This window comes from Alligator mississippiensis, chromosome 1 (genome assembly GCF_030867095.1).
Source record: "Alligator mississippiensis isolate rAllMis1 chromosome 1, rAllMis1, whole genome shotgun sequence".
Classification (NCBI taxonomy): Eukaryota; Metazoa; Chordata; order Crocodylia; family Alligatoridae; genus Alligator; species Alligator mississippiensis.
This window is the reverse complement of record NC_081824.1, coordinates 469525777-469597151: the sequence shown is the minus strand read 5'-3', so window position 1 is coordinate 469597151 and position 71375 is coordinate 469525777. Positions and strand designations below refer to the sequence as shown.

Below are 71375 nucleotides of genomic sequence, written 5' to 3'. Positions count from 1 at the left end.
AAGAGCCCAGCAGGGCAGGTTACGCTGAGGGGAAACCAGCACGGGTTTGTGGCAGGCAGATCGTGCCTGACCAATCTAGTCTCTTTTTATGACCAGGTTACGAAATGCCTGGACACGGGAGGAGGGGTGGATGTTGTATACTTAGACTTCAGGAAGGCCTTCGATACGGTATCCCACCCCATACTGGTGAACAAGCTAAGAGGCTGTGATGTGGATGACTACACAGTCCGGTGGGTGGCGAATTGGCTAGAGGGTCGCACCCAGAGAGTCGTGGTGGATGGGTCAATTTCGACCTGGAAGGGTGTGGGCAGTGGGGTCCCGCAGGGCTCGGTCCTTGGACCGATACTCTTTAATGTCTTCATCAGCGACTTGGACGAGGGAGTGAAGTGTACTCTGTCCAAGTTTGCAGATGACACAAAGCTATGGGGAGAACTGGACACGCCGGAGGGCAGGGAACAGCTGCAGGCAGACCTGGATAGGTTGGACAAGTGGGCAGAAAACAACAGGATGCAATTCAACAAGGAGAAATGCAAAGTGCTGCACCTAGGGAGGAAAAATGTCCAGCACACCTACAGCCTAGGGAATGACCTGCTGGGTGGCACAGAGGTGGAAAGGGATCTTGGAGTCCTAGTGGACTCCAAGATGAACATGAGTCGGCAGTGTGACGAAGCCATCAAAAAAGCCAATGGCACTTTATCGTGCATCAGCAGATGCATGACGAATAGGTCCAAGGAGGTGATACTTCCCCTCTATCGGGCGCTGGTCAGACCGCAGTTGGAGTACTGCGTGCAATTCTGGGTGCTGCAATTCAAGAGGGATGCGGATAACCTGGAGAGGGTCCAGAGAAGGGCCACTCGTATGGTCAAGGGCCTGCAGACCAAGCCCTACGAGGAGAGACTAGAGAACCTGGACCTCTTCAGCTTCCGCAAGAGAAGGTTGAGAGGCGACCTTGTGGCCACCTGTAAGTTCATCACAGGGGCACAGAAGGGAATTGGTGATTATTTATTCACCAAGGCGCCCCCGGGGGTTACAAGAAACAATGGCCACAAGCTAGCAGAGAGCAGATTTAGATTGGACATTAGGAAGAACTTCTTCACAGTTCGAGTGGCCAGGGTCTGGAACGGGCTCCCGAGGGAGGTGGTGCTCTCCCTTACCCTGGGGGTCTTCAAGAGGAGCTTAGATGAGTATCTAGCTGGGGTCATCTAGACCCAGCACTCTTTCCTGCTTATGCAGGGGGTCGGACTCGATGATCTATTGAGGTCCCTTCCGACCCTAACATCTATGAATCTATGAATCTATTTTGGCCAAGGCAGAAGAGTTCATCTGGATGGCTTTTGGGAACTGATGAGGCACCTTAACTCTACCTAGTCACTGCCTGGGTGCCAAGTTGACCAGTCTTGGTCTGGTCCTAAGTGACTGGCCAGTGAACACAGTGGTGATTAACCCCAGGTCTGCATTTTAAGTCAACCCTCTAATAAGGAGCCATTCTGGAAGCTCACAAGCCACGTCTAGATGCCAAACTTTCCCCAGCAGCCCTTTGCCAGTCAGGAGCATGAGCTGTAGCTGACATAACTGCCAACAAGCAACCCTTTTTGAAGAAGCCAGCAAAAATTAGTGATTTTACTGTTCAGGTACAAAGCACTCTGGTTGCATCCACTCTTGATAGGCATTGCTACAATGGCATATCAATATCCTTACCATAGGTCCTGAATCCCTAAATTAGGGCTCTGGAAGTTGACAAAACCTTGGTTAGATGTTTTTACAGTACTTAGCACAAGAAATCCATGTCCTCTTGGATCACAAATACTATTAATGACTGACTAGCAAGTGCCTCTGGTTTGCTACAGGAGCTGACGGGGTCACTTGAGATGGTGATAAGATCTGAAAGACTGAAGACACAAGTTTCCCCTCTTGAAGCTGGCAGTCCTGTTGCTTTAGAGAGATAGAGCTGGTATGAAGAAGCAGCCTCTTCAGGTAAATTGGACTAGTCCTTTGGAAGACTTTGAAAACCAAGATTTGACTCCAGTTCGGTATTCAACTGGTAGGTCATACAGAGAATCCAGGTGGAGTCAGTGTTGGATGATCATGTGTCTGAACTGACAGGACGCTTGTACACGTCACGAAGTTTAGTGAACTATCTACAGTATAAACTGTAGTGAACTATCTACCACTTTGGATTCCCTCCTTCCCCCTGCACAAATTCAGTGATTTCTTCTATGCATTCAAAGAAATTCTGCGGCAATGAACTCAGAGGCTCATTTATCAGGGAGGATGGGGAACGTTTCTAGCTGCTGTCAAGGCTTGTCATATGGATGCCATAGTCCAAAGGTTTCTGGCAGCTGGGAGGCAGGACAGCATTGCTGATTCATAGACAAAGGTTGCAGTACGCCCATCCCTGACCCCTTTCACTAGCATACCACAGTCAACTGGCAACCCAACCTGGTAATTGGTGCCCAAAAGGTCATCCTACTTGAAGACTGCTCGGTGCACCAAGGGTTAATTCAGCTGTGGTCCTCCACCCAGGGCTGGCAGCTGAGTTTCAGCCCAAAGTGAGATTTTATAGACCCCAAAAACCCAGGGTTTATAATGGAAATCATGACAGATCTTTAATAGTAGTAGCAGGAACAGCACCATTGTAATGAAGTCATAAACTGGCATTATCCTGTAGGGCATTATAAAAGAAAAAAGGCTGTGGCCGTGCTCTGCAGCACCAGATCTCAAGGCAGGTTGGTGCCTCTGCTAAACGTGGAAAAGGTGATCTGCCAAAATAATTGAAAAACCAACCCCCCTTCCTCCCCACCTCCTATTATACTCGATAGCTGGCTGTCAAACCCCATCTGTGCCTGGGACAGAACTAATGGTAAGCGCCTCCCTAGGCAGACAAGGCTCCTTGGGTGAATCTGATATCTTTTATTAGACCAACCCAAATAGTTGGAGAATAGTTATTAAGCCTTTTTGCAGCCCTGCAGACGGGGATGTGAATCTGTAGATTTCTAACACAAATGTTCCCAGGTAAGCACTGATTAATGTAAATTATTCTGGAATAAATCACTGGGATCCACTCCGATCATCCACCCAGGGTGGTGGGCAGGACGGGAGGTGGGTTTTCAGTCTTTCCCAGTGTTTCAGCAGAAGACAGCCTCAGGACTTCACTCTTCCATCTAGCCGGAAAGAAAAGGCATTGCAACCTGCTTTCAGTTGCCAGGTTGAGAACCTGTGATCTGGGGGACTGAGTACGTTTTTTGGGCTCCGGCAGGAAGTGAATGCAGCAGGCGATACAAGGAAGAAATGAAAGTCTGATGTTATAGTTTTATTCACCCAGGTTTCCTTGAAAATGATTTATGGAAGCTATAATTTAAACTGGTGCAAGCTTTATCTGCTGCTGCCTTAGCCAGCTTCTCCTTATTGCAGAGACCGATGGGCCTCAGCTGACTTCCCTGGTTAAATAAATTAAAACAAATATAAACATTAATAGGAGTCACTTTATTTACGACTGGATTTAAAAGCTTTCTGCTGCAGCGTGGGCCTAATCCAAAGCGCATTCATCCAAAGCCCATTGACTTCAATGGGTTTTGTATTAGGCCCTGTCTTTGCTCTTTTTACCCTTGAGACTGAGAAATGGTGCAGTAGCAGAACAAAAGCAGAATCTACCATAGGTTATATTGTTTTCTTAAAAGGCTTTCTGAGCAAGACTTTTAAAATTTGGCACCTCTGGGGAGGCATAACCTTCAAGATATTTTAGTGGCTGTTGTTTGAAGACTGAAGATACTCCTTTTGCAATGAACCTCCCTTTTTCTCTTTTCCATGCCAACCATTCCACCCCCTAAATATCTCCCTGTGAAGCCTTTTGCAATGCATCATGCTCTGTTTATGGCCAAACACATTTTTGGCTGCTACATGTGATGCAGAACCTAATTCCAACTCTTTAGACACTTTCTCAGATTGTTCCTTGCCAGACTAACTTTTTTTTTCTTGGCCTGGTGGGATGAACAGAGCTTTCTGCCTTTTTTTTTTTTCAATTTTATGTCAAAGATGCTTTCTCCCACATGTGCTTTGAGATTGTCTTGGCTTGTCATTCCAGTGTCTGTCTTAACGCATTATTTCTCAAGCAAGGATTCTGTCCACATGCTCCCATCCCACCTAGATCTCGCCAAAACAAAACAGGCAGAAGTTGGGGGGCGAGCAGGAACAATTGCACATTGTTTTTGCACCGGTGAGAATAAGACCACAAGAAAAGTGGGTAACTCAGACATTATTAACTGGAAAAACAAGGGAGTTGCCCTGTAAAATATTGGGATGACTCAGTCATCTAAAATCTTTTTTTTTTAGGCTGAAATAGTAATTTTAGGGGTATGCAGAAGCATGAAGTCTTAATACACTGTTGTTCTCACAATCATGGGGTAAAAAAGGCTAGGATTAGGGCCACCTTCCCAGCTGATGTGAACTGGTGTAGCACTCTGCAGGACTGGTTCTGAACCAGCTTCTTTCACCCGGTCTCATCAGGTGAGGTGATGAGGATTTGGAGCCTTTTAGAGCTACGGACGTCCATCACGATCGTCTTGTGTGACCTCCAGTGCAATCCAGGCCGAAGAGCTTTGTGCAAGTAGTCTGCACGACAAGCCCCACATTTCTGGTCCAACACTTGCATCTCTTTTGCAGACACATCCAGTCTTGTCCTTTTGAGATGCTGAGCCAAACAGGAGAAACTACTTGTTTCATACCATATGCATGGACTGTACATACAAGCAAGTTGTCCGTTGGTTCATTTTCCCCTGGGAGACAATAGCAACGAAGTTGGGAGTAATGCAGCTCAAGTGCTCTGTTTACCTGGAGATTTCTGTGAGGCCTGACACCATGGTACCAGTGTGATAGCAGGCATTTAAAAATAAAACTTGGTATTTGTGTGATGGGAGTGCTTGGATGCTGCATCCACAATGAGGGCAAAAGCGGGTTGGGGTGATAGGCCCTTGTCTGGCTGGTGTCTCCATGGCCCAGCCCAGGTTTACTCTAGCTGCACCTGGTTAGCTCTGGGTCCGCCATCGAGGACCATAAGCTCCTACTGCAGCAGGATGTGTCCAAGCTTAAGGCCGTCAGCCTCAGGTCGGGCTGTCCTCTCTGTCCTAGTCGGCTTCTTTCCACCAAATTTACAAATAGCCAGTCACCTCTGCTTTGCCACAGCTGGCTTTGCCAAGCAGAGCTCACAGTCCATCTCTCGGGCTCTAGTCATCTGCATCTTGTGTACATGTAGGGTTCAGAGCACCACTCAGGTGCCCCCTTTCCGTGGCCTCCTCCACTTTTTAGCCACTGTCTGGTCCATTGGGTCGAGGACCTCCCATTTGGGGCATCAAATCCACTAAAAAAACCCAGTCATGGGTTAGCCTTACCCAGGGCTGACCTCATTAAGTCCACAAAAAAAAAGAAAGTGCACCTTGCAATTTATCTGGCTCCTTGCTGCAGCGCTCTCAGCACCCTCCATCCGATTACCGTCTAAGCCCGCTTGCTCTGGTTCTGGCTCCTGTTCCCGCATTGGATCTATTGCAGAGGTGGGTGTGCTGACTGTGTGTCAGGTGTCCAGGTTGTAGCCATATTGGTGCAGAGGCAAAAGGAATCAAAATTCGTGGCAGAGGAGAAATCTTTTATTAGACCAACTAGATATTTGCATATATATATATATATATATATATATATATATATATATATATATATATATGTATGTTTCTTTATTTGCAAGCTTTTGGGCAAAGCCTGATGAAGGGCGCCTGTGCCCGAAAGCTTGCAAATAAAGAATTATTTTTTTTTGCAAATGTCTAGTTGACGTAATAAAAGATATCACTTCTGCCATGAGTTTTGATTCCTTTTCACTGTGTGTCTTTGCACAGGGAATTCAGACTGATGGCAACCCCTGTAGTTGCGTCGCTGCACAGTGAGGCTATGCTGAAGCCTGTTAGTCCACTTGGTTAGAGAAGGACAATCCGTGATGCAAGCCCAGTTTGCAGAGTGGGTAGTAGGGGCCTGTAGCTGCACTACCGTGCCTTTCCTAGGGGCAGGCAAAACACACACCGAAGTCCATCAGTGGGACCAATGCCTGAGTTGGGACCGTTAGGATCATATCCTACATATTATTCTTTGAGATCTCCATTCCTTTCCCATATGGACCAAGATTTCAGGCCTCTTTCTGGCTCTCTGGGCCTGTGATACCCTGCCTCCCCAACCCCTCCATGCTAAGCTGATGTTTTTGAAGACTTCCATCAGCACAGCATGGAGTTTGGCCTGTTTGCTTTCCTCCTTTCCCTCTTAGAAATCTTGGAAATCTTTCTCTCCCTCTCCCCTTACATAGGGCCCCAGTCACTGCTCCTTACCCGGCAACATGCCCATTAACTTCAACCGTGGGGGTGTGGGGAATGTTTCCTAGGTAAGGGGAGCTAAACAAGACCCATATCTCTCTTCCCAGAACGTTACCTTGATGAATTACCTATAATTTCCCTGTCAAGTTCCCTTCTCTTCCAACGGAGTGATGATGGATTTCAAACACCATTGCATTTCATCTAGAAGAGCATAAGCTTCATGAATATTTACCTCTGCAGATTTCCTCAATTAAAATAGCTTCATGAATATTTGTTCTGCGGATTCCACCCAATTAGGTGAATGCGTTGCTACACAATAGCCTGTGTTTCCTGAGAACAGGAAGGCGTCCAAGTGATAGCATAGCAGCGTTGCAAGGAGGAAATAAAAAACCCGAGGGCTTGATGCCTTGCTCTACCGTTACCCAATTGCCAACAATGCAGCTATTCTGGAGCAAGCATTGGGTGCCTCCAGGCTGAATCAGGCCCTGAAGCTTTCAACTGCGCTCAGAAATATTATACTGCCGTGGGTGCAATAAAACAATTCAAAACGCTGCAGTCCTTATTGCTCAAATAGCTGCACATCGTTTTGTGACACGGTGGATGCGCATACACTTCACTATTGTGTTTCGCTGAAGTCAGATGACAAACCCTGGTTACTCACATTGTTTAGAGAGGAAAGCATGCGTGTGCGAGAGCGCGCCGAATGCACCAGAAAGGGGTTCTGCAGAAACGTTCACATGGGTATGCCGAGTTGTATAATTCAGATGTTTACTGGAGGAACCAAACAATATAATCAGATTTTTGCAAGTAAACAGAAACCCAAACTCAACAGATTGAAATCAGATAATAACCATTCCCAGCTCCTTAAGAGAAAAATCCATGCTTCTCATAAAGCGACTATACGTCTCCAATAGTTTTCCAAATAGTTTTACGTAACAGTGGTGTTACTGGGAAAGGACCAGCTATTTCTTCAGTATTCCCTGTAAGACAATTTCTTCATCAGCAGCAAGGGAAATGAAAGAAGAATTAAGACAGATGTGTTATAGCTTTTGGTAGAAACTGGGGACAGGACAGATTTCCCAAGACGCGGACCCCATAACTAGAGTCAGATTTTTCAAAGGGGCTCATCACTCAGCAGCTCCTGCTGTGACAGTTTTGGGCATGTTTTCAAAACCGCTCAGTGCCCAACATCGAGAAGCTGGCCATTAATTTGCAAAAGCTCCTATTTTGGGGTAATTTGGGTCCTTGCGGAGGCAGCTCCAATTTTGTGGAAGTCCAAATGAGTTTTGCCATTGAGACAAACATGGGCAGGATCAGACATCTAATCGACACCTCAGAGAACCCGTCTAGGTCGAGGGGCAAGGGTGATGGGGTTGCAACCAAACTCCTAACAAATCCAAGGAAGTTTTAAAGCATCGTGACTCTCTCTTGTCCTGTATATGATGATATAGCCATTGTTGTTAAAGGGTTACCTAGTCCAAAATATCCCAAATGTAGCATCCAATGACTGTACCTTGCTTACATTTTTAATGGTTATTGTTGCATTAAGTTATATGATGACTGTGACCTCCATTAACCTTCCCCTCCAGCCGTCACCGCCATCAGAAAATGCTTTTCCCTTAAGACTAGGAAGAGGAATGTTGTGCGGAGGCAGGAATGCTTTGGATCACTTTGCAATTTCTGTGTTTTGGTGCTGTATGCTTTATACTTCACAAACTGGAAAATTTAGCCAGGCACGTGATGCCGGCCGCAAGTCCTGCAGGGCCTGGTCCTGCAAGCAGACAAGCCCTCAGTCCTGGCATAGCCTGCTGCAGGATCGGATGCACAATAAGTGGCACGCGCATATAACATGTGTGCGCGCGCACTCCAATGGATCTACTCCAGGGAGTCGAATTAAGTTTCTATCATGGTTTCTATTACCTACCCTGCTCTTGGGGATGGAGATATTCATTCTGCCTGAAAACCTTCACATTTCGCCTGAACGATGTTTCAAAAATACTAGTAAGGTTCCAAAGTAAAGCAATATTTTTTTTTTTCTAAAAGTTTGCCTTGGGGTTTTTTTGGAGGGTGCGGGTTATCAAAAGCACAGAGCCAGGTTTGCAGAAACTCCCATTCAAGCCACACAATACAAGGCCTGGTTTTCTAAGGAGCGTGACATGTTGGATACGGAGCAGTTTGTAAAAGCTGGCCATAAGGTGTGAGATTGGGAGGTACTGAGCACTGATGAAAATCTAGCCCTTTGGCTACTCCAAGCATAAACCCCACAACTAATGTGTGGGCAGAAGTTACTGGAGCTCTGTGAAGCCCTATGGATTTGCTCACAGGGGAAAAAAATTGGGAATCAGAGCCTAAAATAAAAAAACCTAGCAATGGCAAGGAAACTTCTGTATCTCATCCATTCCCTTTTTTTATGACACCTTTGCTGATCTCACAAACACCCTGTGGCAGGACCTGGGCACCTCTTGCCCCTCAACGAGGGAGGAAGGGCATTCTCTCCATGGAGGAAAAGAGCTGCTCCATCCTGAAGGGCCCGTTCAGGCTGTCAGCCTTAAAATAAGGGGTTGACAGCTGGTTTTTACTAAGAAGGAAGACTTTAAAAGGCAGCGTGTTGGGCATGTCTTTGGCTCATTGAAGAAGCAGGCTGTGTCGAGGCCCCAGACGGGACGGTCCTCGTGCTGTGGGCAAGTGGCACAGAGGTTTAAAGACCCTGATGCCTGATTCTCCTCTTGGTCATGTTGCATTTCTCTGGGGGTATACAGCAGTAAAACCTATGTGCTGTGCGTTTGCAGGGCTGGTGGCTCCCTAGGGAGCTAGACATGTTTGCGCTTCATCCCTCCCACTGTTTAAACCTTGCTTAATCCCCCATAGCTGCCTTGTTTCTCACTCCAAGGACCTTCCAGTGGACAGACGTGTAAAAGCTCAATCTGCGGCCTTCCCGTACTGTGAAGGCTCGAAGGATCCTGTCAACGGTAGACACAGCAGGGATGCGTCATCTTAAGGGAGGAGAGTTTCTCCAGCAGTGGGACGGGGCGGTCTTTTGGTTTTGGATCAGGAGCTCTTTGAGCCAAGGCTTGGTTTTTGGTTCTAGTCTCTGCTGATGACAATGGGGTCCTAGTTTATGGTGACTGGGGCTCCTCTGTGCTTCCCAATACAATTGCTGAGTATCAGGGATAGTGTGAAGGGGTATGCATCCAGAGGAAACGGAAGAAATTGCAGGGTTAGGACCTGGATTCTCCAGCCCCTTAATTCTGCTGTCAAACAGGAACATCAGCCTGTCACCAGGCTGAGAACAGAGTCACGTCCCCCGTCTCCAAAATGCAGGCAGCATGTGGCTTTTTCCACATGTTTTTATACCTCCCTGGTGGGTTGAGTTTGGGGAGGTTGAATCCCGAGCCATGAATTTCCTTATTTTCCTTCTGCATTCCCTGTGCCAGCGCATGCACAGAGGAGGGGAGAGAGAGCGAACCCCACACATCGCAGAGGATGCTGTTTATTTTCATGAGCTACAGCAGCCAAGTCATTCTCAAGAAGTGCAGCCAAGCAGATCCACAAGCAACTGAGTAAGTTGCTGGGAGGAGTGGCCCTCAGCCTTGCCTTTCGCCCTCAAAGGTGCTCTGTCTTCTAATAGGCCCCTGTTGAGTGTTAAATATTGGGTAGTGAAAAAAGATATGAAGGAAGTTCTTTCTTTGCTTGCAGTCCTCCATTCTCCGGGTAAAGCAAGTGGCAGGCAGAGTGGGAGATTTGTCCAGGCAAGCGTTGCTGCACTGGATCCGGTTCTGCAGAGGTGTCTTTGCATGCTGCTCCGTAGGCCAGGAGAAAGATGGGTGTAGCAGGTGTCTGTGCAGCTTCCTCAGCATTCAGGTCCCCTTACTCATCTACCTTGGGTCGGAGGCGGTGGTACTCACAAAATCCTCATCTTCAGCTTGGTCATTTCCAGGCTCCGTTGCTGTGACAGAGCTGATCCCTTGCTGCTGCTGCCTCGTTCTCCCAGAAGAGTTTACCTAGCCATTCAGCCCCCAAGCTCCTTCACAAACCCCTTTCTATTCTAGCTACAGCCAAACCCCTATAGATACAAGCCCATCTATTCTAGCTGCAACCAAAGCCCTATAGATACAAGCCCATCTATTCTAGTTACAACCAAAGCCCTATGGGTACAAGCCCATCTATTCTAGCTACATCCAAAGCCCTATAGATACAAGCCCATCTATTCTAGCTGCAACCAAATCCCTATGGATACAAGCCCATCTATTCTAGCTGCAACCAAAGCCCTATAGATACAAGCCCATCTATTCTAGTTACAACCAAAGCCCTATAGCTACAAGCCCATCTATTCTAGCTACAACCAAAGCCCTATAGATACAAGCCCATCTATTCTAGTTACAACCAAAGCCCTATAGATACAAGCCCATCTATTCTAGCTGCAACCAAAGCCCTATAGATACAAGCCCATCTATTCTAGCTGCAACCAAAGCCCTATAGATACAAGCCCATCTATTCTAGTTACAACCAAAGCCCTATAGATACAAGCCCATCTATTCTAGCTACAACCAAAGCCCTATAGATACAAGCCCATCTATTCTAGCTGCAACCAAAGCCCTATAGATACAAGCCCATCTATTCTAGCTGCAACCAAAGCCCTATGGATACAAGCCCATCTATTCTAGCTGCAACCAAAGCCCTATGGATACAAGCCCATCTATTCTAGCTGCAACCAAAGCCCTATAGATACAAGCCCATCTATTCTAGCTACAACCAAAGCCCTATAGATACAAGCCCATCTATTCTAGTTACAACCAAAGTCCTATCGATACAACTAACATCCTATAGATACAACCAAAGCCCTATGGATACAACCAAAGCACTATGGATACAAGCCCATCTATTCTAGTTACAACCAAAGCCCTATGGATATAAGCCCATCTATTCTGGTTACAACCGAGGAAGGAAGTGTGGCCCAGTACCAGGGTGCTAACCTGGGGCAGTAGAAGCTTTGGCTCAATTCTCTGTCACAGACTTCCTGGGGACAAGCCACTTAGCCCTTCTGGACCTCCAGTCCCCATGCATGTGTGATCTGGGGATGACAGCACTGCCTTAACACATAGGACTCCTGCGAAAGGTTGGATATTTCAATAAGGGGGCCACTGAACTCTCAGCCAGCTCTGCTTGTATACTCTTGGGAAGAGGAGCCCTTTTTCTATTGGCCTGACAACTGTCTGGCACCATTACAGCACTCTATAAATAAGAGTTAAAACAGCCTTGTATGTGCTATAATATCATTATGTGGCATGACGGCTGTTTCATAAATTGTACTTGCCACATGACACGGACCACCTTTTCTGTGCTCTGCTTTCAGATCAAAGTCTGCCAGGATTTAGTCTACTCTTCCAACCCAAGGGGCAGCTTTGAAACCACCACCCTTGAAAAATAATAATACTCCTTTTCTAAAATGGCTCCTCCTTTCCCCATCAATGCATATTTTCTCTCTGTTGGTTACTGGGATGGGCAATATTCAGTACCGGTTACAGTTTTAAAAGTCCTGAGTCCTCTGATGCTAAGTGACATGCTAAAGGAGTGGGTCTCTCACTGGACATGTAACATTTGGTGGGCCCTTAGACACTGGACTTTAATTTATAAAGTGTGTATTTATATCTCTTCTAAGTACTTGAGTAGAATAAATGTCGGGGTTTGTTTTGGGGGTTTTTTACCTTTGCTATTTATGCTTTTTTTCCTCCTTCAGAGGATAACAGTGGACCGATGGGATTTAATTTTCATTTAGGCCAAAACTCACTTATCTGGTAGTGTAAAGGAGTCTTAATATAAATTAGCATTATGCCCATCATGCACATGGAGGGATATTAAGAAAAAGGCTTTAAAAAAAATCAATGCTCTGCAAAATGGTTTTTTTTAAATGGCCCTTTTTCATTTAATCTGTGTCAAGTGCAAAACACACAGGAATGCAGGCGAAAGGTTTTACTGGCTCTTGTCTGCAGTGACTTGCCCAGCTCACTTGAAGCACATAGCATCCCAAACACATGCTGATAAAACCATTGTACCACACCACCATAATGTATATAAAGCCATGTCATATGAATAAATATTTGCATAGTGCCATGACTTGGCACGGCTCTTTAGAGATTTTGAAAGAGGGACGTGGCCCCTGCTTTGGAGGAGTTTATGCTTGTAGTGCCCTGGTCTGCAATGTCTCGGGCACATGCCCAACTCTCTTCATGTGAGTAATCCCACTGAGGGGTCTTCTGAGGGGAAGGAGGGAAGCGAGCATAAAACTAAATGATAAACACTGCCATCAAAAAGCAGTACGAGTGGCCTGAGGGCATCAGGAATAAAACTGAGAGCTTTGTGCCTCTGCGTTGCTGATTCAAAGCCAAACTAGGTTGGAGTGCCTAGAAGCCATTGCTATCTAAATGGCTGGTTGGCTTCACAGAAAGGAGTTTGGTGATAGCAGCTCACCCAAGAATGAAGACTTCACTTGCAGAGAGGCCAAGCATTAAATATATCCAACAGACAAATTCCCTCCTCTCTTCCAAAGGAGGGTTTAGGCAGTGGATGCCAGAGTATCATAGAATCATAGAAGTCGGGTTGGAAGGGACCTTGTAGATCTTCAAGTCCGACCCCCTGCCTGGGCAGGAGGGAAACTGGGCTCAAGTGACCCCAGCCAGGTAGGCATCGAGCCCAGCCAGGTAGGCCACTTCTTAAAGACCCCCAGGGTAGGAGCCAGCACCACTTCCCTTGGAAGTCGGTTCCAGATCCTAGCCGCCCTGACAGTGAAGTAGTTCTTACGGATGTCTAATCTAAACCTACTCTCCAACAACTTGTGGCTGTTATTCCTTGTTATCCTGGGGGGTGCTAGGGGAAACAAGGTCTCCCCCAAACCCTTCTGGTCCCCCCTGGTGAGTTTATAGACAGTCACCTGGTCCCCCCTCAGCCTTCTCTTGTGAAGGCTGAACAGGTTCAGGTCCCGTAGCCTCTCACTGTAGGGCCTGCCCTGCTGTCCCTGGATCATGCGGGTGGTCCTCCTCTGGACCCGCTCAATGTTGTCCACATCCCTCTTGAAGCGGGGTGCCCAGAACTGGACACAGTACTCCAGCTGTGGCCTGACCAGTGTCTCGTAGAGGGGAAGGATCACGTCCTTGGCCCTACTTGAGATGTACCTGTGGATGCACGATAGGGTCTGGTTAGCCCTGCCGACCGTGACCTCGCATTGTCGGCCCATGTTCATCTTGGAGTCAGTAATGACTCCTAGATCCCTTTCTGCCTCCGTGCTCTCGAGAAGGGAGTTTCCCATCTTATAAGTGTGCTGCTGGTTACCACTGCCCAAGTGCAGCACCCTGCACTTGTCCATATTGAAACACATCCTGTTTTTGTTAGCCCACTCCTGCAACCTATCCAGGTCTTGCTGCAGTCTTTCCCCCCCTACTAGCGTGCCCACCTCACCCCAAATCTTGGTATCATCAGCAAATTTGAACAGGTTGCTTTCCACCCCATCGTCCAAATCGCTGATAAAGAAATTGAACAGTGCGGGCCCAAGGACTGAGCCCTGGGGGACCCCATTGCCCACTTCCCCCCAGGTCGAATATGACCCGTCCACCACCACCCTCTGAGTACGACCCTTCAGCCAATTTGCAATCCATCTGACTGTGTAGGCATCGATGCCACAGTCACCTAGTTTTTTAATGAGGATGGGGTGGGAGACAGTGTCAAAGGCCTTGCTGAAGTCCAGAAAGACTAGATCCACGGGGACACCTGCATCCAATGCTTTTGTGACCTGATCGTAAAAGGCAATCAGTTTGGTCTGACATGACCTGTCCCTAGTGAAACCGTGCTGGTTGCCCTTGAGCATCATCCCTGCTGCTGGCCCATCACAGATGTGCTCCTTGATGATCTTCTCAAAGAGCTACCCCAGGATTGAAGTAAGACTGACGGGCCTATAGTTTCCCGGGTCCTCCCTCCTCCCTTCTTTAAAGATGGGGACCACATTGGCTATCTTCCAATCATCTGGCACCTGGCCTGAGCACCATGAGCACTTGTAAAGCCGTGCCAAGGGCCCAGAAATAACCCCTGCTAGCTCCCTCAACACCCTGGGGTGGAGAGCATCTGGACCTGCTGATCTGAACACGTCCACACAGTATGGGTAGACAATGACACAATCTATTTCCAGGTGAGCACTCATACTATTTTTTTTTTAACCACATAAAAATAGATCTAAAGACTCAGAAAAAGTAGACAGCCTTTTCCAAACAACTCCATGTGTCACAGAAATCAACACAGAGTTGAAGCCTGGAAAGGTACTCAAATGATTATCCAAGTTAACCAAGGATCAAACCTGCAACCTTGATATTATTAGCACCACAACCTTAAATAAAAGAGCTACACAGCCACCTGACATATGTATTTACCAGGAAATGCAATCCAGATAATCTTTCTTTGGCAATCCCCCATAGTCGAGGACGACTGTGTTAGTCGTGTGTCCGAAGATGGCTGATGAGGCCTATCCAGGATCGACAGACTCTACTGCAGCTCACACATGTGTTTCCATGTGGGGTGGGTGGCGCTGGGTTCTTGATTTGGTCCAAAACGCGCTGTTTCTGCTGCTCCCCCTTTTCCATCTCCTGTTGTTGTTGCTGTTGTTGTTGTCGTTGTTGTGAGGTTTCAAAGTAGTGAGATCCTGCAGTAGACTCTTCCTCCATTTGGGGCAGCGCTGAGCAATAGTCTCCCACACGTTGACATTGGACATCGCATTTTTTTAAGTCGGCATTGAGGAAGTCCCCGAATCGCTTGCTCTTTCCTTCTCTTCAACATACACCTTGGCTGAGCTGGGAGAATAAAACTTGCTTTGGGAGTCTGGAGTTGGACATCTGGATGACATGGCCAACCCAATGAAGTTGATGTTGGATGATCATTGCCAAATACTCGTGGGGAGGACGCTAACGTTGGTGCGTCTGTCTTCCCACTGGATTCGGAGGATCTTCCACAGGCATCATTGATGGTACTTCTCCAACAACGTTAGATGTCTCCTGTTCGTTGTCTGTATCTTAGCTCTGTACAGCAAGATGGGGATCACGACTATTTGGTAAACCATAGATGGTTTTAATCCAGAGAATATCGTTTCCAGTACGACATAAATGTGCTCCAGTTACATCATCGAATTGCAGCCTGCGATTTTTCCAAAGAACTCAACAGCATTAGGTGTTTGACTTTCATTGCCTTTCAATACGAGTTGGAGAATGACTCCCTGTCACTCTTTTTAAAAATCCTACTTCCACTGATTTATTGTGACTCTCACTAAGGTCCTAGGCATCCTTTTGTAGGGGGTGGAAAAAAAGTATGAAAAATGTTGAATCAAATTTCCTTCCCAGATTTAAATATTATTGTTACCTGTTCATAGTCTCACTGGTTCCAGAAAGGGTCACAGTTCCTCATGATAACCCCAGTTCTGCCAGGCTACGTTTAAACCACTGGTCCAGCTTGAAAACATTAATCAAACCACACATTTATAGGTAAACTGCCAACTGCCTCTTCATCTGAGGAGCATCCATGCTATTTCATTGCAACCAGCCTAGCCCAAACCAAGTTCAGACTTACCTGAGAGTAGCATGATACCAAAAACTTCCATATTTGGGTAATTATGAGCCTGATCCAGCAAAACACTGAAGCACAAGCTTGAGTCTTACAGAGTTGGGTGGGAATTAGACTTCTTAAATGTTTTGCAGAATTGGGACTCATGGGGCTGTCGACCCAGGGAGTTTATTCCAGATTAAAGTGAGGTGTGAATGTATGATTTTCCTAGCACCCTTTATGAATGCACACCTTCTATAGTCTCCTAGTCTCGTCCTATCAACTGGTTTTCCTTCAGCAATGTGAAGCATTGCGTTTTGCCTCTGATCAGCCTATGTCATCAGTCTCTATCACCTACTTATTAGATTTTCAAACAAGCACATCCATTCTTCTCCCATCCTTCTCTCCCTTGCACTCCCAAAAAACAAATACAGATGTAATCCCTTCTCAAACATCTCGTTGAACACAACACCTACAAAAAAACTTGAGCACGGTAACGCTGCTGTGTGCCGAGATCATTGCCTGTCACACTGACCAGGGCTGTCTCTTTGTTTCTTTGCGCCCCCCTCATCTATCTATAGCCTCTTCTCTGATACTTAGATTGGAAATTTTCTGGGACGGGGACTTATCTTTTTGCACAGCGATATCAGAAATAGTAATAATAATAATGGGTTTTGTCACAAATTAAAACTGGAAAAAGTCACGTATTCTCCAATAAGTCTGTCCACACAGTAAGCTAGGCAGATATCCCAGCTAGCGTCTCCAATAAAGACCTGCCCTCCGTTCCTTTTATGGAGACCTCTCAGGAAAAAAAATCTGATGATAATTAGGTCTGGAGAGCCAAGCGTTTTTGGAGGACGCCAGACTGCAAAGAGGTTAGAAACACCTTGGGAGCCTCAGTCAGTCCAAGAGCTCGCCTTCATGTAAGGTGTGAACAAGCAAAATGAGACGTTCTGGGGAAAGTTGGTTACAGAATTTCCTTTTAAATGAATAATACGGCTACTCTTGATATATTGGGTCTCAGATTCAGGGGGTTTTATACTGTAAATAGCCCCCCAAATAGCAATGATGTGGTATGCTTGATAAAAGCGTGATTATATACAATTGCTGTTTCCAAAGTAAACCTCTAGGATATTCTTAACAAATGTACTTTAGATTTTAAAGTTTTAGTCCATTCATTGTTCACCGTTCCTACCCCTTCTCATTTACCCTCCCCAATCCGACTGTGAAGCTGACAGCAAAACGGCCTGGTTATTATAGCAGCTTAAAGCCCTTTGTACTAATTTATTCTGTATTCATGACAGACACAAGGGCTCTTAAATCCAGATTTGTCATGTTCAATAGTCAGCTGAGCTCCTTTTGAGGCATGCAATCATCCTAAATCCCTAACCACTGAGATTGGCATGAAAGGAAGAAATGAGAAGTCAGAAAGGAACTTCCCATTGATTAAAGGCAGCTCAACTAAACCGAGCCTGGTGGAAACCAAAGGCTGATGGTGCATTTCACTAAAACAGGGATATACTTGATTTTCGTATTGCAGCTGTCAAATTGCAGATTCTTAACATTAGCAGAAGAGCAGGAAAGCCAGTTTGACAGACTTGTTCGGAGCAACCAAATGAACAATATTGTTGAGATTTATTCAGGCGGCCACCCGTGGAGCACAGTAAGTACCGTAATAGCCACCCTTTGCAAAGGCAACATGTAAGGTTTCCGGTTAAAATATTAACTGCCTATTTTTGCTAATCATTAACTTGTCATTTGAATAATATCGTGCAAGTATAGCATAGACTTATCGCCAGATGTTCGTAGAAAAGGAGATCCTCAAAGACAAGACGTTTGGAAGGCACAAAGGACTAATGAAAAAGCCTGCTACTAAAATATCCCATGCCTTTTCTCCTTCTAGGTGGCATTAAAGTAAATAGATGCGTGGGCCCGTTAAACAGTGTTTTCTCCATCGAGGTGGCATTGAAACACATAGAGGACCGCGAAGGGAAGAGAAAATGAGCGCAAACACATAAAAAAATACAACCAGCAGAAGCAAAAAGCTCCGCACGCCCAATCTTTCCTTAGGGAAATGAACTTTTAATCGTTGAGAGAGTATCTAGATGTGACAAGTTAAGTGAAAACACGCTTGGTGTTTTCGATGGCTCTTCAGGCGCGGGGCTGGCTGTTGATTATTACACCAATGTATCGGCAATTACGCCAAGGCTTTTTCTGTGCTAAACTGCACGAGGTGCAGAGAAAAATCAAGCTTTTGGAAACGCCGCCGTCCGAAAGATCAGGACGAATTCCAGCTCGCAACTGCGAGGCTCATCCTTTCGGAGCTGAGGTTTAGCCGGGTTTGCTCATTCTCTCTCTCCATCCCATAGCTAGTCCTTGTATAGAGGGATTTATTACAAGCAGGGGGGTGGGATCTGCAAATATGTGGGTCTGATTTGCCTTGCCCAGGGGATAGGGGGGGCAGGGAGAGCTCTGCCAAGGTCCCAGCACCCCTGAAACGACCTGCCCCTGGGCTGGATGTGTGCTGGCCGGAGCAAGAGGGGGGAGAGGAGGGAGGGTGCATGGAGGGGAGCACAGGCATTTGTCCCGCTCGCAGCCGTCGGTCCGCAGGGCTTTGTTATGCTAATGCCGGCTGACATCACTGCACACATCAAAGCCGCCGGGACCTCATATAAGCAGGTCCCGCTCGCGGAGCCGGCGCAGGCGGACGAGGAGCTCCGCGCCGGCCGCGCTGCCAAGGTAAGGGGCGCGGGCAGGCAGAGCGTGGCGGGGACCACCGGCTCCAGCGGCTGGGGGTCTCGGCAGTGACTGCAAAGTTGCTGCTTCCCCCCTTTGCAGGGTGTTTGGCTGTGTTAGATCAAGCCTTATTAGACTCTAAGGATATAAGCAGGCAAGGTTTTTTGGGGGTGGATAATTGCAAAGTTGCTGCTTTCCCCCCCCCTTTGCAAGGGTTTGAGCTGTGTTAGTTCAAGCCTTCTTAGACTCTAAGGTATAGGCAGGCAAGGTTTTTGCGGGGTGGATGATTGCAAAGTTGCTGCTTCCCCCCCTTTGCAGGGTTTTTGGTTGTGTGGGTCTAAAGATAGAGGCAGGCAAGGTTTTGGGGGGTGGATGATTGCAAAGTTGCTGCTTCCCCCCCTTTGCAGGCGTTTTGGCTGTGTTAGTTCAAGCCTTAGACTCTAAGGATATAAGCAGGCAAGGTTTTTGGGGGGTGGATGATTGCAAAGTTGTTGCTTCCCCCCTTTGCAGGGGTTTTGGCTGTGTTAATTCAAGCCTTAGACTCTAAGGATATAAGCAGGCAAGGTTTTTGGGGGGTGGATGATTGCAAAGTTGCTGCTTCCCCCCCCCTTTGCAAGGGTTTGAGCTGTGTTAGTTCAAGCCTTCTTAGACTCTAAGGTATAGGCAGGCAAGGTTTTTGCGGGGTGGATGATTGCAAAGTTGCTGCTTCCCCCCTTTGCAGGGGTTTTGGCTGTGTTAGTTCAAGCCTTAGACTCTAAGGATATAAGCAGGCAAGGTTTTTGGGGGGTGGATGATTGCAAAGTTGTTGCTTCCCCCCCTTTGCAGGGGTTTTGGCTGTGTTAGTTCAAGCCTTCTTAGACTCTAAGGATATAAGCAGGCAAGGTTTTTGGGGGGTGGATGATTGCAAAGTTGCTGCTTCCCCCCCTTTGCAGGGGTTTTGGCTGTGTTAGTTCAAGCCTTAGACTCTAAGGATATAAGCAGGCAAGGTTTTTGGGGGGTGGATGATTGCAAAGTTGTTGCTTCCCCCCCTTTGCAGGGGTTTTGGCTGTGTTAGTTCAAGCCTTCTTAGACTCTAAGGATATAAGCAGGCAAGGTTTTTGGGGGGTGGATGATTGCAAAGTTGTTGCTTCCCCCCCTTTGCAGGGGTTTTGGCTGTGTTAGTTCAAGCCTTCTTAGACTCTAAGGATATAAGCAGGCAAGGTTTTTGGGGGGTGGATGATTGCAAAGTTGTTGCTTCCCCTCCTTTGCAGGGGTTTTGGCTATGTTAGTTCAAGCCTTCTTAGACTCTAAGGATATAAGCAGGCAAGGTTTTTTGGGTGGATGATTGCAAAATTGCTGCTTTCTCCCTGGTGCAGAGTTTTGGGCTGTGTTAGTTCAAGCCTTATTAGACTCTAAGGATATAGGCAGGCAAGGTTTTGGGGGGGTGGATGATTGCAAAGTTGCTGCTTTCCCCCCTTTGCAGGGTGTTTGGCTGTGTTTGTTCAAGCCTTGGACTCTAAGGATATAGGCAGGCAAGGTTTTGGGGGGTGGATGATTGCAAAGTTGCTGCTTTCTCCGCTTTGCAGGGTTTTTGGTTGTGTGGGTCTAAAGATAGAGGCAGGCAAGGTTTTGGGAGGGTGGATGATTGGAAAGTTGCTGCTTTCCCCTCTGGTGCAGGGGTTTTGGCTGTGTTAGTTCAAGCCTTATTAGACTTTAAGGATATAGACAGGCAAGGTTTTTTTGGGTGGATGATTGCAAAATTGCTGCTTCCCTGCCCCCGCTTGCAAGCCTTTCTGTTGTGTTGGTTTAAGGATCTAGGCAGGCAAAGTTTGGGGGTGGATGATTGCAAAGTTACTGCTCCCCCTGCCCCTTGCAGGCTTTTTGGCTGTGTTGGTTTAAGGATATAGGCAGGCAAGGTTTTGGGGTGGATGATTGCAAAGTTGCTGCTCCCCCCCCCCCCCACTCCCCCTTGTTGCAGTGTTTTTGGTTGTGTTGGTTTAAGGATGTAGGCAGGCAAGGTTTTGGGGTGGATGTGATCTCTGTTGTGGCCGAAGATGCAAAGAACTTTGTTCCAACTCATTTGGTTTAATACAAGAGATCACATCTACCCTAAGAGCCTTGCTTGCTTTTCTTCAAAGGCTGAAGAAAAGTCTCCGCCAGCAGCCTCAGAGCTGTAGAAACCCCCGCAAGTGCCAGCTAGGGCAGAGCTGAAAGTGATGCCAGTCCACCTTGGATCCTGGTGGATTGGGGTCTGGTGGGGGGCACTTCAAGGGAGGGATAGTGTCTTGAGGGGCACTTCAAGGGAGGGATGGGGTCTTGGGGGCGATGCAAGGGACGGATGGGGTCTTGGGGGGTGATGCAAAGGAGGGATGGGTTCAGGTGCAGGGCATGGAGCCTGCCAGAGAGATGAGAGAGAGATCCAGAGTCTGTGGATGTGGGAGTGAGAGCCCGGGAGAAGTTTAAGGATGCAAAAGCCTGGATGCAGGGGAGGGGCCGTGCTTGACTCCCCCTGTTTGAATGGGGCAGTAAATGGAGGACTGGAAGTGCAGAGGGAGGCAGGCAGCCAAGCCCCCTGCCCCCGGCTGCAGGGCTCTCCAGCCTTGCTCTGAACTCCTCGCCTGTCTCGGGGCGTGCGGCAGTGGGTGTGTGGGCTGCATAAGCCATTACCCCTCTCACTGCAGGGATCTCCCTCAAGTCACTGGCTGGAGTTAATGGAGCGATCTGTAGGACAGCGCTGAATAAGGTGCTTTTCTTTTCCTCTTTCTGGGAAGCTGTGACGGGAGGGTTGGCCAAGGAAGAGACTGGGTTTTTCCTCTGAAGCCTGTTTAGGAGTCAAAACAGTGATCAGATCCCAGGTTGGGGTTTTTTTCCTCCTGTGGAGAGGGATTTGTGTAGCAGATTGCCTACAGAAATCTGCTCTTAAACAACGCAGGACTTGTAGGATCAATTGGATCTGGTTTATAAGGGACACCAGCCACTTGCTGCTGGCTTGAACTGTGACCCCAGAGCCCTTCACCCTGGCAAACGGCACGTCTGCTCGAGTGACTCCCTCCCTCCCTCCCTTATGAATTTTTTGGGGGTGACTTATAAGTATAAGCTGTTTTGGAGCTAGTCTGTGGAAAGGATCAGGATCATGGAGGTGTCCCCAACTCCACTCCCAACCAGCCCTTGTCCCTTTGAAAGGAAACTTTTTAAAACAGCCCTAGATTTCCCCCTTCCGAAGAGCTGTACAGTTTGCAACAAGAACTGGGGAGAGTTTTAGCTGTGAACATGTCTCTGGTCTGCAAGGAAAGTTGACTCTAAAGTCTGTGTTAAATGCCTTCATGGGAGATAGATAAGGGGTCTAAAATAGCCCCCTGCCAGGAGAGTGCATGGACAGCATTAAAGGTTGAAGGTTTCAAGTGTGCCCTTGTTGGTTTTTTTTAAAGATAAAAGCCACAGAAATATCTCCATGTGCAGATGCAAAGTGGTGGGGCTGGGATGCCTTGCTGCAAGAGGCAGCAAGGCAAAATAAGAGGGACGATGAAAAATATAGGGTGAAATGGTGAGAGGTTTTTTGCCTCTGGCTTCAGGGCAGCAGGGATCTCCTGGGGGTAAAAGAGCAGCGACCCTGCTGCAGGCGCTGGCTTCACAGAGCAAGGGCACACAGTCTGCGTGGAGAAGTGAAGTGCCCGGCAGATGGCAGAAAGCATGCCGGGGGAACAGGTCCATCAAACAGCTCCCGCGGGGTATTAAAAATAGTGAAGCCTGGAGGAGGGTTTCAGGCATGGGCACCTATTCGACCCCTTAAGAGCCAGAGCTTTCTTGTGAGTCAAGTGCAAGGCATCAGCCGAGTTTTCAGGAGTGCCTGGGGACTGTGGGTGCTTCCGTTTGGGGGTCTCGTATTTGAGACCCCTTTAATCCAGGCTGGGTTTTTGAATGGTACTTGGCGATCGCAGAATATAGGGGCCCTTCTCTGCATTTTCAGTTGAAGCTGACTTTAGACGCAGACTCGCTAGGTGCTCTTGAAATCTCGCCCGTCGGGTTTAACCAGGGGCAGAATCCGGCCGTATCATGTGAATTGCTGGAAGTGAACGAGGAAAGGAAAGGTCCTTGGGGATGTCTTAAGAGTGAGCGAAGAGGTTTCCATTCATTTTCTTGGAAGGACACAGCGGGCAGGGCTAGCTCCTCTTTGAGGTTAGGGGAAATCATGGGAGACTTGAGGAGTCCTGTCCCTTGGGTGCTGGAAAAAAACTCCCAAAAGGAGGATTCTTGAGGTCTTTTGTCTCCTGCTGGCTGCTGCCCGGGACAGGAGTTTTGACAGTGTGTTTACTCGGCATTACGGCCTCTTCCTTGAGCTCCAGGTGTTGGTGTATTTGGAAAGGAGCAAGAAGCAAAGTTAATGGGGTGAGAATGAAAGCAGAAGGGAAGGAACAAAACACACTTGTTGCAAGAGATGAGCCAGGCAGCCTCATCTGCAGGGCAAGGGCACCTCCATTAGTCCGTAAATGTGCGTGTCATTCGTCTTTTCTGAAGGGGGGTGGGGGTTTTTAATCTTTAAACAAAAAAAAAAGAGGGTTCATGGAAGATTTTGGCTTCTACAAAACCGAAGACGGATCTAAGATTTGCCTTTTTTCCCCCAGATATACAAAACTTGCAGGGGGGGGGGGGAGAAAGGGAGGGGTAGTAAAATTGCAACGGGGAATGAAGTCCTGCCATATGCAGGGTTAAATGGAAATACACAATCAGACCATAACTCAAGCCCTAATTCAAGCCATACGGTTTGTCTGTCTGTTGACTATAAAGGTATCAAGAGTTTGGGAGGGGGGATCTGACCTTTTTTTATGATACATAAACCGCTCCTTGGGCAATTTGGACAGCGGATTGCTCTTTCGGGAGGATTCACGCGGCTTGGGCGCGAACGCTACCTTGTACTTTCTCCCTGACTTTAGGTTCTTGTGCCCCCAGGAAAGGAGCGCCGTCTGAAAGGGAAGGAAACCCGTTTTGGGGAAAGATTGGGAAGATCTCTTTTTTTTAATTTTTTTTTTAAGAGTTGATTTCCTCCTGGAAGAGGTGACTCTGGAAAGATGAAGCCGAGCCGACGGTTTTTGTTAGCAGCTTTTCTGTCTCTCATTTTCCAGCCGGGGATTTGCCATGGAATAAAATGGCTGTAAGTATTGCTCTTTTTTTCCTTCTCTATTTGCATTGACGCATTCTTGCTGCCGCGCGACAGCGTCCTATAGTTTCAAGCACTGCGCTAATGACTTGGGACGCGTCGCGATGGCTTTAGAAGACCCATCCTGCATTCCTTTGGCTACCCAAGCTCCCGCTGATTCAAGGGATCGGTTTAACAATGTGTACATGCTTTCTTTCCAAAAGGCACCTTCTTTGGGTCCTTGGTTTACAGGGGAGGAAGAACTGGTCCCAAACTCTAGCCATGTCATCCAGCTTTTACTACCCGCTTCTTCCACGCTGGGGGAAAGGACACAGATTTGTGGAGCACAAGCTGGAAGCCCTAGGTTAAGATAACGCTGCCAGTCTTCAACCGCAGGGGATGCTTGACAGAGGGCATGTTTTTTTGTGAGCCCTTTGCCCCTTCGGTTTTGGAGGGGAGAGCCCCGCTGTAAAGTCAGGATTAGGTTTCTCCCCTTGTAGCAGCCCCGCACGGTTTGCAAACACACAGCCTAAGATCACTGCCCTATTCCGCTGCCTAAGCAAGCAAGCAATTAGTTGATTATCGCAAAACAAACAAGCAGGCCTCTAGATCACCCAGCTGGTTTCATCCTTTTCTGGGGTTGGGAAGGAGCTGTTGTTTGCATGTGGCTGAGAGTAAATCTTGCAAGTTAGTCCCAAATGCCCCCCCCCTCCTTTTTTTTTTTTTTTTTTTGTAGAAGCCCTGGCAAAAATAAAGCACAACGTGATTGTTGTCAAGCAGCAAAATGTGTTTGGAAAGCAAGCTTTTTGAGGTGGGGCATCTCGTGGTTGGGCACTGGATTTGGACGGGGAAGGTCTGGTTGCATTTTCCTCCCTCTGGGGCTGAGAGCAAGTCGCCGCATCTCTGCGTCCAACCTGGACAACGATGGAATAACCCCCTTGTCACCCGTCCCTTTGTCTTGTCTATCGAGACAGTAAACTCTTCTGGTTAGAGGCTGTCTCTTGCTGTGTGTATTTATATCACCCACCGGTGTGGATTCCCAAGCCTCTTCAGGCATTATTGTAAAAAAAACAATATATAATAATTTGGGGGTGCAGCAATGCATGTTAATATTGAAGTGACATTTTTAAACCCATTCAGTGGACCCGAGCTCTCTGCTTACTCCAGCCCTGATTCAGTTTAAAGCAGTGAAACGGGGGGTGTTGGGCTGCACCCTTCGCTTTGATGCTATTGCAAAGGTTGCCTAAGAAATGGCCTTTCAATTAGTGCCAGGAATGAGCTCTCGGAAAGACCATCCATCCACGCACTACAGCAGCGCTATAGCAAGACCTGCTGAAAGGACTGAAGGCAAAAGGGCTTTGAAATACCTCTGCTGGGGGAAGAAAAGCCTGAAGCCCTGAAGTGGTTAAACTTTTACTTGATGCCAAGGGGGGGAGGGAGGCAAGAGCAAGGGAAGGAATGGCTTTTCCCCCCACCAAGCGTGCCTCCTATCTGAAAAGGAGTGTGGCAGATGAAAGTTCAGATTAAAGTGGCATTTGAAGTATGAACTACATCCAGATGCACCGCTGGGCTCCAGTCACACCTGCTTAAAACCGGGTAGATAGCTGCACTCACGGTACAAGGGCACTTTTCATACCTGGAAGGCTGCCAGCTAGGATGGGATAAAGAACGATTTTTTTTTTTTTTCATTCAAGTTTAGTTTCTCCGCGCTCTCTCTTTTTTTCCTTTCCTCCTCTCTGCAGCTCTGGGCCGAGCGTTTCTCAGTTACACCAGCAAGCTCGGTGGAGTTACTCCTGATTTACACCCCCCCTTATTGAGAACATGGTATTTGGCTGAAGGGACTGTTTCTATAAGTCACTGGGGTAAAATTCCCAGTCTGATCTTTGCCTGAATTGGGATTGCAGGGTGGACCCCCTACATTACATTGATTGCTGCTGCTTCTTATTACTATTCCTGTAGCAAGATCAAGTCACAGCTGAGGACCCCATAGTGCTGGGTCTTGCACAAAGGCCGAACAAAATGATCCTCCCTGCCCCAGAGAGCTTCCAGCCGGGGTATAAGACAAGAGGCAACAGATGGATGCAGACAGGAGAGCACCAGGGAACAATGAGACGATGTTCATCACATCAGTAACCGGCAGGGGTCATAGCACACCACGAACCAAAGGGTTGTCAAAGTTTTTGATGGTGTCCTGGCAAAGGAGAGTTTTGAGGAAGGCTTTGAAGGAGGATGAGGCGCCTTTGCAGATGTGCAGGGAGGGGAAAGGCACCTTGGGGGTGGAGAAAGCAGGAAGGAGCGTGTTTGCGAGTGCCAGACGTGGGCAGTGGAGCTGGCTTGGCAATTTGGGTGTTGATTGTGCGTTTTGCTGGTAGACGGGACCAAAGAAGAGAAAGCGAATGGTGCCCTTTCAGTGCAGTCGCTGTTGAGGACATCTCTGTTACTTTGCTCTCCCCTTTCCATTCCCGAAGCACGAGGTGCAAGCACGAGAACAGGACGGGGCAGTGGGGTGATTCGCCCTCGGGCTTTAGCCAGTCGCACCTATGCGGAGCAATTTTCTCCAGGCTCAGGATGTCTGGAGGCCCAGATCTTGTGAGCAGTTTGTCACGTGAGAAACTGCATTGCACGGAAATCCGCTTCACGCCTGAGTCTTTACAGGACTGGGGCTTTACCTCTGGCAGGGACTCCTCATCTCCGCAGGGGTTACACACCCGCGGGGAGAGGCTGAGGTTATGAATTTGCAATTTCATGTGAGCTCTTTGGAGAGAGAGGGGTTTTTTTTTCTCCCCCCAGAAATGAGAGATGCTGTGGGCACCATCCCGGTCCCATCACAGCAGCTGCTGGTTTTGCCATCTGGTACCCTAAGGGTGTCCTGGCACCCCATGCGTGCAAACAGGTCCCGTTCTGCACAGCTTATGGGCATGCTTTGCAAGGGGGTGTGAGAATTGGCTAGAGGGTGCCTATTTGACAGCTAAGCAGGGAATCAAGCTATTGCTTGGTGATTAGGAGGAAAAAACGAGAGCTGCTGTTTCTCAGACATAACACCCTGGGTGCTCCCAGACCTATGGAAGTGCCCAGGATCTGCGACAAAGAGTAGGAAAACATCACTTGCCTTTCCTAAGGGTAACATTTACTCTTGGGTGGGAATTAAGTGTTGCCTAAGCTTCATACTGCGTGCCGGGAAAGAACAAGTGATCTGTAGACCCCCACAGTAGCTTTTGTGGGGGAGTGGGGAGTTGCAGGGGAAACTCCCATAGAAATCAAAGCTTGCGAGAAGGACGGTAGACTCAGGCCCAGGTAAACAGTTTGTGGAGTAAGGGTATGGGGCAAAACACCTACCTATCTTTAAGATGGACCGTGACAGGAGTCAGAGCTGTGTCTCGTTGCAACATCAGAGGCCTGAATTCGAGGACCAGGAGGTCCGTTCTGGTCCCTGCAGGTTTGTCCGCATTGCAACCTCCCGCGCTTTCTCTTAGGAGGATCTGTCCTCCAGCTCTTCTCACTGGAGCATCTCAGATCTTGTGACATATTTAACATCTCGTTCCTTCGGGTCTCATCCTGCTGTCCCTCCAACTCCTTCAAAACCCCCAGGATCAAATCCTGCCCCTGTCCAAGTCAGCTGCAAACCGCCCCCGTTGGTTTCCAGGATGTGTTGGCAGCAGACGGGCGGGCTTATTCCATTTATCGATGGCTCAAAATGTCTCTTCTGAGAGATGGCTTTGTCCCACCTGTGCACAGACCCAGTTTTCCCTTTGCTCTGGGGGGAGAACTACCGTGGGCGAGAGAAAGGAGGACCAGTAGGCGAGTTGCAAAGGAAAGGATCGGGCTTCTGCTTTGAAGCTTGCTCTTCTCCTTTTGCCCCCTGGCAGCTAAACTGACTTTGACAAAGCTACATGAGCGCTCTGGCCTGTCTCTAAGTAGGTGAGCCAACTCACCGCTGGCACCGACTTCACTGGGAACTTGGACCCGCAGTGCGTGGACTCCAGCCCATTCAGGCCAGTGGCGAATTTGGCTCTGTATCTGAAAGCAAGCCTGGTTGTTTTGTTTTTTTTAATGGTTTACTTTCAAGGGCCCCCATCCCCACCCAACTTTATTTTAGTTTTACTGCACAAACTCCCCTTTTCTGTTTGAAAAGGCTTTGGAGCTAATTCAACCACTGGAACAACTTACAAAGAGAGGTGGCTCATTTCTCACCACTTCCAGTCCTGAAGTCAAGGTTGGATATTGTTCTGAAAGAGCGGGTCTCACTTGCACGCAAATGATGGGCTCGATTAAATTATTGGGTGAGGTTCTTTGGCCTGTGGTAGGCAGGAGGTCAGACCAGATGATTGCAGTGATCCTATCAGGCCCTGATATGAGCAAAATCTGTGCATTTGGGTTTCTTTGCATGACATTTTTTTTTAAAGGTCGTCCAGTGCAAAATATTCTCTCACCATGACAGTTTGCTGCACACAGAGCTCCCTCCCTCCCATGTCATTTTGCTTAGATTTTGTTCTTTGGATCTTACCTGAATTCCAGGTCTCGCACACACCCCCACATACACATGTATGTATGTATATGTGCGGGAGCGTGTGTGTGTGTTCAGGCGTGTGTGTATACACATACATAAAGATGTACACACACATACATCATTGGCTCCATACACAGACAAACATATATACATATACGTACATACATACATATATGTTTCTATATGCACACACATATATCATTGGCTCCATACACAGACAAACATATATACGTATGTATACATACATATATGTGTCTATATGCACACACACACATCATTGGTTCCATACACAGACAAACATACATACATATGTGTGTCTGTATGTACATGTATGTGTGTGTGTACATATATATATAATATGTATGTATATCTATGTGTGTATGTATACATAGGTATAAAATACATATGTATGTATATCTATGTGTGTTTGTACATAGGTATAAAATACATATGTATGTATATCTGTGTGTGTATACATAGGTATAAAATACATATGTATGTATATCTATGTGTGTGTGTATACATAGGTATAAAATACACATGTATGTATATCTGTGTGTGTATACATAGGTATAAAATACATATGTATGTATATCTATGTGTGTGTGTATACATAGGTATAAAATACACATGTATGTATATCTGTGTGTGTATACATAGGTATAAAATACATATGTATGTATATCTATGTGTGTGTGTATACATAGGTATAAAATATATATGTATGTATAATTATGTGTGTGTATACATAGATATAAAACACATATGTATGTATATCTATGTGTGTATGTGTATACATCAGGGTCTGAGAGGGTCATGAGGGAGGTTGACTCCACCAGAAACTCCTCTTGACTTGAATGCTTTAAAAAAAAAAAACCGTGTTCAGGCATCACAGGATTGTATTCCAGGTCACCCCTGGAAAGCGTTTCCCCGAGCAAAAGATTTTGGTTTGATTTTAATCAATGGTCTTGGCTGTGGACAAGCCACAGCTTCTCACGTTGTATCACACAAGTGGGGAAGGGGAAAATGCTTTCTTGGGGTGGGATCGTGTGATGTTTTAAGGTGCTTTTTTTTTTCTTTAGACACATTGGACTCAGTCTTGAAGCATTCAAGGCAAGGGGGGTGGTTTCTGGTGGGGGTCAACCTCCCCCATGATCCTCTCACCCTCTCAGACACTGACTCAGTTCTTTTGGTTTCTGATGTTCGTCTAGATTTGAACTAGACCCTTATATGTGATGTGAGCTTTCACAGTCCTTACACATCTGAACAGTCCTTTCTTGTGCAGGCTGTGCCTGGGTTTGCCGGATCAGGCTGATTCCTCCCAGTGGATTAAATACTGCAGCTCATTCATATTTTCAAATGAATTTATTAACTGTCTGAGATAATTGAAAGAGTCAACAAGTGTCACGATGATGAATGCATCAGCCTTGCCTTGTGCTTAGGTTTATGGTTTTCGGTCTGTTTGATACCCCTGCTGTCGTGTATCCTCTCTCTGGAAGGCGTGGATGGGTCGTCTACTAAGAATCAAACTTAGGTGAGGACTATACACAAGCTAATTCACAGCCGAGAGAGACCAGGCCTGGATTGTCAGGGGCACCGACTAGATGACCTCATGGGTCCCTTGCATTCCTGATCTGTGATTTATAAATCTGTATTTCACTCCTTGAAAGTGACTCCAATAAAGATGAGTTTTCTTTTCCATTTCCATTACCCTCTTCATTTGCCTCCTGACGCTCGGAGATGTTTCCAATTATAAATTCTCGTAAGCCCCGGCACAAAGCTCAGGCCTGAGAGATGTTCAGAAGATCCATTTCTGCATCCTGCGTTTTATTCACTCTTGGCTCCCCAGAGCATGACTGGCTCGACGAGAAACAGCAATTGCCACCAATTACCGAATTCCTCTCCTTAAATTTAGAGTGCACCCCCCTTTCTTTTTTCTGACGTCACTGTAAATCCTTCACCTTCAGTCTCCTTCCACGAATCCATTTTCTTATCCACCGCACAGTTGCTCTAGAGTCTAGAAGATCTCATCCATAAAAGTCACGATCAGTATATGCAAGAGTCTTTGCAGCACATTTTGCTCTGATATTGCTGTTCATAATAACACTTCTCCCTGCTCCATTACCATTGACCCAAGCTGTGATGGTTTCCAGCCACCTTTCCCTCCTTTCTCTGCTGGGTCTTCCTGGCTGCAGTGTTTTCTTTCTCCAAATGTCCTCACTTTCTCCTGGCTTGAGCCATGAAACATCCCAGCTTCCTCTACTAACACACACCTTGCTTTATTCCATGCTGTCACTGTAGTTGCTCATTCAGCTCCTTCCCTGCCTATGATCACTTCCCACGCTGTAGAGTTGGAGCCTTGCTGTAGCCAGGATGGTCCAGGAAATGTCTGAGGGGCGGGGATGTTTAGTGGTACCATTGGGAGAGGTGTTGGATAACTTAGACCTGAGGAAGGGCATGTGATGCCTAGAAGCTTGTCCAACAGCTTTCCCACCTATACAATTGGTGCAGGAAAAGATACCACACACATCCTTGCCCCTGTGATAATCTCAGTGCATCTGTGGCGCTGCCCATATTTCAGGAGTCTCCTTTCATGTTCTTCTGTTTTCACACCCCTATCACACAGCAGACCAGATCAGTTCTTGTCCCAGCCTGAGCATCCTTGTTCCTCACCCACCCATGTGCTCCTCAGATGAATCCAGTCCTCCATATCTGGCTTCTCTAGGGGTAATGGGATGACCCTTGGTTACCCGAAGCCCAACTAACAGGGCAATATCACTTGAGTAGCCCCATCATCTCTATTCATTTGCTGTTCCCCTAGCCGCCCCCATCTTTCGGGGCCTGATTCTCATGCTGGCATGGGCCGCTTGCCTGACTAGCTCTTCAGTGGGTCCCTGAGAAGTACCAACAGATTTTCAGGATCAGATTTCCAGTCTAGTTGCCGAATTTAAGCCACGAGGAGATGGCTGTCTCCCAAAGGCCTGCTTTTCTGATCTATGGAGCAGCAATCATTGGCTTCACTTCTCCCTGTTTCAGCTTTTGCACAGGCCAGCTCCTCCTCAGCAGGTATCCGGACACCTACAATGAGGAGATGCAATATCTTCTCAGCTGCCAGGCCAGGATGAAAGGGCAAAAGGACTGGACAAGAACCTAGCTGGGATCGTCTGACCCCAGCGCTTTTTCCAGGCCAGGACAGGGGGTCGGACTCGATGACTTACTGAGGTCCTTTCCGACCCTAACATCTATGAATCTGTGAAAAAAACGTGGCGTGTACATGTGCCCACTGAGTACCAAGTTGTGTCGGCCTGTAGTAATCGAGTCCCATCTCACTCAGCATGACACGGAGCTAACAAGGAGTGCTTCCTCGGCCCAGCCCATGACGGTGACCATCACATAGATGCAGATGCACAAGAGGGGACCTCAAGGGGGAAAGCCTGGTCATGAAGAGCAGGGAAAGACCAAGCCGGGGTTTCTGCAGCATGCTTTGCTTAGTGCTTGCCTTTGAAAGCCAGAAGCTGCAAGCGATGCAGGATGTCATCTTTCCCCATGCTGACTTAACTGACCCTCATTAGCAGAGGATCTCAGCTCCTAGTGATCTAGTCTATCTGTGCCGCACTCTTAAATGAAAGGACAGTGATCTTTCACCTGTTTCAGAGCTGGGGAAGGGTGCCCCAGAGAGGCCAATGACTGGCCGAAGATACTTTTGGGAAAACAGGGATTTGTGCCCATGACTTCTAGATTAGTTACCTGATTCCTGGGCCATGCATCCCTTCTCTGCTGTTCTCCTTGCTGGGCTGGGCTGAGACCCGAACCCAGAGCTCTCCCTGGGCATGCATTTTTTTCTGCATAGGAATTGCAGGAGTTGCTTATGCCCTTAGTGGCTGGGACTTTTCTAACCTGAGACATCTCCTCTCAGCCTGTGCTGCATTACAATAGCTGAGGGAAGAAGCCTGTTGGTTTCCAAGGCCAAAACTCTCTAGGGCCCAAGGGGCAGGATGGTTTCAACAGCAGCCTCTCAGATGTGGGGCTCGCTCACTTCGGCAGCTCATCGAAGCAAGGAGCTGGCGTGCATCATGATGAGTTTGCTCCAGTCTTCTTTGCTTAGCTGCAAATGGTTTGGGGCCTGGATGCATGAAGAGCAGAAGTGGGGGGGAAGGGCAGAATTGTACTCCAGAGCAAATGTGTCACCTGTTTTCTTCTTCTTAGGAATTCACTGGCCTAATTCCCAGTGTGCCTCGGCCATGTGCACTTAATGGACACAATCACATGGGCCACATGTGTAGCCAGAGGGGTTCCCTTTCCCCCTCCACGTCTGCAAACATTTTTCTGGCTCCGGAAGTGCCAATTCTATCTGCCCGGGGCCGTTTGTCATTGAGAATTTGCTCGGCTCTAGCGAGCAATGGCGCTTTCTACTACACAAGCTGGTGGGGAGGAGGGGGAGAGCGACAGACACATGCAGCCGTGGACAGGGGGGTGGGGAATTGCCCTTGAAATCCATACCCTGTTGGGGTGTGAGCACTGCGTTCAGCCGGTGGTTGAGAGAAGGTCCAGCTGTGTAACATCCAGATGTGGATGGGAATGCTCCAAGGGTGGGGATGAGCAAAAAAGATAAAGGGTTGGGGCCCCTTTCTAGTTCTGCTTTGCAAAGAGCAAAGCATGTCGCTGCTGCCGCCGCTGTAAATAAAACCTGCCCATAAATGTGTTCATTTGCCTAGCAGACACAGCTGGGTATGGGATGAGGCTAAGACGCAGCTCCTATAATGCCCGTAGAAGGAAGCAGGTTGTTGGGCTGCTCCTTTGCTGATCTGAGCAGGGCCATTCACCGGTTCTTGATGCTGTGAGTTATAAAGTCATTTTTTAGGAGAATCAGTAATGCTTACGGCCTTCCTAGCCGGATCGTAAAGACACCAGGGACATTTGGCTCTGGGCTCCAATCAGTGGCCTGTGGGTACCTGGGAAAGCATCGCTCACCCACGGGGCTGCATCCCACAAACAGCTTGCACCACTGTTGAGCAGTTGCTGGTGTGGGAAGAATCCCAAAATAGATGAGCCCATGGTGTGGGGTAGGGTCTTGCATTGCTTCACGGTAACAGGCCCTGGTGTTTTGGAATAACTCTCTCCCCAGTGCTATCATTTGACTTTTGCCTTGGGTTTTATCTGGATCTACCTGTATGTTAGTGCAATGGCGGTGAAACAGGGGAAGTGGTTTGCTCGAATTCAAAGACGGAGCATGAAGGTTTTGTTTTTTTTTATGGAAACTCGATTGCTTTTTCTTCCAGCCCTAGCAGGGGATTTTCTCCATGATTCATGCCTTGACATTTTGCATAATCCTTTGAGGGGTGTGCAAGATGGATTCTGAATGCAGAAAACTGATAACGCTTACATTGCTTGCTTTCTTAAGACTGCAGCCTTGGGAGATCCAGCTATATATTATCATGCAACTGATGGGTCATTTTTCTGTCTTTGGGGAGGCCTGTCGTCTTCCTCTCCCAGCTGATGGCCTTCCTGAAGAATCGGCATGCTCTCTCAGTCTGCCTTCTGGCAACCTTTAAATAGATTGAAATGTTTGCTATAGACAGGAAGGGGGAGGGGATGTTATGTCCAAGACAAACTGTTTGCAGGTGGATGGGAGGCATATCACAGGGAGAAACTAAGGCTGGACTGATGGATCACTTTCTAATGGCTTTGGTGGTGGTGGGTGTTTTTTTTTTGTTCTCAGAGCGTTATCCAAGACTCCCCCGGTCCTTGCCCTGAATCAGACCCAGCATTGCAAACAGCTGGAAGGCCTGGTCATGTCCCAAGTGCAGCTGTGCCGCAGCAACCTAGAGCTCATGCAAACCATCATCCAGGCGGCGCGAGAAGTGATAAAGACGTGCCGCAAAACGTTCTCTGACATGCGCTGGAACTGCTCCTCCATTGAGCTGGCCCCTAACTACCTGCTGGATTTAGAGAGAGGTAAAAGGCAGAGCTACCCTCCAGGATTTGCTGGGCATTAAGAGGCGGTCAAGGGTCAGGGGGCAGCTGGGGTGTGCGTGTAGGTGTGGGAACAAGAGCCCTAAGCAATGAAGGAGGTCATGGGGACCTCATTGCAAATGGGGACTGTACATCTCTATCCTGCTCCAAATTGGCCCTTACACTGTACTCGGCTGCAGCTTCACTCTCAGGGGGCACACACAGTGCATTTACTCTGCATTATGCATTTACATTTGCATTATGCATTTACTTTGACGTTACTCCATGGTAAAACAAGTGGACACAGGATGTATAGCATTGCCCTGGTGGAAGCCAGTCCTCTTTGAGGTAGTTATCCCCTGGAGAGTGCAGAGGAAGACTTACCCTGGGGAAAGTTACACTGATGTGGTGGGCATGTGTGCACGCCCCTAGCTGAGCAATGCAAGCAGACTCTCCTGCCACCTCGTGGCCAGTGCTGTCACAGCGCGTGCTGCAGACTCAGGTTGGGAGAGCGGGTTGGGTGTCTCCTCCTCACTACAGCACGCATTTACTGCACAGTAAAACTGGGGATAAATTACTGCACCGCACATTAATTCTGGTGAGCTCGCCACTCGACGGGGAATGCAAGTCATGGTGGATTTATCCAGTGGGGACCACTTGCAAGGAGTTGACAGTGCAGAGGTGGGGACTGATGGACACTGGCAGGGAAGCAGGACAGCAGTGAATTAAACTGTAGCAGCAAATTATCCCAGGACCAAGTTAAATAGAGTTGGTTGTAACTGCTGCATGTCCCCATTCTCATATAGGGCTGATAAGTGTGAGGACTGGCTTCATCTCTATCCCATACCCACCTCCTATGATAAATCCCTGCACTGTGGCCCACCCAGCCAACTGCCTGGGTTACTTGCTGATAGTGCTGAAGCCCCAAGTGCCTATGACACCCCCATTCTTTGGTTATAGGGGAGAAAACAATCCTGTTTTGCTTCTCCACTTTGTCTGTGATAGAGGCCCACTTTCTAGGGCAGGAGCAGGGGCTGGGAATGGGGCAGGGGCAAGGGCTGGGTAGTGCGGCACATTAGCATTGACAGCTGACTTGCAATGTTCTTGTCTTGCAGGCACAAGGGAGTCAGCATTTGTATATGCCCTCTCCGCTGCTGCCATCAGCCACACTATTGCCAGGGCCTGCACCACGGGGGACCTCCCTGGCTGTTCCTGTGGTCCCATCCCAGGTGAGACACCTGGACCTGGGTATCGATGGGGAGGATGTGCTGACAACCTCAACTATGGTCTTATCATGGGGTCCAAATTTTCAGATGCTCCCATGAAGATGAAAAAATCAGGATCACAAGCCAATAAGCTGATGCATCTGCACAACAGTGAAGTAGGGAGACAGGTAACCATCCAAGAGAGTTATTGTCATTGTACCATCATCTGTAGTGCTTGGTGGCTTTGTGATGTTCAGTGTCTCTGCCAGCTAGTGACCGACACAGGCCTTTTTCCCAGAGCACTCTGAACTCTGTTGGCCTGCAGAAGCGTTGCCGAAATGCTAATGCAGCCTCTGGGAGAATAATGCCTGTGTATACTCATGTACATAAAACCAGGAAAGAGATGTGGTCATGTAGCCTGGGCTGGGCACCAGGAACTCCTGGATTCAAGTCTCCCTTCTGGCATGGACTAAAGTACTCCCCTGGCCTCTGTTACCGCAGTATCTGGCAACATATCCACGAGGAAGGGTAACACTATGATCCCATGTTCCAGAGAGGAAACTGAGGCTAAGAAACTTGCCCCAGGCCACATAGGAAGTCTGTGGCAGAGTATGGACTTGACTCCAGGACCCTCAAGGCCTTGGCAGTTGCCTGGACTGCTTCCTCTTCCTTTGCAAGCTATGGCACATAAATACATGTTTCTTAGTGGTTTGGAGGCCTAAACACAGCATCAGGTGCCCGGGTCCTAAATCCCTATTTCAACTCTGGCGCTGACTCCTTGTGTGATATAGCATGGGCCATTTCACTGCCCTACCTCAGTTTCCCCATGCTTTCCCCATGCTCCTCACTGTGTGGAGCAACAAGTTAACACTAGCCAAGTGCTTTGCACCCACAACAAATGCTCAGGCCTGCCGTGTGAGAAAGGGGCAGAGCAGCAGCTTGTGGGGGTCAGTAGTGCTGATTCCCTAATCATGGGAGCAATTCTGGAGGTGCCGGACAGAGCCTGGAGTCTGGCTCTGCTTCTCAAACGCACTTCATTTCCAAATTAACGCTGGCACTTTGCCTGCACGAGCAGCCCTCCGCCAGCGAGGAGACGGAGTCGCAGGAAGGAGGGGGTGAAATCTCCTCCTCCCTCTGGGGCTGCAGAGGCTTTTTTTGAGGTTCCCTTTCAGTGCATTCCTCTGCGCGAATGGAGCTGGATGCCCGCGTCACTCAGACTGCACAGACACTGCATGGTGCACAGCTCCACTTTCTTGGAGCCGAAGGGCTCAGAGGTGTGGGGAGGAGAGTAGCCCATATAATGCCGTGGTCCTCTCTGTCCTCCGTGGATGCCTGAGTATGCTGCTCCAGGCACGGGGCTGGAATAGCCCCTGTAGAGCACCTCCATAGCAGTTCGCTGCTGTTCCCATGCCCATTTGCCAAATGCCCGGACCCGGCTGTTTGCACCAGGTGCCAGTCATAACACAGCGCCAAAAGTCTTGTCCATGGCCGCCGAGGAAGTCCCTGCCTCCTATGCCCTGACCACAGTACCACATCTCTTTTCATGCTTACTCCTAAATGTCTTGGATCCAATTTGGGGCTAATTCTTTTGACTGGCATCAAGGGGCACGGCTCTGTTCAGGGTCCAGGGATCCCTCTTGTTGTATTCTGGGAATAATGCAAACAGCTAAAGCAAAGTAAATGTTTTCATGCATAATATAGCAGTGCTTTCTATGGCTCACCTAAGGGCGTGGTCCTGGGATCTGGATAAATCTGAGCTCTGACAGCATGCTGGAGGCACAGATTTCATGTCAATTGATAGATCTGTTAGTCGCTGCTGAACTGAATGGCTGGAGTGCTTCCTCTGGCATCTCTAAACCAATAGTGGTAGATGCCAGGGAAGATAATGGATCACACTAGATCTATCTGGTTCAATGCTGTCCCTCTAGTATCCACTTCTGTCACTGTTGGAGACAGGAAACTGGGCTAGAGGGACCAGTGGTCTGACCCAGTATGGCACATCTTCTGTTCTTATAGTCTTTAGGATTACATTTAAGACACTGACTCCTTGATCATCTCCTGGGAAGTTGTTAGTGAAGAGGAGGTCACTTTGTAACTCACTGCTTCTTTTTCCCAGGTCCTCAAAGCCTCTCTGGAGATGAAATGTAAGTGCCATGGAGTATCTGGTTCCTGTTCTATCAAGACCTGCTGGAAGGGTCTTCAAGAATTGAGGGACATTGCTCAGGATCTCAAAAACAAGTACTTGTCGGCCACCAAGGTGGTGCACAGACCCATGGGAACTCGCAAGTATCTGGTGCCAAAGGATATCGACATCAGGCCGGTTAAAGAGACAGAGCTGATTTACCTGCAGAGCTCACCTGACTTCTGCATGAAGAATGAAAAAGTGGGATCTCACGGGACACAAGACAGGTAACAACTCAAAGGGCAGATTTTGGTTGTACTCTCGCGCTTCCCACTGCCGCATGGCAAAGATGTGAACGGTGGGTAAGTGTCCCAGCTGAAGTGGCATGTCCCACTGGAGAGGGTCCGTGTGTCACACACTACACATATGTAACACACCCTGTGACTCCCCCACCCTTTAATATACACACAGGAGCAGCCAGTGGCAGGTACTGAGCTGAACGTGCAGTGTCCCAGCTAGATCAGAGATGTCAAGGGTACCGGAGCCACCTGCCTCCCAGAGCAGGGTCAGCTTCTCTCGAAGCATGAGGCTGGGATAAGACACAGCAGCACCTACACTGCCTACTTGCAGGTGTCGTCTCCTTCCTGAAGCTGGAGACTGCTGCCAAACACCTCCGGGGCTTGTGACCAGTGTCTGGGACAAGCCTCATGAGGGGAGAGGAGAGGACACTGTGTGAGCATCAACCTTGTGCTATATGATCTCATCATTGCAATGCTAGAGGGACTGTAAGGAATGAAGATACCTGTGGGATCATCAAATCCTTTAGTCCTGCCTAGATTCACTCTCACCTGCCCTCGACGAAGCTCTGCTGTAGCAAAAAAGATTTTTAATAAATGGTATAGGCACATAAGTGATCGAGGCTAGGAAGCTAGCTTTGGTTCAGTACATAAATATGTTGAAATAGGGGGTGTTGACTAAGGAAACGCAGATCTGGGGATTAGGACAGACCTGAGGCAGAGCATTTTGTGCCCCCAAACCTAATATCTCTCCCCATTATATAGTCTGAAGTGGTCAATCTGTGGCAAAAGGCAGCCTCCGTATGTGACGTGTGGCGGAGCAGGGAGGGGACAGGCAGCGCAGCAGCAGATAGCGCAGGAAGCAGAAAGCAGAGCAGGAGATCAGACAGGCAGCAGAAATCAAGAGTAGCAGATTAGGCAGAGGAAGGGGATCAGCAGTGGGGCTAATTTGGGGCCTGCACTGTTATAATTGATCCAGTAAAAGACACTACCGAACAAGCAGTCTTCAAACACATGAAAGGTGATTACAGAGAGGATGGAGATGGGCTTTTCTTTGTGGCTGTGGGGGACAGGAATAGGAGCAATGGCCTCAACCTGCAGCCGGGGAAATTTCGGCTGGAGATTAGGAGGAACTTTCTGAGTGTGAGCGAGGTCAAGCGTTCGAATAGGCTAGAGAGAGATGTTGTGGAGTCTCCATCCTTGGCAGCTTTCAAGAGCGGGTTGGACACTTGGTTGGGATGGGCTAGGCAGGGACGGTCCTGGCTTGAGCAGGGGGCTGGACTAGAGGACTTCCTGAGGACCCTTCCAGTCCTGCTTCCCTATGATCCTATGAAACCTCACTTCTGGGGTGTGGAAAGCACGCCTTTCTCCAGAACCGAGATACTTCTCAGAAGGAGTCTGGCCTGATCGAGCCGACTAGAAGGAGATGGTACATAGGTGGCACACGTCTTAGGAAGGCCAGCTCAGGAGTCTCTGATATTGTGGGGCAACTCGACTTCCACTTGGCCAACTGGGACAAAAAGTGATGACCACGAATGGTTGGCCTGTTCTGGAGAGCTATGGAAGGATTACTTTCCTGAAGCCATCAGGAACTGGTGCTTACCAGCTTATCCTAAATTGAGGGCTAGGCATCTTTTGCTCCTTAGACCGATGGTGGGATCATGCTAAGCAAACAAAGAAGAGCCAGGCAACATCTGTAGTCAGTCCAGCTGTCTGGAACAGGCTTGTGGCAACAGGTTTCTGGTGGGGAAAAAACCCCATTTGGATGAACTCAAAACTTTTCAAGAAATCATATTCAGTTTGACAACATTTTGTTTGGAAATAATTGCTAGGAAAGGTTGACTTTATTTAACAAAAGCCTTTGGTTTTTGGTTTCAGAATGACTTTTTACTTTGCATTTTATGGTACATTCACTTAAAAAAAAATAAAAAGGGGTCCACATTAAAACTAGGTATTTTACATGTGACTGGATGGGATGTTCTGGTTGAGCCAGCTTGAATCTTGTATGGCATTTCATTTTTTCAATAAGTTTTGTCGGGGGGCGTTTTAAGTTGGGCTTTTCAGCCTGGTTTGGCACGAGAGGGATGCCAGCTCTGTCACCATCCCGAGGCTAGTGGTGCCGTGCGGCTGGTAGAGAAGGGTCCCCTGAACATGAGACTGATGGTGAGAGCATCAGAGGCTCAAGATGGTGATGTTGGAGGTGGTGATTTTTGAAGGGAGTTTCCTAAAGAGATGTCTTTCGGACAACATGGGGTCAGAGACGGCTGACTCAGAAGCAGTGGGGAGGATGGCAGAGATAAAATGCAGTGGTGATTTCCCCACTTGCCTAGTAGCCTTAGAAGTCAGGTGCTATGTCTATAAATTAATTTGCACAGTTGTTCATGGTCTGCTTGTCCAGAAGATGTCCAGCATCCCAGAACAGGAGTCTGCAAAGTACCATGTAATGCAAGCTTTGCCCTCGCAGCACGGTTTCTGTACTGAATTAGCAAAGGAAATAGGTGTAAAATCCACACAATGTGTCTCCTGATCCATCTGTGCTCCCCAGCGGGCTTCGTAGTAGCTAATCCAGGCCTCTTCGCTCTCTGGCGGATGCTTTTTTTCCACCCCCACCACTATTTTTTTTCTTTCGGAGATCACACGTAATACCTTTTAAATGCAGCGGCCCCGTTCTAGCCTGGCAGGGAACAGAGAGGTAGGGTGTCGTGGCAGAGAGGCACAGAAGAGTGCTGTTATGTAGAGAGGGGGGGAAAAAATATATGGTTCACACTTCTTACACAGAGATGTATAATGTTCACATGGAAATATTCCATACAGGTTTGATTTTATAAGTAGAGTCCCAAAGGCCTCTTCATATTTTATTCCTTTTCGCTTTCAGGAGATGTAGCTGTTTCTCTCAAGCCTGCCTTTTTTCAGGAGCTCTAAAGCCAATTCATTTAAAAGGAGTTTCCAAAGATGTCCCACAGCCTGTTTCTCTTTTCGCCCCACATCCGCCTGCTCGCTCTCACTTTTCGGCCTCCTCCCGGCCACTCGGAAGAGAGACGTGTTTGTCCTCGGCAGTGCTGCCAGCGGCGCTCCGCGGATCGGCGCGCAGGAGGCGTTGGAGCGGCGAGCAGGGACGCTGGGGCTTGCTCTCCATCCATGTGCCCTTATCTTTGCCTCTCCTCCGCACCCCTACGTAACACAGAGCCCGTGAGCACATTGCACCCCCTTCCCAACCACGAGCAGAGCTTGGCAGATAATTTTTCAGCTCTTTGGCTCCGTTTAAAAGCACAGGGAGGAGACGGACACGCTGCGGCTCCCTCGACAACCAGGGCTCCCTGCATTGTGTCCCCCTTCTTGTTATTTTAGGTTGTGTTACATGAGCCGGGACTATGAGCTCATTCCCGGGCTCTTAACCCAAGAGCTATTTGCTAATTAGTGCTGCTAACAGAGCTGGGGGGGGGTTGGGAAATTCATAAGGCAAAACAAAAAGGACTCAAGCAAAAGGTGGGGAATAAGCCGGTTCATGACGTAAGATCCTTTTACACCATCTGATTTTCCTACCACCGGTATTAAGTGGTGCACTTTCTGAGGAATGGTGTGCTTTTTTTAATGGGGCCATTAGTTTGAATTAGAAGAAAAATAGGCTCGTTCTTTTGGATCATGTCAAACTGGGATATGGCCCCCCACGCGCACACATACACACACGTGTGTGTACATCCTGGTAATTAAAGCAGTGTAAAATGGGGTATTGGGATAAAGTAGGAGGCTCCTGGCAAACTTCTGTTGCCCTGAATAGACTGGGTTTCATTTTTACCCTATAGGGAACGGTCTTGCACTGGCAGGCGGATGGAAAACCAATCAGCCTTTCCTATCTCTGCCGTCTAGCATTTGTCTAATCATCTCTCCCATTGCTTACCCAAATTGTGTGTTTCTGAGTATCTGGGGAATCGAGTTACTTTGTCGCCCAGCTGGGTGAAAACTTTCCCGGGGCGTTTGGACCAGGGGCAGTCAAAAAGGCTTTCAAATAAATACTGGGCCTCTTTTTGAATAAGCCTGGGATCGTTTTTAAAGTCGCTCTGGGCTATCCTAGAGTTGTTCGTTGAATCTAGAAATGATCTTAAAATGGGGAGGGCTCAAAATTTACACCTGCAAAATTAGGCTTAGGCCTCACTGGCTAAACTCAAAGGGCGTTTGTACACGTGCTTGTGCCGAGTGCTTTTAATAAAAGCGGCGCGTGCATTTGTATAAGCAGCAAAATGCGCATCAGCGCTGAGAGAATGGCGGTGGTACGCTTTTGCACTAAAACATATTGAAGATGTTTTAACTCAAAAGTGCACCGCCACCATTTTCCGTGCGTTGACGCGCGTTTTGCCACTTATACAACTGCACGCAACACGGTGCAGTGCGCGTTAGCTCGCGTACAGACCAGACTCAATCAATCGAGTGTGCGCCGACGTGCTGGATCTCCAGCGCGTCATGAAAACATACGTGTATAAATGCCCAAACTTGAGATCTGAACACTATTCGAGTCTTTGGAGCATACAAAATCTGGAGCAGGATCTGAATGTTGCGGTTTGAGTCCACGTCTGTTAACAGCTGCCTTGGAAGAGACCAGGGCTCTAGTCGGTTTAAGCCAGAGTACGCGTATTTATTTATCGCCGCCACGTTTTTGCATAAGAGAAAAATGGTCTCGAGGGGGGAAAAAAAAGAGACACCGAAAGGAGCTGATAAGCAAAGCAGCCCGCTGGATTTACGATGGTTGATAAACAGAGCAACTCCGTGGAAAGAGATGGTTTATGTTCGGGTTTCGGAGCTTTCTTGTACGAAAACACTCTATAACTTATTTTTAATGAGGTCGTTTAGTTCCCTTTTCCTGGCAAACCCGGTTATCAGCGTCCAGTGGAAGATGAATAGGGCCAAATTATGAAACCGAGATGCGTTCTGCGCGAAAAGAGACAAACGACTTAACCTTCTCTATCAGGAGGGCGCAGCGTGTTGTATTTCATGGCTTGTTTCTGAGTCCCTTCGAGAGAGCCCACGAAAGGGAAGTCTGGCGGAGCGCGTGGGGGGCGCCGAGTCCTAGGACCCTGCAAAGATTAGTGAGCTGTTTATGGCTGAGCTTTCCCAGAGCCGGCTTGGAGCTAAGCAGATGCCACCGCTCCTCCTCCTCCTCTTCCTCCTCCTCCTGCTGTTGAAGGCGAGTTGTTGGGGGGCTGCAAAAGCCAGTCTGCAGGTTTCTGTAGGGTCAAACAAGACAGCCGGAGGAAGGCACTAAAAGAGAGATGAGTAGGAGCCTTCTCTTAAATTCTGAATGACTGGCTCTTTGCCTTGATCCTGTTCATACCTCTTAGCATCCCGCTCTCCAAACATATTACTGCAAACAAGTTTGGCCACGGCTATTTTTCCCATGAGCGCTTATATTTGCTTGCAGGCAAAGCGCGTGTTTGTGTCTGAACAGCGGCATTTGGTAATTGCCATTCGTTATCGCCACGTTGAATATGTTTTGCTCATCCAATCCGGAAACAATCGAATGAGGACTGACGAACTACAGAAAAGCAATGGTCGTGCTACCCTTCCCTTGCCTTTGATTCATAGATTCATAGATGTTAGGGTCGGAAGGGACCTCAATAGATCATCGAGTCCGACCCCCTGCCTAGGCAGGAAAGATGTTCTAGTAACTTGTATCATCATTTCGTAACCTTTGATAAACCATTGGCACCTTAATATAAAGGGTGAGGCAATGCGTTAGGAATTGGCAATAGCAAAGAGTTTTTCTATAAACATGCCAGAAGCTACAGTTTTATTACCGTGAACCTGGGTGTGAAGTGGGAAAATATGGGCCCGGCTAGGTGACATGTGTAATTCATCTTTACACTAGCGAAACAGAGAACCAGGAAGCATCAGGGTCACTTCACCCAGTCTGATGGAGAATTGCCCCTAAGGAATCAGGGGTAAAACTGCGCTGTTGTAAGGTACAGCAGTATAGGGGATGTCTGTCTGTCTGCAGTTCATCCTGTTTGTTCAAGGCTCCCCACCACCTAGGCCAGGTACCAACACGATACTTTTACTGGTATAAGTGCTCAGAAATGAGTCTATACCTGTAACATAACAGAAGTTAGGTGCACACGACCGATCTATACCCATAACAGAACACAAGTTTGGCACACATAGGCTGGTTTAAAAATGGCAGAGCCTGCTCTAAGATTTGCACCCCTCACACACCCAACGGGTGAACGTGCGTTCTGTTCACTACCAAACTAAACTAGGCCACTTACAGAAAACAGCGTAACTTAGATCAATTCCAACTCAGGCTTTTTCAATGTCAGGACTTAGCCCAGATAGCAAGGCTTCATAATGGCTACCAATTGTGTGCAACTGCCTAGGAGAGCTGCAAGTCTGTCTGCTCCTGATCCCCATTTATTTTACACCAGTTTATATCACTGGTATAAAAGTGTGGTCTGTCCTAACTCTCATAAAAGTAGCAACACTCTCCTGAACTCCTGAACTGCCCGCTTAAGACACTACTCACGGTAGATTGGGCAGGTGTGCAGATGGTGGTCATGTGGGTTTTCTTGGGATTTTGGATACATCCCACCCAGTGGGGTTTGGATGCCTTTTGGACTCTGCCATGAACTGATCAGCAAAGATGTTTAAGTAATGAATCCACTGATGGAAAGGAGGAAGTTCAAAAAAGAAAAAATCCACTGGACATTGTATTCGCAAAGAATGATTAGACCAGCGCCATTCAGCTCCTCTCTTGTCTAAGCAGTAGCATCGTTGTTGGCTTTATTAATTAAGGAAAATAATAGAAATGAATCATGGACAAGTGGGGCTGGAAGGAAATCATCCAGTCTACCCCTCTGTTTTGAGTCAAGTTCAAGTACAACCCGCGCCATCCCTGCCAGGTGTTTATCTAAGCTGTCGTTAAACATGTCCAACGAGCAAGATGCCACAGCCTCCCTGGGTTGCTTGTTCCAGTGCTTATCAAGCCTTCCAATTAAAATGTTTTCCCTAATGAATCTTGCTTGCCATTAATGAAGCTAATTATTTCCCGTGCAATCATGGGAGGGTATGGAGAATAGTGCATCTCTATCCTCTTTAGAAGGACCTTTTCCATGCAGGAGTGCTGTAACTATGTCCCACATCTTAAGCCTTCTCTTCTCTAAATTAAATAAACCCAGGTCTTTCACCTTTCCCTCACTGGCCATGTTTTCTAATTCTCCTTCTGTTTTTTCCCTCTTTTCTCAGGACACCTCCAATGCGTCTATGTTTTCAAGTGCGGTGCCCTAAACTGGACACACCACTCTAGCTAAGGTCTCTGTAGCGCTGAGTGGACTTGGAATAATTACTTCCCCATGTCTTCACTTCTGGCACTTAATATATCCAAGAGATTTACCTCTTGCAACAGTATCAGACTATTGACTCATATTTAATCTGTGGTCCACTATAACTTTCAGCTGTGTTTTTACTAGCCAATTATTCCATGGTTTGCATCTGCACGCTTAATCTTACCTTCCTAAGTGTGGCTCTTTTCCATTGTCTTTTTTTGAATTCCACCCTGCTGGTTTCAGACCCTGTCTGAATTTTAATCTGCTGCTCCAAAATGCTTGCAACTCCTCCTAGTTTGGTGTCACGCACACATTGTGGAAATGTACTCTTTGCTCCATCATCCAAGCCGTTCGCGAAAATATCGAATAGCACTAAATGCAGGACAGGTCCCTGTAGAAATCCTATAACATGTACTCCGAGTTTGGCAGCCAACACTTTGAGTACAGTTTTTTTAATAAAGTCGTAGAAGCGTTAGTGGTGATTTAGAAAAATAGAAGTAGAAAAAAACCTGCCCTGAAAGGCAAACAAGGTATCGACCCACTTTTGGTTTCTTGTAGTTTTTACCAGCCTGTATTTTTTTAATCCTTCTAAACTATAGGAGAATGAATGAAAGTGTCTCTCACTTTGTTTTATGCTGATACCCAGGCCCACAGTTTATGAGCACCTTCCATATAAAATCAATAGAAATGGCAAAGTCCCAAGTGGATTTCTACTGCCAGCACAATTTTTACTGACAACCTAATTGCTGATGGTGCATGATACAAGAATTAGAGAGAACCCGGTTGGGTTTTCAGATCCCATCTGTTAGGGTTAGTGGCTCGAGAAATCTATCTTTATAACTGCAGGCTGCACAAATGTGAATTGTGCTGGGAGAAAATAAATGGGAAAGCTCACAATAACACTTTTATGACTAAAATTGTGGCATATCTTGTTTCTGCAGTTGAAGTTTGCTGTGTTTTCCCATTCTGTTTCTCCTCCAAAGCTGAGTTTTTCAAAGCTGCCTAGGAGGTTTTGGCACATGGATGTCTTAACTTTATAAAAACATGAGGGCAACAAACTATCTTGTACAATTTTCATATTATTGCTCTTTCAACCTGTAAGTTTGGCCAGATGTATAAAATAACTAATTTTTGCAGTCATAAAAGTCTGCATTATGTTCAGTGCATGGCAAACTGGAATAGCTCTTACCAGCTGCCCTGGTCTCTCATGAGAATATGGAGTGATATTATTTTTAAAACATGGTGACATAATTCTGACTTTCATGTTTCCTATATGACACATGATACGAAGCCATCATACAGCACACTTTAGATTTTTGTTATGTGCAAAGGCTGTGACAGCTCTGGAAGAGGTATTTTAAATGCAGTGACACAGAATGAGTAATGTTGGGATGTAAGACAAGATGTGACAAAATTGTACTTAGAAAAGCGTGGTCAAGCTCTCCCTACTCCAGTATATAATAATATTAATAATAATAATAATGTATTTGTATAATGCATGTGAAAGGCAGGGATTTCTTAGGGTGATATATTTTATTGGACCAACTGCATAGTTGAGATACAATTAGACAGGTTTTTTAATGCAAGATATTGGTCTTCAGGTGCTACTTATATAGCAGGTGTTATTCTTTTGGTGTGATTTATATAACACCTTTCATTTCAAAGTACTTCTGACATGGGGCGCATGCTGTCAGTCGTGTGATGTGGAGACAGAGCTGACTCTAGTGGGGTGTGGGGCCTGGGGCAGGTCAGCCTGTGCGGGGCCCCTTTAACACTGCGTGGAGCCATGGGACCCCTGCAAAGGCAGGGCAAGGGGTGGGGTCTTCCCAGTGTCGGTGTGGGGTGATTTCTGTGCTTCTTCCATGGCGTGGGGCTGAGTCAGTGCTGTAGCAATGAAATTTGGTGTCTGAGGTCAAGCCCACAGCGGCAGCCCATCCTCGCCCCACGCACAGATCCTTCACTCCCCAGATGGCGCACAGTCTTCAGCGTGGAGTGGGGAGCAAAAGGGGGTGGCGAGCTGCCAGACGTGACACCAGCAGAGTGGGGAAGCAACACACGGTGGCACAGAGTGGTGGCACCCTTAGGCACTTGCCAATGGCACCCACTTCGAGTCGGCGCCTGGCTCTGCTGGGCCCCCCCAAAGCACAGGGCCTGGGGCAGTCGCCTCAATTCGCCATACCCAATGGACAGCTCTGCACGGAGAGTAGCAAGTTGTCATTAATAAGGAAGTTCCCTCACCCTAAGATGAGAGCTTATGCGTTGATGAGCTCTTTCCCCTGGCTCTGCAGTCAGAGCTCTATGGATTATAAGAATGGGAGAAAGTAGCTGGATATGCAAGCAACTAGACTAGGGGCAGGCAATTATTTTGGGTGGCGGGCCACTTACCTACTTTTGGCAAGCTGTCGAGGGCCGCATTTCCCTCTCTGGAGCAGGAAAGCAGGAACAGCCTCATGGTCCTAGGTCAGAAGTCTCACTTCTGGTTGGCGGGGTGGGGCTGGGTGGGCCTTGCTGCTGGGTCCTGCCACTGGCTTCCACTGGGTCCCACTGCCCCTGGCTCCTGTCATCTTTGACAGACAGTCAAGAGCAAATATATATTAATTTTCTAAATGTTTTAGGGGCCCTGTGGGCCAGATAGAATGGCCTAGCAGGCCGGATCCAGGCCCCGGGCCATATTTTGCCCACCCCTGAGCTAGAAGCAACTGCCTTCCACATCATGTTTCTTTGTCGTATGGCTGGTTTTCCATTTGGAAATGTGACTGTGAGTTACCACAGGTTAGGCCAGCTGGCATCCTCTGTAGGGAGAATAATGTCCTCTTCCAAGGGTACTCGTAGAGAGCATATGACAACCCAGTTCTTGAGATGGCCCAAGTAGCGTGCTTGGTCTTCATTTTACATGCTTCTTTCCCCTGAGGGCATCCCAAGGTTCACACAGATATTGGAACCTCAGCAAGTTTAGATCACTGTAAAATTCAGAGCAAGGGGTTCAGAGGAGTCTCCGTGAGTTTGGCATCCCTTTGCCTCTGCTGTATGGGAAGATACATGCAAGCACAGCATTTCGACAAGCTCGCAGTGAAGCATTGTGTCTGGGTGTGAAATAAAGTGGCTCCCAGTGCTTCTGCGTGGTTTGTCTGTGGATCTGAACAAACTCACTGATGCTTGTGCTGGTTCATCTTTGCCCATAAGCTCCTTGTACACGGTTACAGAAGGAATGCTGTAGATATCAGTATCTTTTTGGGTGTGGAAAAAACCCTAACATTTATAGAAGAGAACAAAGGATTTTGTTTGGTAAGATTTGACAGAAAAGGTGTTCAAATGGGACGTTTTCAGACCAAACTGGCTGTTTTTTTTATTTTCTACATCCAAAGAATAAGCAAGATTTGGACTAAATCAACACAAGTGAGGAGAGTATGGGGTTCTCTTCTAAGATGTTGGATTTCTTCTGCTGCTCCACAAGACAGTGGGGTGTGGTTTTGGAGAAGCTGAACCTTGGGGGTAGTTTACGTTTGGGCTCCATTCTACCCACATGTCAGAAGGCAAGTGGGGTAGGAAGGGAGGCAGAACTGATAAAAGGTACCCGTTTTGCTGCATGTCTTGCTGGTGGTAACTCTGACTGCCATAGGCATGATACATATGGAGATATTCCTACTTGGGTATTAGCTCCATTATGACTCTGAGGAAAGAGTGACATCAAGTCACATGTATCACTTTCTGAAGCAGATAGACATGTTGTGGAAAGTCCTGCCCAGCTCTGTTTAGCTTGTACAGGTCACCAGGCTCTCAGCTCAGGGAGGCACACGGGTTGCCAACCCTCCAGGATTGCCCTGGAGTCTCCAGGAATTAGATAGAAATCTCCAGGAGAGTCACCTGTGAGATAAACGATATGGCATTCATTAAAATAAATATTCAATGTTGAATCCAATTTACACAACAGTCCAGTAGATGTTTAAAATGTAATGGTCATGAGCATTTGCCTTCCAGACGTAGAGTCTACGCACCATAATCTGTAACTGATATCCACAAGCATGCAGGCACATTCGCCTTGCGTGTCGCAGGCACGTTGGCGCTCCAGAAACCTCCCGGAATAGATTCAAACAGAGTTGGCAACCCTAGACCGTGGCACAGCTGCATCACACCCCTAAAGAGATTGACAGAGGTGGGCAGATGAGAATAGGGTGGAATTCAACGCAGACAAGCGCAAGGTGCTGCATCTAGGGAGAAGGAACCAGCAACACACCCATGGGCCGGGGAACACCCTTCTTCTCAACACGGTGGCAGAAAGGGATCTTGGAGTCACTGTTGACTCCAGGATGAACATGAGCCGCCAGTGCAAGTTAGCAGTCAGTAAGGCTAACCGCACCTAGTTGTGCATCTACAGGTGCATCACAAGCAGGTCCAAGGAGGTGATCTTCCCCTCTATGCGGTGCTGGTCAGGCTGCAGTTGGAGTACTGCGTCCAGTCTAGCATTGAGAGGATCCAGAGGAGGGCCACTTGCATGGTCAGGGGGCAGCAGGGCAGGCCCTACAAGGAGAGGCTGAAGGGCCTGAATCTGTTCAGCCTCCACAAAAAAAGGCTGAGGGCATCCTTGCAAAATGACTCCAGCAGCAGCAACCTTTCCAACCTCTATCAAAGCTGACTAAGCCTTTAAAGACCCCCTCCTCCCCAATGTCAACATTTATATATTTGAACCTTTGCTCTAAATATTTAACTTATTGACTAATACGTTTCTGAGGAGTCATTTCGAGGTTTCCTGCAGCAGGGCCCCTGGCTCGTGACGGTAATAGCAACACCTTTGGTTCAAAGTTAGGCTAACGCACACAACCTGGCTATGGCCTGCGATTTGGCTGTTGGTCATAACAGTAATGAGGGGGGCTTTCGTGACACTTTCTAAGGTTTGTAAATATTTACACACGCTCCCCAGGCGGGAGAATTTGAGACGGGCCTTTAAAAACCACACGTGGGCACGAATTCGAGGCAGGAATAACAAACACGAGGCCTCGCTCCGGCAGGAATAAATAAGAGAAGAACGAGAACAAAATCGCAACACTTCATCAATCCCATAACTTCTCATAAAGCATTGCCTCATGGGCATTCCTATAAATCTCTTGGATTTGTTTCCATCTATTAATGGAGGGCTCAGCACGAGAGTCCAACTTGCCTTCCCCGCACTCCTTTCTCCTCCTTCGTCTTCAGATATTTCGGTCAGAGGAAAAATGGCATTTAGACTAGATGTCCACGCAGCTTCCCAAAGATATGCCTCTTGCTTTTGTTCCCGTGGTGCATAGCAGCCCCGACCAAGGTCAGAGCCCCGTTGTGCCGGGTTCGGTACATAGAGACACACCAAGAGCTGAAGAGTCAACGCTTTAAGCCAGTGATTCTCAGCCTTTTTAGACTTATAGAAGTAGGGTCGAAAGGGACCTTGTAGATCTTCAAGTCCGACTCACGGCATCCTCATTCGACTCAAGACCCCCTTCAGAAAACACCAGCACTTAGCTTTCCCCCGCGTTTTGACGATGGAAAAATAATAGCGTGTTGTGTTGCCGAGACCTCGGAAAGCCCTGCAACAGGTCAGCATGGGTTTGATGCTAGGGCTTCCTATTTGAAATCACCGGGTGTATCTTGTGATTCATGTATAGGTGTTTGAGCATCAGACAGTGCTAATATTTGCCTGGCACCTCCCAGCACACTTAAAAGCATCTCACAGCACCCCAGAGTGCGGCAGCACCCAGGTTGAGAATCACTGCTTGGGCACCGAAGTGTGATTCTCTTCCACCCTGCTGAAGCCCCTGAAGAGCTGTTAATGCAATGTGTCCTCCTCCTTGCTGTTTTTTGTTTTGTGACCCAGTTATAAGGTTCAGATGACAGTGTGCTATGAAAGTAGATGCATTACTGGTTTTCAGGGACTAGACCAGGGTGGTATAGGATTGCACCTAGGGCAGTTACACACATGCATGGAGCCTGCTTTGATGCACTGGAAATCCAAAGCGTCGAAGCAGACGCGATTAATCAAGTCTGCTGGAACACATAAATTCACATGCTCTGGCAGCTTCGCGTGTCATATGTATCAGTGGCGCAGCGCATCTCCGAACTGAGAAAATGGCAGTGGTACGCTTTGAAATAAAACACGTTTGCCGTGCTTTCATCCATTTTCTCAGCAGAGGGACGTGCTGCACTGCTGAGACATGTGGCGCATGGGTGCTTTTAATTAGCTTGGCGCGCTAATTAAAAGCGCCCGGTGCCGCATTGGAAACACGTGTAAAAATGTCCCTAGGTTCCTGGCAGACATTATAGTAACGGTGTGATTAGGACTGGAGAAATTGTATACCCCGTGCCCATAACTGAGCATCCTGCCATTCTACATGTGCATGACAGGATATGCAAAGTTTGGGAGGGTATAAAAGTCCCCAGATCCAATTCAAGGGATGACTGGAGCTGTCGCCTGTCTGATCTTGATGCTCAGCTGAGTGTTGGGATCCAGCACAGGGCAGCTGTAGTTGTAAAAATGGCATGTATGCATAGCCCAGCTCTTTACAAGTGTGCGGCACAAGGACCCAAGATCAGAGAGAGCCTTTCCAATCACAGGTCGTAGTGCCACAGGCTTTTAAATCACTGCAGATGTAGCCCAGCAGTGTTTTAAAGCTGCAGGCACCGGAAACCAGGATTAGGGAGAGGTCTCCCCATCTCAGGTTCCCATGCCATGGGTTTTTAAACAGCTGTAAGGTTCAGATGGTGGTGTGCCATGCAGCCCAGCTGCACGTGTGAGTTTTTAGACCTGGGGCTTCCCATGCCAAGCCTGACATTCAGCTGAGAGTCAGATGGGCACGGGGCAGCCCTGGGTCTCTTGCCACATGTTCAGTTGAAGGTGCAATACAATGTGGAACACCTTTGTGGCTGATGTGCTGTTTTATTGTGCCATATATTGGACTGAACATACAGCATATGACAACTTATGGCACGATTCACTCATGGGTGGTGCCATAAATGTAATGTCTGCCAGGGCCCTCAAGTGCTTAAGTCTGCATAGATGCCCAATATATGGAATAAAATCTGGCCCTATATGACTTGATTAGGGTCACACAGGATGTCAGGGGCAGGGTAGGAAAGTGAACCTGAGTCTCCCAGGTTGCAGGCTATCACCTTTACCATCCTTCTTCCCAAAGTATGTAAAGAAAATCTCTATATTGCTCTGCACGGTATATTTGTGGCACTGCCCGCTACTAGATGGCGTATCTGAATGCTGCAAAGCCAGCCATCCTCGTGATCATAAAGATCCTGGGATGAAAACCCTTGGAGGATTGCAAGGCATTGTCCTGTTGCAATTAGCTCTGCTGTTCCTGATACAGTCCTGGCAAGATTTAGACTCCACCTGTGGGAATGACTTGCCCAGCCTCAGGTGTCATATGCCTTGTTTTAGCACTTACTAGCGGGGGTCCTGGTGCCTTCCAGTGTCCCTGACCACCAGAGGGATGGAGGGACACCAGGCTGTGGTGCAATGGGACTGTCCTAGTCTTCTCCCTCATTATTCTTACAGCCTTTCCAGTGTTTCTTTGGGGGTACAATCCCCTGCAGGTGCCCACTCCCAACTGACTAAAATGCACTTTGGATCCAGTCCTGGAGATGCAGTGACTGATACTCTCTCTGGCTCCTCTGCAAATGCAGAAGGCAGATCCCCAGCTGGTTTGAACACCAGTATGGCCCAGGGGTCGATCTCTCCTGCTGTACCCAGGCATCATTGCAAAAACAGATCATTCCTTTATTTCCTAATAAGCTCCATGACAATATGCACTCACTCACCACTTTTCCTTTGTTCCAGGCAATGCAACAAGACCTCCAATGGCAGCGACAGCTGTGACCTGATGTGCTGCGGCAGAGGCTACAACCCGTACACGGACAAAGTGGTGGAGCGGTGCCACTGCAAGTACCACTGGTGCTGCTATGTGACCTGTAAAAAATGTGAGAGGACTGTCGAAAGATACGTGTGCAAATGAAACCTCCAAGGGATGCGATGCTAAAGGCACCAAAGCGCAGTTTACAGAAGAAGAAGCATTTCCCCAACCAGATATCATTAAAGACACGGATCTGGAGAAAGACGACTTAAGAAAAATGCAATTATGCCAGTAAAAATAATCCTTTTTTTTTTCTCCTTTTTTTACTTTTCAATAGAAAACATAGACGTTTTCCCCACCAATAAAACTCTTCCTTTGAGAAGATGGAGGCTTACACCAAAACACATTCTGGATGGTACCTTCTTGCAAAAATACCATTTCTGACATTTGCCAATGACATCCAGCTATCAAGTGCCTTTAGTACCAAGAGAAACAGGAAAAGACACTTCCCCGGGGGAAAAAAAGCAACTCTGACTGAGAATGATAGAGGCTAGAATCCATTTATGCATTCTAACCCATAGGGCACAGATTCTCCAACGGGCTACAGCAAAATCCCTGCTGAAGGGATGCACTACAAACTTGTAAGGAATATTTGTGCTTTTCTTTCATTTTTTTCCCCCCAAAGACTTCATTTGTAGACCCGAAGATCCACTCAGGATGATGATGAAGTTAGAAGGGTTTGTGGCGGTACACCCCAGAAACAAAGCACAAACCAGTCCATGCAACCCTTGCTTTGGCCCACGGCTGAGACTCTTACTGCTCCACTGTTTTAGGGTAGGTTGCCAGGGTTTGAAATTCAACCATTGGCAGAAATCTATTGACTATGTTATGATCAGAGCACAATGCCAAGGGCCTGTTGGACACAGTGACCAGTAAGATACAATGACCTACATAGTGGAATTAAGGTAAAATGGCAAAGGAAAAGGCAACTCGTGTATCTCTTTTCGCCCGCTCTGACCTTTGGATGTTAATGTCTAAATTCAGCGTCTCTCTTGCTGCCTTGTCCTCTTTAGCCCCTTAGGTGAATATGGCACCATCTCCCCTCTTCAACAGAGCTATAAAGTCTTGACCCCAGAAACTGCAGAGACATCAGCAGTGCAGGAGGTGTTTGTACATCATCAGAAATTCCAGATGAGGGAAGCCAGCTATAAGCAGACCCAGCCGCAGTGTGAATAATATGTAGGGTCTTGCCATGCCAACAGCATAGAACCACTATCGGTGGATGTACATATTTTATTTTGTACGCAAACATACAGAAATATTTATAAAATATATCTCATGCTTTTCTCTATTCTACTTTATATATAAAATATCTATTATAAACGAGCTTAACAATAGTATGAAATAAATGCAGAAATTACTCACCGGTTGAAAGAAAACATCGTAGAATTATTGCTATATTTAAATTGATAACATTGGCTTTTGCTTGGAAAGATATCCCATTTCTCTCCTAGAGAATCGGGTGGGGCCAGTGAAACTTAGATGTAGTGCAGAGGCGGGCAGTTATTTCAGGTGGAGGGCTGCTTAATGAGTTTTGGTGAACTGTCGAGGGCTGCATGGGTAGCCCCACCCTTGGTATTTGTCCCGCCATCTTGGGCCCGGAAGTCCCACCCCTAACCCCTGACCGTTGCTCCCTCCCCTTGCTCCCTGAAAATACTCCTCTTGGGCAGGGGGTCACCATCTTAGAACCAGAAAAGAAACCAAATCATACAGTAAGAGTCAAACACCTACTGTAACATATTTTAATTTTATTACAAAAAATATTTTGTCATGATTTGTGTTTGTGTAGTCTATATAGAGGTGATTGCATAATAACTCAAAAATAAATTCTTAGTCTTGTATATTGTGGGGGGTATGTGTGTGTATGGGGGGGTGTGGGAGGGTATGTGGAAGGGGTTGTGAGGGGGTGTGGCTGTGTGGGGGGGCATAGGGTATGTGGGGGTTTGTGTATATGTGGGGGGTTGTGGGGTGTGAGGGACGGTTGGGGGTGTGGGACCTCTGCACTCCCCCCATGGCACAGCAGCAGGAGGTGGGGTGCTCAGGGTGCTGGGGCCTGGTGGGGCACAGCTCCAGCCAGCGCCGCGCGACTCAGCGAGGGGCACAGCCTCCACCAGGCAGTCTGTATCACCGGCACTCCTTGCACTCACTGGGCACAGGAGGGAAGCCCCAGATGCTGGAGCCAGCTCTCTTCCCCACCCGCAGGGGAAGGTACCTGGGGTTTCCCTCCCCTGCCATGCAGCCCCGACAGGGAAGGCAGCTGGCTCCAGCACCTGGGACTTCCCTGCCATGCCTGGGGAGTGCCGGCGATACAGACCCGGCGGAGGCTGTGTCTCTCGCTGTGATGTACAGCGCTAGCCAGAGCTGCACCCCACTGGGCGCCTGTGCCAGGCACGAACGCCCTCAGTACCCTGCCTACTGCTGCTGCCACTGCCGCTGCCACCACCTACAGGGACTGCACACCATGGGGGGAGTGGGAGCCAAGGAGCCAGCTGCCTTCCCCTCCTCCAAAGCCCCCCACTCCCTCAAACCTACACATTGCCCAGCCAAGCTCCGCACTGTCACCACCCCCTGGGCATGGGCTCCGTGCTGCCACCAGCCCCAGCCCCACACTCTGCGCTCCTACCCAGCTGCAGCTGTGCCCCTGTCGCTCCCTTGCCTGCCTTCTGGAGCCAGCAGGAGACTGGGAAAGCGGAGCAGCTCCACCCAGAAGCTGTGTGCTGGCCAGGCTGGGCCTTTCTGCCCACGAGGGTGGGAGCAAGGAGCAGTATGGTATGTTTGGGGGGGTGGTGGTACACATGAGTGCTTTGCTTCCACCCTCATGGGCAGAAGGATTGGGTGGGCCACAATTTGTTGGTGGGTACCACGGGCCAGATGAAAGTGCTTGGCAGGATGGAGCTGGCCTACGGGCCATATTAGGCCCGCTCCTGGTTTAGTGTGATCGTCTCTGACCCTGGCTCAGACTGAAACTCCATGAATGCATCTCGTTTTGTACCAGGTGGTCATCTTAGCATTGAAATGAAGCCACAAAAAGCAGCAAGGAGGAAGACGATCCACCCACCTGCCATATCAACCACTTTTTAGGGACTTGTTTAGGGTGGAACAGGAGTACGACTGGAGGCTTAATAGGTGGAATAGGATCTGGCTACTGAGGTATTTCTTTTCTGGGATGTTGTCAGCATGTTCCACCATTCCCTGTCTCCCCATCCTGTTAATTTAAACAAAATTAGCCAAGATCTGCTTGAGAAAGTAAGACGCTTTGCATTCTCCCTAGATTCTTATACTATCTTCATCACTGTAATCTCTGAGTGCCTTCACATACTGTGTTGGCAGACAGGACTTAACTCTGCCATACGCGGTTGTTTCTCTCTCTCGCACCCTCTCAGCAGAAGAGTTGTGCGTGCTGTGTTCTGCTGCGTATTCATTTTAACATCCTTATAGGAGAAAAGGCCAGATTGAAGAAGTGCACCGTGTATGTGGAGGGGAACATGGCAAGGTCCTTGGTCCTTCATCCTATGGGAGTTCATCCCCTGGTATTTGAACGGTCAGTGGGAAATTATGGTCTCCTGTACAGATAGGCTGTACAGATGGTAGAGCTAGAGGAGCAGAGTTTTTAACAAAGGTGCATGCATCAGAGCATCTTGAAGATAAAAACCAATACCTTGAACTTGACTCAATGCTCTATGGGAAATCAGTGTAGCAAGCAGAGGAAACAGGCTTTCAGTAGGCCATGTTACTACAGAGACGTGCTGTGGTGTTCTGGGAGGGCAGGAATCTCCCAAGGGCTGGTGGCTTTCTGCCCAGGTATCTACAGTAAATACCCAACAGGCTACCTCCCCGAATCTATAAACAGCAGCATTTCTCGTGACAGACCAGATTCTGGAAGACACTGCAACCCAGAAGCATGCACTTTCTAAACCCCCAGAATTTCACAGGCTGTGAAATACCACTCCACACACAGAGGTCTTTGGGAAAACGGGTGAATGCTCAGCACTGTGAAATGCATGGATTGCCCCAGCCCAAATTGTGGTTGCTGTTACTGTCTCTTTGCATTTGGCTGGGGTACAGCCAGCATGCCTGTTCTTCTTGGCAGCATCTAAGCATGCAGGGAGGCTGTGCGGTGGACAGGCAGAGAGGGGAAGAGGGAAAGGTGATTTCCAACTGGGATAGCAGCCCCTTGGGTGTCACTGCAGCTGGATTCACTTGGAATAGCCCTTAGGCACTAGCAGCCTTAGGGGAGGCACTAGCGGCCTCCCACACTTTAGGAGGCCCCAAAATTTTGCAACTATTTTTGGGAGGGGGGTGAAGTTTTTGCAGTATTATTCATATGATGGCTGTCAATAAAATAGGTTTATTATGACTTGTAGTGAAATTGAAATAAAAAATGTCAGACTTGCTTATAGGTCATTAAATTTAAGCTCCTAAGGGGCCCCAAGTGGCTCTCTTGGCCAGGGTCCCAACAACCCTAAGGCTACCACTGCCTTACGGATCAGAAGGCTTCAGGGTTAAAGCTGCAAAGGGAGCCGTGTGCTGCCTTTATCCTGCACGAAGTTGTCTGAAACAATGGATGAAGCCTGATGTTTTGATGTGAGAGTGCAAAAAAGGTGTCTGCCAAGCTGCCCAACGGGTGGCTTTATTACCCTTCCACAAAGGCCTGTAGATAACGGCTGTCACTCACTTCAGTGAGAAAAGCCCATATAGCCCTTTAGGAACCACGCTGAGCTGTGGGGCAAAAAAGTGACCCCACTGAAACTTGGGGCAGGTCTCCCCAGTGCCTCACAGGCCACATCCGGAAGTGCATGGATGTTTGGTTCCCCAGGGACAACTAACGGCAGTATACCTTGTGATGCCATGAGTTGTCCCAGGGGAATGCCCATGCCACGTGAGCTCTGGTGCATGGCACATTCGGCCACATGGGGTTGGCTTAGTCTGGGGCCAGCACTGGGTTGGCCCCAGCAGCCTTATCTGGGGTCCTCCCGCGGCTGCAGCTGCATCGCTCCTGCCATGCAGAGCCCGGACGGCAGTGGAGTGCGGCTCCAGCTGGCCAGGCTCCGGTGTTGGGCAGTGCACACTGCCACTGTGTGCACTAGTCCGCTTTTTTTGGCTGTGAGTTTTTTTGACCCCTGGATATCCAAGGGTCAAAAAAAAGCCCCCTGCGCTGCTCTCTTGCAGTGCAGAAAACAACTGAACATGCAGTATGTGACACCGCAGATGTGTCTGCCGCGCCACATACCACGTAGCTGCACTCATTTGGACGCTGCCACAGAAGCCAAACTTTAGCCCTTTGTTTTGAGCGCGAACGGGACACTGTGGAATTGAAATTTTTAAAAGTAATTTTTAAAAAGCCTCTTTTGTTTTTCTTTCCCCCCCACGGGGCTCGTAAAAAGAGAGCCTCCTGATTAAGGAAAACAAACATTCATTTAGATTTCCTTCTACCAAGGCTTTCCCCCCTGCTCCATTGTTGATGTTTATACGAGTCTTTCAGCAAGCAAAGAAGTAGCTAAGTAGACAGGTGAGGCCAGCTATGCCGGAAGTGCTGTCAAATGCTCGAAGTAAACAGGGGGAAGGAAGAAGAATGGCTTTTCCCCGCTCAGTAGTTTTCAGCACTCACGGCCGGAGGAATTCCAGGCAGAAATGTAACTGCGGAAGTGATGGGACCCCTTTTTAGAAAGGTTCGTGTGCGGCGAAGTGGCTTGCACAAACGTTCTTAACTGGGGTGAATTTTACCCGCGGAGCTCAGATGCCACCGGGAACGGCAATGTACGTTCTTCAGCTGGGGATTTCAGAGAGGCAATTCTTGTCTCAGAAGGATGGGTATCATTGCGGTAGATTTAAGTAAAATCCAGCTCATGTCTCAGTAGCATATTTTCATGGCAGAACATCCTAGACTAGGGGTTGGCAGTGTTTCTGGCTGTAAGCTGGAACGATCTGGCTTAGGGTTGAGGTGAGCTACCCTGGGATCCAGCAGCCTCTTCTCCCTACTGCCCAGCTGTGGTGCGGTGCAGGCATTGCTCCTGCCACTGACTGCTGACAAAGCTGTGGCTCCACAGGCCATAGGTTGCCCACCCCTGTCCTAGATAATCAGGTTAGAGACGCTGTGCATTTTGAGGCACTGGCCAACACGTTCTACGTTCCCCTTGATTCTCCATTGCACCACAACAGTTCTGACACTGCAGCCATACCAGTGTAAACTGGAGGGGAGAATCAAGCCTGGCTTTATTAAGGTATCCCAAAGAGATCACCTGGTACAGGCAATAAGGCTCCTGCCAGTACAGGATGATGCAGCAGCGTTGACAAAGAATTTTGCCCCATTCACTACAGGCCTGTATCTCTGGGTGCATCTACAAGAGATGCTTACTGTGGAGTTGCCTAATTGGCTTTGCAGTAAAGCATCCCTGGGAGTGTCTACATGTGCATTTACACCAGCTTAAATGTACTGCGCAGTAAATTACTGTGCAGTATGTGGGAATAGCCCGGCACCTACACATGCAGGCATTAAAGCGCATTAATGCTGAGTGTGGACTGACTTGGGACTAAAGTTAGTCCCAAGTCAGTCCACATGCAAAGCATTACTGCTCAATAAGACATCTACATGTGTGTTACTGCGCAGTAACTAATCAGATGTAAGTTTGACACCTGCTTGATGCAGGTATCAAATTTATGCTCAAGTCGATGTAAGTCACCATATTTACTGCACAGCCCAGGTGTGCACATGTAGATGTGTGTTTGTACTGTGCAGTAGTTTTGGTTACTGCACAGTAAATTCTCACGTGTAGATGCGCCCACTGTCTACACGAACGGTGCTATTAGGCTGGAGTGAACTAATTAACTCTGCCATAGGATAGTACTGCCCAATACAAGTACTCTTTTATGATGGGGTTATTTACTCTGCCACAACACACATGTAGACAGTGAGCAGGGGTGGCTGGGACACGGTGCTACACAGCTGCCTGCTGGCTAGCCCCACACTCTTGTACCCTAATGCCTCAGCTAGCCCCTCTGCAGTACAGTGAGCAGGGCACGAGCAGCCCCAGGCTGGCAGACTGACCCCCCAGGACTCCCTGCCAGCCTCCCTGCCAGGCTCAACATGCTACGGTCTAGGGCGCACGTGTAAAAGCTCTGCCCAGGAGCAATGAAGTCCGGTGTGAACTGTGCTGGAGGTTATTGCATTGCATTAATATTCATGTGTAGACATACCCTGTTACTCCTGTTTTAAGTTGATGCAACTCCCAAGTTTCAGGGGAGTTATGCTCGTATAAAAATGGACTCGGGGGAGTCAGGCTCTGTTTTACATACATGCAAAAGAATTCCATTAAAACAAAAGCTGAGCACCAAAAAAGAGAGAAAATACCAAATTTGGGATTCCCAGCACTATCAGTGGCCATGCATTGCGAAAACCTTTAATTACATGGTCGCATCCAATCCTTTGCAAAGATCTCCTGCTTCATGCAGTCACCAAGCTAATGGACAAATGGTGGGTTATGCCACCTCTCTTCCTTTTTTTGGCAATCTGGGGATGGCAAATAGATCATGTATCTTGGGGCACTTTGGAGCAGGACATCTTGTATGTGAATCCTAAATGGCGTTAGGGAGGTTCAGATATTAATATGTCTTAGTCAAAATTGCGGCCTTTTTGGACATGCTCAGAAGCTGTATTTCTGTCTGCTTAGCTCCATTTTCACTCACATGCCAGAACGCCTAAGACTTGACATACATTTCTGGAGCTGGATCATGCCAGGTCACTCCCCATCCTAGGTAATACTGCCATCACCACGTCATCCTGTACTTCTGTAAGAAACAGAGACCAGACAGGTTGTATGCCCATTTCTGGAACAAGATTCACAGCTCTCAATGCTAAGTAGGTTGAAGTGCCTCTCTAGTCCGGAGTTAGGTGTTGGATGCCCTTTGAGGGACAGGTTTAGGCCCCAGTCCTCTGCTGTTTGTTTCCTTCTAGCTAGTGAAGGCAGCTCCTGCTCAGCACTCTCATTTCTGTGAATACCAGTTTTTTTGGTAATCACAGAATCATAGAAAATGAGGGTTGAAGGGACCGCAAGAGGTCACATCTACTACAAGCCCCTGCTCAAAGCAGGACCAGCCCCAGCCACATCATCCCCAGCCAAGGCTTTGTCTAGCTGGGTCTTCAAAACCTCCAAGGATGGAGACTCTACCACCTCTTAGGTAACCTGTTCCAGTGTTTTACTACCCTCCTAGCGAGAAAGATTTTCCCCCATATCTAACCTAAACTTCCCTTGCTGCAACGTGAGCCCATTGCTCCTTGTTCTTTCATCTGCCACCGCTGAGAATAGCCTAGCCCCATCCTCTTTCAAACCCCCTTTTCCTAAAAGTAAGGTTTGTTTAGCAAGGTATCTTTAATTGGACTAACTGTATAACTGGGAGAGATGCTAAAGAAGCTTTGGGGCACAAGGTGCCCTTTCTCAGTTCTGAGAAAGAAGGAGACACAGCCTAAACTTGGTACTAGGTAAAACAATGGCTCGTGTTTAACTTCACAATGGATGTGTCTACATGGCACCCTACGGTAACGTAGCGACACACTACATCGCTGTATGGTGACATAGCAATCACACAGGTCTACATGTGATTGCCAGCTACACTGCCATAGCGGCATACTCCCATGGTATAGTGCGCTGCTATGGTGATATAGCAGCAAATGTAACTGTGCGCCATGCACACGGCATAGTAACCGCCCATACTGAGCCGTGCTTTAGTTTACATTGGGTGTATCTACACCTCACCGTATGGCAACATTGCTACGGCGCCATGCTTTAGTACTTCCAACATCACCATACGGCGACATCGCCATACGGAGACATGTAGACGCACCCAATGTCAATGAAAATAGCTATCAGAAGAAGGGGGACAGGGCAGCAGACCTGCGAAGCAAAGAAAAGGTCTCAGACGTAGAGAGGTAGTTGGCTATGCTAGTCTGAAGTCAGGCAGAAGACAGGGTAGAGAGACCTTATAGACTAACTAAATCAGAGAGATACATAAGCATGAGCCTGAGCTCACTTCAGCAGATGCTGAGATGCTGATAATCAGATGCAGCATCTAATGAAGCGAGCTCAGGCTCACAAAAGCTTATGCATCTCTGATTGATCAAGGTGCATCTCTACCCTGCCTTCTCAGAAGTAGCTGCAGACCAAGTAAAGGCAATCGAAACAGAGAAACCTACTTCTGTAAAATAGCAAGCCACTCAAAAGGGAAGAGGGTTGTCATTACCTGCAAAGCACAAAGCGGGTAGCAGAAAGTTCAGGTGAATTGTAATGAGCCATAAAACCACTGTCTGTGTTTAGCCCTTGCTTGAATTAAAGCTATGAATTGTTACACCCAGAAACTCCTGCCTTATTCTCAGCACACCTGCTGACTCATTTAACAAATGAGGCACTATCTATCCAACACCAGCCTCTTCTGCTAGCTAATCCCAGTTCATCCACAACGGCCCATCCAACCTGTGCACCGCAAAAGGCTCCTGTGGATAAAAAACGGTAGCGTGGGATCATGTCAGTAAAGACTGTATCTGAATGCATACACCCAGGGGCCTGAATTAGAGTTACACGGGCAGAGTTAATTCTGGTATTCATTAAGGATTTTGTGACCTTTTGACATGGGTTGGGTGGGGGGGAATGTAATTCCTATTTTTTTTTTTTTAAAGCACACAGAAAGAAATGTCCATAAAGTGGGACCCCATTGGCGAAGCCTGCCCTGCCCCACCGTCCTACTGCTAGTAAAGATGTCTACACCCCTACAACCTCACTCTGTATCCCCTTCCTCCTCCGTGCTGCCAGGGTGTACTGAGAACCCAGCAAAGACGTTTGCCCCGGTCTCCGCTCAGAGCGTGCAGCTGGTGCATGGAGCACGCTCAGTGCAGATAGACCCTTCTGAGGATTTATAAGACAAACCAGTCTCCAACCATGTCTTAAAATGAGATTTGGGCTTTTTTTTGCAGCCTCCTCTCTCTGCTAAGTTTGGATGGATGCAAAGGCACTTCTGTGACACCGGGATGATCCCCCCCCCCCCCCCCCCCCCTCCATTTCAAGCCTTGACAGAAGTGCTAGAGCTGCTCAATAAAAGGGCTGTGTGACGTTTAACACAGGGGAAAAGCAATACATTATCCCCTAATCTTATTTTCTCCTTTTCTTTCTCGTATAATTGGCTGAACCATTTTAGCTGGGCCTGAAAAGAAATGAAAGAATCTGCCTGAGACCGATACAGAGCACAGGAAACTTCAGCCCAAACAGATGAAGTTTGGCAAAGTAATCGACAGCTAAAAATAGGGTCTGCTCATGTAAAGTGTTAGGCAACTTTAACTATACGTGGTGCTACCAATGCACATATAAATAATTTACTTATATCCTCACAGCTGGTCTAAATTGGCCTAGCTGCCTTTCTACTATGGCCTGATGTTGATTTAAACTAGCTGGGATAGGGCCCGTTCTTTATAAATATAGGCCAATGTATTCTCACCAATGTTTTCATTTCAAAACATTAGAGCATTATCCCCTGGTGGGGCAAATGGGGGGTGGGGAGGGGCAGTGGGGAGAGACAGCTATTTGGAAAAGAAAATATGTCACGGGCTTCACTGTATTTATTAATTTGAAATCCTAATCAAGATTTAATCTCCAGAGTGGTGCTTAATGTTATTTCGCAAATCCCGGGCTGGAGATCTTTCCAGGCGTCCAGCTGGCCTTGTGTTTCATGATGTATTTCCAAGCCCTTTTCTCATCTTATATCATTTAGGTTGCTCCCTTTGGCTAGACGGATTACATTCGTTATAGAAAACTCCCAACACTGTTTATTTTAGACTGCAAAATGGAAAGTGCCTTAATCATGTTTCAGCAGACAGGGCTTGGGTGTTCATTACACAACGACACGCGGGCTTGAGGAAGGGGGGAGGAAACGAGGCCAAATCTGAATACAATTAACAATGCCTTTGTCAGGAAAGTGATAAAAGAGTCCCAGCGGGAACATCTCTGTTTCCTGTTAGAAAACAGATCCCTGAAGACAACCACTAATGTTCTCTATATTAACCACTGTTTGTTGCTTGGTTGGGGTAAAATAAACAGAGAAAGCCTCTTTGCTTTTGCTACCTGCTCCGGGAAAAGGAGAGCCGAAGGTATGCGGCTGCCCAGCGACTGCCGAAAGAAATTCTCTATTACAACCCATGTGCTTTTTCCCTCCGTTGTAAAGAAGCAGCGGCAGCAGCGCTACATAACAGAGACAGAGCCGGCTGCTCCTCCTCTTTTGCTTTCTTTCAGAGCCGGTCGCAAATGTGTTTCTAATAGAATAATTCATGGCATCGAGTAAAATCCAAGCAGGAAACGGGGCTTAGTGCCTTGGAACCATCCTCCGCTGTCTGGATTCATTTTTTCCAGACTAAAAACTCACCAAGCACTTTCCTTTATCACAAAAGGCTGCGACAAAGTCCTGTGCTGGCTTAGTTTGGTCCCCTCCTGCCCCCAACTCAATACTTACGTGTCGGTGATGGGGAAGAGGGTCACAAAGCGGCGTAGCCACCCTTTTTACAGTGCTCTCCTGAAGCACCGGCTCTGAGACACCGACCTGTACAACAGTGGGACAAAAAAGAGAAAGAAAAAGAAAAAGAGGGACCCAATTAGGAAAAAAAAATTAAAGCAGGAGGAGGAGGAGCAGGGAGCTTGCAATCCATGTGGGATTAATGACGTTACCATATATTACATGTTTCTTCCCTAGGAACAGGTTCATCATTCAGACAGAGGTTGATTAAACATCTCAGCAGATCTGTGTTATATTCATTTTGAGTGACCGTCATCCCCTGCTCAGGAGCAGCACCAAGTGATATATAGGCACCACCTGAGGTCCATCATAAGGACCTGACTGGTACCCATGTTTCTAATTGCAACAATTCAAAAGTCTCATATTGGCCCAAGCCCACCACTCATGACCCTGCCGCAAATCATGAGTTTAGCTAAAAATCATGAGTTTGTTTAAAATATATGTTTGCCTTGTATTTCGGCTTATTATAAGTATAAATGGATGTAATCCTTTGGCCTGCTTTATATAGGAAGCCTCAGTAGATGGTCTAATGGTCCTTTCTGGCCTTCAAATATCTGTTTCCTTCTGGCTAGTCACCCTTTCACATTTACAGGCTTTTTCCATATCTATGAGGACTGGAAACATCCTTAAAGATCAAGAGAAGGCAAATGGGTCACTTCATCCCATGACTCCAAGAGCTGGGGCTTGATGAAAAACACCAAATGTCACCAAAATGTCATGATAAAAGTTGTGGGAGTTGGAATCCTTGTGCGTAGGGCCTTCTCCTGCTGCCTGTGCTGGGATGAATTTCACACTTAATAACTAGATTTGTTGTGGATTGGGTTGCTTTTATAATCTGTTGGTTTTAACACTACAGCATGGGCCTAAATGGGACTCCTCGTATGCTTTCTATTAAACATGTGCATAAGTGTTTTGCTGGATCAGGGCCAAAGCGCTGGGAACCTCGGAGCACTGAGCCCTGTAAAGGGAAATTACTGATATCACTCAGATCTCTCTAAGTGGTAACTGCTGACAAATACTGGCTTTTAAAATGGAGACCTCTTCTAGCTTGAGGTTTCTGTATCTTACAGTCAGGCCCCCAATCAAGTTCCAATCCGGATTCAGATCCTCCTTGAATTTCCTGAGGGCAGGGGTGTCCAGATTAGGCATCCCATATATTTTCATTGCTTCCTTGTGTGCTGCCATCTGGTTATAGCAATCGGTTGTTTCTTGTCTTTGCTTGTAAACTCTTTGAGCAGAAAGCGTCTTGCTTTCCTTTCTGTGCTCGTCCATGACAAGGCCCTACCGTCTTGCAGACGATAAGCACTAATAATAATAATAATAAAATCTGACTTGCAAAATTCACTACCAGTGCCAAACATCTTCAGCGTTTAGGAGGTTTGTGGCAGAGATGGAATTTCATGTTCTAGGCCTATCTTTACTGCACGTTGATATAAAATAAATGATATTTCCTGTGCCAGGGTGCCAGGAGCCAATCTGCCACCTGACTAATACAGAAGCGTTCAAGAGGATTATGTTTCCTTGCTGCTCCTCAAGCCCTGGGCACAGCCCTAGAAGTGAACAAGGAATGGGCTTCATCTGCCTAATAGTCCTTTTGTCTACACCAGTGTAGACAACCTCTTTAGACTTGAGGCACCCCTGGATACACTCACAGCACTCCTGGGAAAATGCCAGCTCTTTGTTCTCACTCTTTTTGGGGAGGCTAAAGGAAAATAATAGAGCAGTTTTTCTGTTGCAAAGAACTCAGAAAGACCACAATTATGGAATTTATATTTGAAATCTCTGGGTTTATCTTGTAAATCGTGTTTACATACTGAACAGTGCCGACATTGGGCACATCTGTACTTGCCGATTTAAGGCGCTTTAGCCCAATTTAAGGCGCATTAAGGGCATGCGCGTCTACACGTGTGCAGCCTTAATGCACCTTAAAAATGGTGATTTTAGGCTATTCATACCTAAATTTGATACCTGCTAAAGCAGGTATCAAATTTAGGCAGGAATAGCTAAAGTGCCTTAATGCACGTGTAGATGCACTAAGGTGCATTAACACTGTGTGTGTCGACTGACTTGGGACTAACTTCAGTCCCAAGTTAAGGTGCCTTAGCACGTGCATGTATAGATGCGAGCCTAAATTAGGCAAGTGCACATTAAGTTTAGGCATGTGCAAACCCATGTGTAGACATGCCCATTGTGTATCTGCCCATGGCACCCTTGAAAGGTTCTCAAGGTGCCCTGGTTGAGAATCATTGGTCCATTCACAATTATGGAGAGCTGCCCCCCCAGAGCCATCCTCTGGCTCAGAGAAGTCAGGATCAAATCTCTCTGCTGCCCTTGCAGAGGTTCCTTCCTCCCAACAGTTCCATCAGGAACGTGGACCCGCAAGTATCATTTGATTTGGGGGAAAAAGAAAATATATTTACATGCAAGAAATTAGGACCTTAATGGCTTGGCCAGATTTACAGTCCCTAGTAACTACCTTGGGAGGCCCAGAACTCTCAACTCTACTACAGACCCCACACAGCCAACATTTCACTCATGCATCCGACCAGACCCACCGGGAGTCAGTGAGCAACTTTCCTCCATCGCCTACTCGAGTCCAGACAGGAGCGCTCTCATTGCATTGGTCTGATGTGTAGCTTCCCAGTTGTTCTGTAGCGAAGTCAGATCCACGTGTATCAGACGGCCATCTCTGCAAAACCACCAGTAGCTTCATCATGCCTTACTGGGAAGTCACCTGATGGCAAGACACCAACCCCAGCCTCACAGATTGGCTCCACATAAGATCACCATTTTCTCTTCTTCTTAATGTTATCCTTGTTCTTTCTACTGAATAGGCTCCTTGGGTTTGGGGGGGGGAACATTTCTATTGTTGCTTATATCTTTCTACTGCTTTTAAATACTAATCACATTCCTTCTTTGACTGCTGTTTTTACTAGCTGATGCAGGTGCCATGATCCAAGGAATCACAAAGAAGATGAGTTGAAACCTTGGCAAACTTAGGCACTGGAAGGGGGTACTCATTTTCAAAGTGAGTTAAGAGCCTGGGTTCCAATGTCACTGGGGTTTAGGCTCCTAAATGGTTTAAGTGCTTTGGAAAATGTTACCCTTTATAGTCAGGAGCACTTGGTCCTTCACAGGTTTATGTCTGATGACATGCCATGGCATATCGAATGAGCGTCTTTCATACACAGGACTGGGAATTTATGAAAAAAAAAAACAATTCTCTACTAGGGGTGTGCAAAGTGGGCCCTATTTCATTTGGATTCAGCCCAAGTCAGGGACAGTGATTCGATTCGCTGATTTGGATCACTGCCCCGATTCGATTCAGCCGAATCCGAATCTGAAAATTTGATGCTGATTCAGAGAATCGGTGATTTGGACATAGACACAGCTTTAAATGTTTTTTCTACATACCTTGAGGTACCTGCACAGCTCATGAATGGTGCAATGCTGGGGTGTATGGAGAGTCCCACAGGAAGGGGGGAGGGGGGAGGGCCCTCCACGTGCTCAGCAGCAAACCCAGAAGCGGACTGGAAGTACTTCCGGTCCACGTCCGGGTCTGCCGAGGAGCGTGTGGGGAGGCGTGGGAGAGGCAGCTTAGCAATCGGCTGCAGGGGGACCCCGGGTGCCCCCCCAGACCCAGGAGGCATCAGTCAATGAGCCAGGGGGGGCCCCAGCATGCTCCCCAGTGGACCCGGAAGTGGACCAGAAATGCTTCTGGTCCACTTCTGGGCCTGCTGCTGAGGGCGCTGGGAAGCCCCCCGCACTCCTGTGGGGCACCTCATCCTCCCCAGCATCACAGCGATCATGGGCCACCTGCTACCTAGAGGTATGTAGAAAAAGCATTTAAAGCTGTCTCTATGCCCGAATCGCCAAATCTTTCCGAATCTCTCCGAATCAATTCGGAGGTTCTGATTCAAGTTGGAGAAATTAAAGGGTCAGCTGATTCAATTCGGATTTGGAGATTCAGCCACTGAATCGGGCTGAATAAGGGACCAAAGCTTCGCACGGCCCTACTCTCTACTACCAACAACCTGCTACTCAACTCGAGGCCCCGCTTTGTCTCTCTTGTTTACCAGAGCCACGCTGTCTGCGCTTCTGTTTCCCACGCAGAGATATCTAGTGATTGAAAAATGTACTGCAGAGACACAACTCATTTTGTAATATGTATGGTTTGAATTAGTTGCCCTTTTTATTGTCTTTATGCCTACTAAGATATACGGTCTGGAGTTAAGACCAGGCAAAACCAAATTTCACCTGGCTTTTATGATAAGTTTATGATAAGCTATACCAAGGCTGAGGAGCATATCTACAATATCCTAGTGATCCAGCTGAGGTGAGCCTATCTTTATCATCAGCCCATAACTGGGAATGACAGGAAAATAGATTAAAGTAATAAAAACAGAGATACAACATCTACTCTCAATGTTTTTTCTAAAAGGCCAAAGTTTTCAACTAGGATTTGCCATGACAGGATAAAGTACATTTTCAGACTCTGCTTCTTAATGGGCTACATCTGCTTCATGTAATTTTGCATTTGAACTGTGTATCTTGTCAGGCACATGCAATCAGCATTGCATTCGGCAATATTCGCTTTCCTTGGGATCAGATAAACTCAGCCCAATAAATTAGCTTTACTGCTCTTGGTATCACCCTGTTATCATTCTGAGTGATTTAGTTTTTGCTGTCCGTATAAAAATGAAAGAAACCAAGCTCCTATATTCAATTTAAGTCCTTTTCTTCTTTCCTTTTTTTTTTTTTTTGAAACACTTAATCTAATGATGGACAATTATCCAGAGTGATGCTTTAGGATTTGTGGGGATTTTTTCTTGTTCAAAGGAAGCTGTTTTAATTAGGACACAAGTGACCTCAACCTCAGCTGGCATAAATCAGCAGAGATGATTTTCACGAGCTCAGGATCTGTCTTTCTGTGGTTTTAAAACCACAGTATTATATTAGCTACAAGGAATAGGGCAATATATTTTATTTAGTGTAGCATTCTTTGTATGGCCTGTAAGTCAACATCCTTTATGGAGATAAACAGCATGGCAGGAAGCTTGGTCTTGTGGGCAAGACGCTGGCTTGAGACTTGGATGATACTCCTTCAAACTTCCTAATAGAGAATGGGAAAGAGTTTACCCCTGTGGTGCTAAACATCTCTTAAGGGGTTTTAAGGGTCCTCGGTTCCCATCACAGCCAGGGGTAGTTCGGGGCATCTGTGAAGCACCCGAACCTCTCATGACTGTTTGAAGTGGGAGGACGTAAAAAGAAAGGCTTTAACCACCAAAGGCTAGATTATACAGAGAAGAGATCAATTGCAAGTGAGCGGAGATGATAAAAATGGATCTGGGATAACCTAAAAACATGCTGTCTTTGAATAATAATATCCAGAAAGCCATTGCAAGAGGTACTATAATCTGCAGCTTTGGGGAGGGGGGCAATGCCTTCCAACTGCGAAACAACCCTCACAGCCAGGATTATTCGCAGTGTGGCAGAGCGTGGATGTCCACTATCTTGCACCATCGTATCTTGTCCAGTGTCTTGTATCACAGAGTGGCAGAGTGGATGCTGAAAGGGACAGTGAACCAGGGTTTTCCCCTGTTCCTCTCCCACTTGCAGCCTCCAGTATTTAAGGTCTAGGGAGCTGTGATTCAGAGGCTGTCCCTGGCCCCCATGCTTAATAGCTAGTGATGCTCCTTTCCTCCACGAATCTGTCCAGCTCCTTTCTGACTGTGGCTAAACTCTCCACTTCGACAGCATCTGGTGGCAATGAGTTGCACAATTTAATGACACGCTGGGTGAAAAAAAACTGTCTTTTGTTCATTTTAGACTTTCTGCCTACTAGTTTCATGTTATGACCCCTAGTTCTTGTATTATGATAGACAGTAAATAATAAATCCTTATTCACTTTCCCTTCACCATTTAGTATTTTGTAAACCCTTGTCATGTCCCCCCTCTAAACTGAATAGGCCTCATTAGTCTCTCCTTATATGAAAGCCCCTCTGTACCACTATCATTCTTGCTGCCTTTCTATGTGTCTTATCTTGTTCTTCTATATCCTTTTTGAGGTGTGGAAACCAAAACGGGGCACAGCACTCAAGGTGTGGACAACAAACCCAAGCCTTTCCGTTTCAGTCTCTTTCTCTGAATGGTGGTCCATTTGTCTCTAGGATGGGTTGAATTTGTTGACCGTATTACATGAAGAAAGGAAGCTCTCAGGTAAGCATAGATAAAGCTTCCTGTTTTTTCATCACGTTAAAGTCCGTGGATCGTGTCAGGACAGGCCTCTTTTGGTCTGCTATCTGGGACCGTGTAAACCAGCACAGCTTGCTCCATAGGTGGGTTGTCGGCAACTAAACCAGTGCCCCCACCTAGACTAGCCTGGGTGAGGAGGGTGTGTGGACACCCAGCAGGACTAAAAACAAGACCTGTCAAAGGGCGGATGAGCTTCCTGCAAGCCAATGGCCATCCATACCTGGAGAGGAGATGGGCGCCACCAGGTCATTTTGCCCAAAGAATCATCAATGATGCATAGCATCTAAGGTGCCCCAATGGTGGCAGTGGCCTTGGGAGTGACTTGACTTGACTTGAAAGTCCACAGATCCATTATATATCCATAAGAGTGTGCCTCTCAGGTAGGAAGCAGAATCAGCCTTTAAACATGGTGTTACAGCTCTGGTCAAACTCTCCCTTCTCAATGCTCAAGCTGCTAGGCTCAGGTCCAAGCACTGGACCCATGTGCTTTTAAGTTGTACCTCTTTGCTCCTTTTCTTGAGGAAACCCCCTC

The 71375-nt window shown here is 47.6% G+C and overlaps 1 protein-coding gene across 6 annotated transcripts; it reads left to right on the top strand.

Annotated features, from left to right (window-relative positions):
* The first annotated feature begins 18543 nt into the window (after positions 1 to 18543).
* On the top strand, positions 18544 to 54882 carry WNT11 (Wnt family member 11). 6 transcript variants are annotated; one of them, XM_019479402.2, is made up of 7 exons: positions 18544 to 18656; positions 23580 to 23781; positions 33993 to 34228; positions 35341 to 35454; positions 35539 to 35618; positions 37547 to 37839; positions 52969 to 54882. In XM_019479402.2, the coding sequence occupies exons 2-7, from the start codon at positions 23699 to 23701 to the stop codon at positions 53141 to 53143; spliced, it is 981 nt and encodes a 326-aa protein (XP_019334947.2). In that variant the 5' UTR covers positions 18544 to 18656; positions 23580 to 23698; the 3' UTR covers positions 53144 to 54882. The 6 variants fall into 6 exon arrangements, with proteins under 6 accessions (XP_019334947.2, XP_014457011.2, XP_014457010.2 ...); XM_014601525.3 differs by having other exon boundaries at positions 35341 to 35618; XM_014601524.3 differs by having other exon boundaries at positions 23564 to 23781; positions 35341 to 35618.
* Positions 54883 to 71375: the final 16493 nt, after the last annotated feature.

Coding starts and splice junctions, on each gene's coding strand:
- WNT11 (XM_014601525.3), top strand. CDS start 23,699: ATGAAGCCGAGCCGACGGTTTTTGTTAGCAGCTTTTCTGTCTCTCATT. Junction 34,229..35,340: donor CCTGCTGGATTTAGAGAGAG/GTAAAAGGCAGA, acceptor CTTGTCTTGCAG/GCACAAGGGAGTCAGCATTT. Junction 37,840..52,968: donor TCTCACGGGACACAAGACAG/GTAACAACTCAA, acceptor CCTTTGTTCCAG/GCAATGCAACAAGACCTCCA.